We start from the raw sequence: 72,089 nt of genomic DNA, 5'->3' as shown, positions 1-72,089 counted from the left end.
AATAAACTACGTGCCAGTATCAGAGCTGATACCCTTCTCCTACAGGGGAAAGTGAATTATTAGATCTGTGTCATGAGTGTTTTTTTTTTAATATGCCATTGTTCCCACTTGAGCACATTAAATTTTCCATATCTACTTTTAAACCAATATAACCTTTTTTTCCTTGTTCATACTGTTCACGCTGTACATTAGCAGGGAGAAAATCCAATAGTGGGAGTCGTCATATAGCAGTTCTATGTAGAGCGCAGCGGACGGACACCTTTTGCGTGCTCTCCCTCTCTGAATGGACACTGTATGGAGGCGGCTCACTCTTAGGGATGGCATCCCTCTTGGGAAGTTGTACTAATATTTTTTTCTTCTATGATTGATCACAAATCCATTTTTAACATTGCACTTTTTTTTAAGTTTATTATAACTCAGGTTCAACCTCTTCTAGCACAACAAATTGAAGGTGCTGGAATCTTTTGGTCTGGAAGATGTGTTTGCCAATTATTTTTGCACTAGTGCACATAAACAGAGAAGACTGGATCTTAGGTATGAGTTATACATTCCTGTACAAAATAATTGTATATTCTATGAAGACTGATTCCTTTTCTGGAGAAATATACAACAACACAAGGGAAATCTTGTACCGGCAGCATAACTGAAGTGGAAGATACAATATTAGAAAAACAGGGCTACTTTCATTACCGTGATGCTGTGTGTCAGAATGTCTCTCCTTAATGAACCTGTTTGCAATAAGACTGCGGGTGCAAAGAGGCTATTTAGAGAGACTATTGTGTCTATAGCCAAGTCCTTCAAATATCTTCCCACCATTAGACATGCCGCATTGACCAATTCTGTCCTGATTGCTGTTCTTTTTACTATCAAGGGACATTCTTGCCCAGACAGACGGATGGATCAGACATTGCAGTTCATAAAATGTTTACACTGTAACACACACACACACACACACACACACACACACACACACACACAGCACTATAATACAAGCCATTGAGCTCTGGATCACACAGTGAATTGAATATGGCAGTGTCATATGAAATCTTATGACTTCCCACCATCAATAAAGGTTTAAGGTAACACTGCTCGCCTGTCCCTCTCATGAAAAAAGCCCTACCCAGCACCCTCATTTCTGGAAACTATCCAGGCCCACTGCTCACAAGGGAACATTTCACACAAATCAAATGTTTTCTATGTCATACATATTTCTTCTTCTCTTGAGATTTTATTCCTAATTGCTGACAGGAACACAGGGCTATATATTCCACGCTGTGAAAACAGAGAGAGGGGAAGTGCACTAATAATTAAAGACTACTAAAAAACCCTTCCTAAAAAGATCTTAAAATCCAGTTTACACCGACAGCTTCTGAGAACAAGGGGCTTCTCACTCCAGTCACTGAAGCACCTTCTGCTAAAGCAGCAGCCTTTTACCAAGTCTAACTAGGAAGGCCAGTTGTGCTCGGAGGACACTTCCTGCTCATCTCACTGTATGCGTTCTTATCAACCTTTTCTTGCTTCAGCCTCACCTTTCACATAATTACACGGAAACTGATTATCCACAAGGCCTTTTCCTCCTGTGCCTTCTCTAACAGTATATACTTTATATTCAAGCACAAACAATGTGTGTGGCAGCCAGCTGCAGTCTTTTCATTCCACCCTCCCAGCTGTCAAATGAAGTTGTTCAAACCCAAAGGTCCAAATTGTCGCTTCTCTAGTAAGTACAGTGACTAATCTGATAAGGAACCACACACTCAACTAAACCTGGATCCAATGAACCAAAATCACCTAATGACAGTTTTCAATTCCTTGTTTTTAAGTTTCTCTCTCACTTCCTTTTTCTTTTCTAGACTCAATCTAATACTCTTGACATATAGATAATTTGACATATAGATAATTACTTTGTTTGTGTTGTTGTTGTTGTTTTAGCTCTGTTTCTATTGCTATATGGACTAGCTTTGATTACACTATATATTTTCTTATTATTAACAATCTGAATTCCCATCATGATAAAAAACTTTTTTAAAAAATGTCATTAAAACTACTTTCTGGGTGTTAAATGCTATTAAAACTGGGGTGTCTGCTCAGCAGTTAAGAGTACTGGCTGCTCTTCCAGAGAACCTGGGATCAATTCCCAGCATGAACATGGAAGCCCACAACTATCTGTATCCCGGTTCCAAGGGATCCAACATCGCCTTCTGGGGTCTCTGGGTACCAGGCATGCACATGGAACACAGGCACACACGCAGGCAAAACACCCATATACATAAAAAATAAACAAATGACTAAAATTAAACAAATACACCAAAGTAAAACTACTTTGAAATGTAGAGGCATTTAAATGGAGACAGTTCTAATACTATAAATTGCTTAAAAATACTAAGTAGCTGCTTGCTCAACTAGAAACAAAGCCTAAGACCACTCAGCAGTCATTTTTTTTTGTTGTTGTTGTTGCAAAAACAAACAAATAAAACAAACCCTCAGAGTATAAGAAAAGTCACTTGTTGGTCAAACAACCCTGGATTTTTTTTTATTTAAGTTTTATATATTTCTTTCTTTCTTTCTTTCTCTTTCTTTCTTTTTTTTTTTTTTTTTTTTTTTACAATTTATTCACTTTATATTCTAATTGTAGCCCCCAGTCCACTGACAAGGAAATCCTCCTCCTCTACTTACTACCTGACACTAGCCTTTCAAGTCTCACCAGAACTGCCTGGATTCTCTTCTTCTATGGGCTGGCAAAGTTGCCCCACTATGGGGAAGTGAGCAAGGAGCAGACAACAGAGTTCATGTCAGAGACAGGCCCTGCTCCCCTTACTAGGAAACTCACATGGAGACTGAGCTGCCTATGTGCCACCTCTGAGCTGGGGGTCTAGGTCTTCTCCCTGCATGGTCCTTGGCTGATGCATCAATCTCTCCTGGACTCCTGTGCTCAGATTTTTGGCTTTGCTACAACCCTGAATATTAAAGTGAGACTTTGTTCCAGAGTTTCCGCCATACCACTGGCCCATCCTATATTGTATCAATGGTTTTAATTTAATTTTTATTTTATAATTTTATGGTTTGGGAACTTTGCCTGCATATATGTCTGTGTACTGTGTGTGTGCAGTGTTGCCAAAAGCCAAAAGAGGGCATCTGATCGCCTATAACTGGAGTTGCACATGGTTGTGAGCTGCCATGTAGGTAATGAGAATGGAGTGCAGGTCCTCTGAAAAATCAGCCCGTGCTGTTAACCACTGAGCCACCATCCCAGTCCTTGCTTTTTATTCTGTAAGTGCCAAATCTTCTAAAATATGACTAAGTATTTGTTTTATATACTTTTATAATGAGAAAAGAAATACAGATTAAAAAAGAAAGATTACAGATACTCTAAATATTATTTCTATGTTTCTTTATAGCAGTTATTCTCAAAGTATGGTCTCAAGGGGCTGGGTATGGTAAAGTGGTAGAGTACTTGCTTGGCATGCCACAGGCCTGGGTATGGTCTCAGAACCATCAGTCTCATCACACAGGGACATACATTCGTAGGCTGTGTCACAGATCCACAACCAGAAGATGTTAACAGGGCCCAGCAAGCTGGTACCGAGCATGATGCCCTAGAGCTGAGGACACAGTGAGTGCTGGGACACTACCTAGCATATGACAGCTCAGTGCTACAACGCTGCCTAGCATGGACACAGCTCAGTGCTGGGTCACAACTCAATGCTAGACTCCAAAGGCCCAGGACACAAATAAAACTCTGCGTGCAGGTGATTCTGAGGCTTGCTTAAACACCATGGCCTTAAGCTACACAATATGATTTTCTTAAGTGCACACTCTTTAAGATATTTAATATTCCTTAAAGATTTCATCAATTTGCCACAGGCAAAGAAAAACAAAGACAGAAAAAGAGAACAACACTGCTGGATTGCTGAAATCATCTTTAATAATATCCAAATTTAGAGCAACAGATGACTGACCTTAAAACTGTTTTTTAATTACACTACCCAATACAAACCACTCAATTAATTCTTTTATTTGAAAGAAAGAAAGCACTCTCCAAATAATTAATATAATTAAACACTCAATTCCAAATTTGAGATAACATGATGAAAAAATAATGGGAAGTCTGTAATGAAGTTAATCACAGGGGCCAGGGAGGAAGCTGTGGCCACTTTGAAGGAAGGCCTGCTTAAAGGCAACTGCTAGGCAGGAACAGCCACGTGTGGCACGTAAGGGAAACAAGGGCGTCTTTGCCAAGGTAAACGGAAGTGAGAGAGTGAGGAGATTGGAAACTGGAGCAGAGGAAGAGAGAAATGAAGTGAAAAAATGTGGGATGTTCTGCCCGTAAAGTGTACCATCATAAAGACTTAGAACAACAAATTATGGTCTCTGCAAGCAGTGACCCCAGGGTGTACTGAAGCCAGGCAAAGATATTACACAGAATTTCAAACTCATGGAAACAATATTCTCAGACAAAGATGCAGACATTGGGGTGAGAGCTAGGCCAGTGAGATAGATAGTTTGGCAGGTAAAGGTGCTTGCCACCCAGCCGGAAAAGTCAGAATCAGCATGGTTTAAAAAAACAAACAAACAAAAAAAAAAAAAACCCCCACAAATTGTCCTTTATGTACATATAGAGAGGGATTTTAATTCAGAACATGGCTGCTCTGGCAAGAGATCACATCCAAAGACATTCTAGGTCTGTGTGATCAGGTTGGAATACAAACAAGCCTTTAATCCAGGAGACAGAGGCAAGCACAGCTGAGTTCAAGGCCAGCCTGGTATACAGCAAGTTTCTGATAAAGAATAGGTCCAGGCATGGCATTACACACCTTTAAACACAGACAATGAAGGTAAAGATAGTTTCTAGGAGGAAACACTCATGTTTGAAAGAGATGCCTAATTAAGTGGCAGAGAATGTGTTGAATCTAAGAAAGATTTTACAGACTAGGATATGCCCAACTCTCGGGAGAAGAGAGAGGAAAGGGAAGCTACTTAAGGGACAATGCAGAGAGAGGAGAGGCAGTTTTACTAGGACAATAATAGAGAGACAGGTTGCAGAGAGCTAACTTAGGTAAAAAGCAAATGAACCACAGTATGAGAAGGAGCCAGGATATTAGAGCAGATTGCTTGAGTTAGTTTGAGGCAAAGCAAAGTAATTCAGGGGCGGAGAGAAAAGCCAGATTGTGTAAATTAGCTGGGAGAGGAATTTGATCCAGAACAGCTGAGTTGAACCAGCCAGCCTAGCTCAGTAAAAACAAGAAAGTGTGAGCTTACTAAGCAGTGAGTGTCAGAGGCTGAAACACATTCTAGGCCTAGGTTAGATGGTACAAAGGCTAGAAGCTTCCAGGGCTAGGCCTAGGTTAGCAGACAGAGGCAGTGAGCCTCTGAGATGACAAATGAAACAGGTGAATAAAAGTTATTTTTATATGTATGTTTGTGTGTGTATGCGTGCATTTCCTTTGCCTGCTTTTAGGGACAGTATTATAGTAATAACAACCCAATGATATATATATATATATATATATATATATATATAAAACCCAGTCTGCTGATACAGTAATCACAGAAATCACACATTTAAGGCAAGAGGCTGGCTACAGAACAGACACTGTCTTTAAAAATACAAACAAATGCGTGAAGAAGGGGGAGGGAAGGTAGGACCGGGAGGGGAGGAGGGAGGGGCTTAAGGGGGGATACAAAGTGAATAAAATGTAATTAATAAAATAAAATTTAAAAAAAGAAAGTTGAGATTAACATGAGAAAACGAAAAAAAATGCAAACAAATTAAGAACAACAAGTAATGTTGATTCAGTAGGTTCCAAGTATATGGAGAAAGGAAGTAGATTAAGTTCTCAGGAGGTAAGACGGACAAAACTACTGATTATTGCAATCCTCCTATAGATCTGACCAACTCTCACACTCAATACAAACTCACATGAAGTGAGTTTGTTAGTGTATTCAGCACTAACAAGCGCTAAAGCTTTTATGGCTCTCAATTTGGGTACTTAAAATTCAAATTCTTCCTCATTTGTTTGTTTCTATACTGCACACTCACCCTCATTAGTTTAAAAGTGAAAACTGTATTTAAGTTTAACTGATGAACAGATAAGAAAAATATGATATGCTCATGGATTATTATCTGGCACTAGAGTAAAGGATTGGTGTAAGTCGAGGCTTCTAATTTGTTTTCTACTCACAATTCCTTTTCAGTTAAAACTTTTTTTATGTAATTCCAAGTATACAGAATTCTTAAAAGAGAAAAACTGAAACTAGTTAAGAAAATTATTTAAAAATAATTCTTTGATGTGTATATGTATACATGTATGTATTTGTATTTATATTTATTAATGGAAATTTGAATACAAAGATGGACATGTTTTCTTTGCTTGTGCTCATTCTACATTGGGAATTAAATCCTGGACACTTCAATATACAGACAACGCTCAACTTTTCAGATATAAGTGATATCTAATCCCATGCCATAGCAATTTTTCTTGAAATTCAGATCAGCTACTCATGATGACTATTTTCTGTTGAGGAAGGGTGGGTAAGACAAGGTCTTATACCGCAGGCTAGCCTCAAACCCACTACACAGCCGTAGGCTGGTTCTGCCTGCACCTCCCGAGGCTTAGAATTACAGGTGTGCACGAAGACACTTAACAACAAACAGTAATTTTGAAATCAATATTTTAAAATCCCAAATACTCATTTGTACTTACATGCTAAGATGGTAGGAAAATGCTGAAAGTATTTGCTCCCATAATTAAATCATTATGTTTCTGTAAGAGCAGAAACTTTTCAAGGTTTAGCAAAAGCACTGAATTTAGCAACATACAATAGTCTCAAGTCTTGCGCTGAGGAATCCCAGTAGTTATTTGCTGAGGCTGCAGGGTATGACAGACGGCAAAATACATACGGTACAAGTCTTATACCTTCAGGACAAAGTATGTACAACAAGGATAAGCAAGACCACAAACTGTGTGTTTGTTCTGAATCATCAGGGATTTTTTTTTTTTTTGTCACTGCAGATTCAGAAGCCTCTTTCACTGTTGCCAAAATTTTTAGAGCCCCATATCTAAGTTACATAATTATCCATGGTGATGCACAGATAAACTGTGAATGATGCTTAAAAAATAGCATGTAAATGGAAGAAGATAAATACGAAGTAACATACATAATTTCATTTGCATGAAATTCCCAGAATAGACAAAAACATAAAGATTGATGACCACCTACATTTAGGAATAACTAATATTGGAGGGTGACAGCTAAAGGTATGAGTTTCTCTTTGAGGGTCAAACTGTGGCTTATTTGTCCAGATATAATAGAAATTCATTTTCAAACTTGGCTCTATCAACAAGGCATCTTAAGCCTTTGTTTCCTGCACTTGGAAGGCAGAAGCAGGCAGATCTCTGTGAGTTCAAAGCCAGACTGGTCTACAAAGCCCGACGTCAGGACTGTTACACTGTCTCAAAATGAAAGAAAGACAGAAAGACAGAAAGACAGAAAGACAGAAAGAAAGAAAGAAAGAAAGAAGGGAGGGAGGGAGGGAGGGAGGGAGGGAGGAAGGAAGGAAGGAAGGAAGGAAGGAAGGAAGGAAGGAAGGAAGGAAGGAAGGAGAATCAAAAACACAAACAAACAAAAACAAAGCATCTTAGAGACTAATGGTTCAAAATACCAAATTCAAATTTTTTAAAACAAACAGTTATTTTTGATATGGAGAAAAAAATGACAAAGGCCATATTTTCATCTTCTCATTAGGCAAGCTACAGAGTCAAGTATTTCCTGCTAAAATAAGAGTTCTGCTTAAGTATGTGGAATTCTAGATGCCTCTAACACAGTGGCCTCACAGGGTGGCAATTCCCACTTTTCTAGAATCTCCATCTGGCTAACTAAAGAACTTGGAGGCAGAGATGACCTTTCCTTTAGGGAGTGAGTCCTCGTGTTGAAAGGGCCCTGGCACTACTGGTGGCCATCTACTTTATGCTTCTCCTCTGCTACATGCAGAGTTGCTCAGGGCACAGGAAACCATTCTGTTTCAGTCACAGCTGTAGCTGTTAATGAGCTGTATTAATTCTGCTGTGGTTTTAGTTTTATTTTACAGATTTCTGACCCAAGGGCTCCCTTTACCATAGTGCTGCACCAGCCTGTGACCAGTATTTTAGAGAGAAAGATTCAAGACTTATATATGAAGAGATGGATAGGTAAACGGTGCAGAAACAAAAACTGGCTGATTCTTAGAAACATTTCTTCAGAAGCAAGCATGCAAGTGGGTTTCACGTGATGAACAAAATCAGACTATAACCATTCGGAGTACTCCTCGGAAACACAGGTCTGTCTTTAGAGATCATAACTTCGGAGTTAAAAGGCAAAACAAAAACAAAAAATCCCCGAAAGTATGACCATACAAAGTTAAACGAAATGACAGGGTGCTAAATGTGTTAATACCTTAAGCATACAACTTGCAAATGAACAGAAGTTAAGAACAATTAAGAAGACAATTAAAATAAAATTGTACCATATTTTTTGAATTTGCTTAGTTCTCAAACATTAGATTCAGATGTTGCTTTTATTCATAAGCTCTGAAAAAGCAAATAAAACATTCTACATACTGTTCACCATAAATCTTAACTTACCATTCAAATTTAATCTAAACACAAACATAACCCTAAAACCTTCTCCAGGCCCACAGATACTCAGACAACCAAAATCTGATTTCCAGGACAGCAGTTTTAACTTTATAAGTACAATATTTATGCTGAGGAGTTAAATTATGTAAATCATAATGGTTTATGCTTGTATCATATGTAAGCCTGCACTTGTGCATTCTACAAAATTCAGGCGTTTACAAATTTACCCAAAGCTCAGGTGGTCTAGTGAAACAATTTTCCATTTAGGATAGTTTAATATTGATTAAGATTCAAGATCTATTTAAGAAAAGCTTCAAACAATATGATTCACATCACTTACTTAGCACCTGATCACGGTGTCTGTATGACAAACTCATATTTAAAAAAATAATTCATAAATTAAGCCTCTATTTAAATCACTATATCATTTAGCTTTTTCCATGCTGCCTTGAAATATTAAATTCAAATATCAAATTCATATTTAAATTAGATTAAGCTTAACTAATCTTAGTTGACAACTCAATTTGCCAAAAGAATACTAGCAAGCTTTCAAAACATAAATTTTAAAATCCTTTTAAATTTATGAAAGCTTTGTGGCTGTCGCTTGTGTTTTGAGGCAGGGCTTCAAATTGCCAGGGCAGCCTTGAACTCACTGTGTGGCTGAGGATAACTTAAACTTTGGCTCCTCCTGTCTCTACTTCTCCCCATGGGAACTGCAAGTATGCAATACCACAGGAGGCTTCGGCAGGATTGGAGAGCAAACCCCAGGATATCAAGCATGCTAGGCGGACAACACCGGCCATTCTAACTACTGAGCTAAATTCCCAGCCCAGTGAATGCTTTTTAAGTAAGTATATAAAATGTTTTACTATTTCAAAAATAATTTAAATTAATTAAAATAATTAATAATTGAATAATTAATTAATTAAAATTCTCAAAAGTGATTATTGGCATCCCCAATTAATAGAATAGCAAATTAATGATTTTGAGGTAAATTAATTCTGAAAAGCCTACTTAAGTAGAGGGGAGGCACCACATGAATAAGCAACAATTTATCTTCTCAGTCCACAAGGCTGTAGCTGTGCTAGTCTCGTCCTGGCGATTAAGAGAGAGCAGTTCTAGGCCTGGGGGTTTTGAGAAACAATTAGGGTTCAGTGTATTAGATTGGACCCTAAAGTCTGTATTAATTTTGTGCTTCCCACCCGCCATGGACACCTATCCACTGCTAAAAGTAAAATAAAGGACCTCCAGAATTTTGTTTTGTTTTGAAGCCAAGGTCTCCCTATGTAGCTTTAGCTGTCCTGAGTTTAAAGCCAGCCTTAAACTCAAGAGATCCACCTTCCCCTGACTCTCAGTCCTGAGATTTAAGAGATATACAGCTACATCAAGACTTTAAAATCTAGATTATAGCACTACATTAGTATACAAATAACTATACTAAAAGGAACAAAATGATGACTGCCTTAAGGGAAAGACTAAATTAAGAGACATATCTAGGAAACAACATGGCTGGGACACAATACATAAAGAATATCAAAGAAAAATTAATATAGACAGGTAAGCTGGGCTATTCTCAAAGGAGGTGTTGGCTACATAGCTAAGGAATTTGGGAAATGAACAATGACAATGTCAGGGATTTTTCTTTAAACTCTCCAATCTCAACAAGTAGAAAGTCCTAAAGAGAAACTGAAGGCGAACTGACTAGCTCTGTAACAAGCCAAGAGAAGGGAATGAGTGGTGATATAAATCCAAGCCATACCAACTCCAGCCCTCAAGCCACAGCAATCACAGTGAAAGTTTCAAAGAGCATTTCAAAGGGGAAGTAGCTGCAAAGGACAGTTGAACTAAAACAATGTATTTACAAGTTTTGCTGAATGGGAGGGTGGGAGAAGTGTTTAAACATGTGACAACTGTTCAGAGATGGCCACTGCCACAGTCCGAGTGCTTTTGTTTTGTTTTTGGAAAGAGCATGTTTTCACTTCACAGAAAGGCCTAGAACCTTAAATGTACCGCGCTGAACCCAACTACCTAACACATAAGGTTAAACTTGTTTTCATGATTAAGTTTTCACTATAGTGCAAGACTGCCTTTATGTATCCCTTTAGCAAAGAATTCTGCCAAGGCCTTTGCATGCTATGTGACAGTATAAATTCCGTATTTCACAAAGGCCTAAGTCATTCTAAGAAGCTAATACTACAAATAAAAGGATTTGGACCATAGACAGAGAAGTAGGTCATGTAACTAAGATGGTACAAGTTTGTACTGTGCATTTTTTCTTTTTCTTTTTTCTTTATTATTGATGTTGTTCTTGTTGTTTTTTGGTGTTTTTCAAGACAGGGTTTCTCTGTGTAGCCTTGGCTGTCCTGGACTTGCTTTGTAGACTAGGCTGGCCTCAAACTCTCAGAGATCCAACTGCCTCTGCTTCCCTGAGTACTGGGATTACGGGTGAGCACCACTGAGCCAGGATTTTTTCTGGAGGGAGCTATTCAAGAATGTATTGAAGAACCATAGATGTAATTAAGAGGTAGAGTGTTTGCTTAGCATCTGCAAGGCCTTGGGTTAAAACTCAGCACTGTAGGACAGATAGAATTTTAAAAGGGAAGGAGAGAGAGATCCAGGATGGCAGCATCATTTGCATACGGTGTCTGATCATCAGGGCAGCAGTGACTATATAGTGACCAAGGGACCAAACTGTGGGCCCCAAAACACCAGCAACTGTGTTTCCCAGGTGAGAGGAAATCCCACTGTGATGGAACAATTCATTCCAGCCTCAGGGCATCCAGCTAATCCTCTGAAAAGTTCCATGGTTCCCACAGGCTTGGGACATCCAGCATCTAGCCACATGCCTACATGCTGTGCTCATGAGCAAGTACTGGGGCACAGAGCTCCAACCTCAGACCTACCAATGCAGGGACCACGGGAACGGCCCTGACGCTGCTCCAAAGCTCAACCTGTCTCACTAGGAAGACCAACCAAACCTCTGGGCTCGTTGGTTCTTCAGGCTGCGCCCAGCAAACACAGTCTCTGAACACAGTGTCTAGGCAGCTACAGCCCATTAACTTTAGAGCAACAAAGCTAATGGTGGGGCTGTCTCCAGGACTTCCCCTGGTGAGAGGAGAGCCGGAGGCTTCTGAGGAGTCCAGTTAGTCCACAGGATCGTACACCTGAGGAAAGCCATGGACATTCCCTGAGAACTACATGCCAGTCAGAAACCATACCCCCCAATCTGAGGAGGGCTCATTTGGGAACATCCGGCTTCCTGCCCAGGGATTTTCCTGACACCCCCACCTCCACACCCCCATACACACAAAGGTCTCCATTGGACACCAGAAATTATAAGCCAACGCCAGAGGCAAACAGACTGGTAAAGGCCAGCCTAAAAACAAAATCAACAAAAGCCAAAGCAATACGGCATCTCCAGAACCCAGTTACCCAAAGGCAAGCATCCCTGGATACCCTAAAATAAGTGAAACTCAAGAAAATGATCTTAAATCTATGCTTACAAAGATGATAACAGAGGAAATCTAAAAAGAAATACAGGAAGATATAAGAAGATACAGTCAAACAGATTGTGACCTTCAGAGAGGAAATAATTAAATCATTGAAAGAGTGGAAAGTTCAAACAAACAGGTGAAGTAATTGAATGTAAGGCAGGAAAATACAAACAAACAGGTGAAGAAAATCAACAAAACTGTTCAAGATCTTAAGATGGAAATGGAAACATTAGAAAAAATGCAAACAGACGAAATCCTGGAGGGGGAGAGCTTAGGGAAGAAAACAGGAACTACATAGATAAGCATCTCCAACAGAATACAAGAGATGGAGGAAAGAGTCTCAGGTGTAGAAGAGACAATGAAAGAAATTGAGGCATGCGTCAAAGAAAATGTTAAATATAAATATTCCTGACACAAAACAGCCAAGAAATCAAGGACACCATAAAAAAAAAAAAAATGAAACCTAATAATAGGTAATAGGGAGAAAAAAAAAGATTCCTGTCTCCAAGGCCAAGAAAATATTTTCAACAAAATTATAGAAGAAAATGTCCCCAATTTAAATAAAGAGATGGCTATAAGCATACAAGAGGCCTACAGAACACCTAATAGATTCGACCAGAAAAGAAAATCGTCCCACCACAGAACAGTCAAAGTTCTATTGTACAAAACAAAACAAGAAAATATTAAAAGCTACAAGAGAAAAAAGCCAATTAACTTATAATGTCAAACCCATCAGAATCACACCTGACTTCTCAACAGATACTAAGAAAGGCAGAAAGGCCTGGACAAATATCATGCAGATCGTAAGAAAACACAGATGTCAGCCTAGACTGTTATACCCAGGAAAACTCTCACAGCTGGGGAAAACAAGATATTCCATGACAAAAAGAAATTTAAACAGCACCTACCCACAAATCCAGGACTCTCGAAGATAAAAGAAGAAAAATCCAACCCAGGAAGGCTAACTATACCCAGAAAAACACAGTAAATAAATAACTTCATTACAGCAAAACTAAAAGTAGACAAGCACACAAACATACTGCCACAACCAACAACAGTCACTGGTCATTAATCTCTCTCAACATCAATGGGCTCAACTTTCCAATAAAAAGACACAGATTAACAGAACTGATGTGGAAACAGGACCCAACATTCTGCTGCATACAAGAAACACACACCTCAACTACAAAGATAGACATTACCTAAGAGTAAAGGGTTGGAAGAATGTTTTTCAAGCAAACAGACCCAAGAGGGAAGCAGTAGTAGTCATTCTACTATCTAATAAAAATAGATTTCAATCAAAATTAATCGAAAGAGATGAGGAAGGACACTTCATACTCATCAAAGGGAAATTACACCAAGATGATATCTCAATACTGAACATCTATGTTCCAAATACAAGGGCACCCACATTTGTAAAAGAAACATTAATAAAGCTTAAACGTGTGCAAACATTGCGGCCCACACATTAATCGTAGGAGACTCTCAATACCCTACTCTCATCAAGGGACAGATAAACGAAACAGAAGCTAAACTGAGAGATAATGACATTTACAGACTACAGATTGGGAAAAGATCTTCACCAACCCTACATCTATGAGGGCTAATATCCACAATAAAGAACTCAAAAAATTAAACTCCAACAAACCAAATAATTCAATTAAAGATGGGGCATAGAACTAAACAGAGAATTCACAACAGAGGAATACTGAACTGTGGAGAAACATTTTAAAAAATGTTCAACATCCTTAGTCATCAGAGAAATGCAAATAAAAATGAACCTGAGATTTCACCTTACACCCATCAGAATGGCTAAGATCAAAAACTCAAGTGACAGCACATGCTAGTGAGGAAGTGGAGAATGGAGAACCCTCCTCCATTGCTAGTGGGAGTGCAAACTTGTACAATCACTTTAGAAATCAATCTGGCGCTTTCTCAGACAACTGAGAATAGTGCTACCTCAAGATCCGCTATACTACTCTTGGGCAAATATCTGAAAGATGCTCTACCATACAGCAAGGACATCTGCTCAACAATGCTCATAGCATATTTATTCATAATAGCCAGAAACTAGAAATAACCTAGATGTCCTCAACCAAAGAATGGATACAGAAATTGTGATACATTTACACAATGGAATACTACTCAGCTATTAAGAACAAGGAAATCATGAATTTTTCAGGCAATTAGATGAAACTAGAAAAGATCACCCTGAGTGAGGTAACACAGAACCAGAAAGACATGCATGAATTGGCCATATAATGCAGGATAACCATACAACAATCTACGGACCTAAAGGGGGACCCTAAAAAGGCTGCTTAATCCTTATTCAGAAGGTTAAATAGAATAGACACCAAAGCAGTTGAAGAGAGGAACAGGATGGGAGCCTACCATAAATGTCCTCTGAAAAACTCCACTCATAGCCAAACTTTGGGCAGAATACAGGAAGCTGTAGGAAATAGTGAGGTAACAGAAAGATCTAAAAGGGACAGGAGCTCCATAAAAAGACCAACAGGGCCAACAAATCTGGGCCCATAGGGGCCTGCAAAGACTGATGCACCAACCAAGGATCACAAATACTGAGGACCTAGACAGCCCCCCTCACCTCAGGTATAGCCAATAGGCAGCTCAGTCTCAATGTCTCTATGTGGGTTCCCTAGTAAGGGCAGCAGGGGATGTCTCTGACACGGACTCTGTTGTTCACTCTTTGATTACTTCCCTCTGGTGAAGGGAGTGCATTTCCAGGACACAGAAGAAAAAGTTGCAGGCAGTCCTAATGAGACTTGATAGGCTGGGGTCAGATGGTAGGGGAGGAGGTCTCCCCCTTTCTGAGGACTAGAGGAACGATGGGGGAAGGGAAGGAGGGTGAGACTGGTAAGAGACAAGGGAGGGGGCTAAAACTGAATAAATTATAACAAATAAATTTAAATTAAAAAAAGAAAAAGGGAAGGAGAAGGAAGGGAGAGAAAAAAAGGGAACAGGAGGAAGAGGCAAAGGAAAGAGGATGATACATGTTTATTAAGTCCTTATTCCTGGGATAAGCCATAAAGAAAGAAAAAAGAAAAACCATGTGGGGACTGCTGCTATAGAGAAGCAGTTGTGTGCATACTCAGGATGCATGAAACTCCAGACATGGAGGAAAGGGACAACAAAAGGACAGGAACTCTCCAGAAGAAAGGGGGAAGAAAGGAGGAAGAAAGAAGGACAGGGTGGCTATAAACAGGCACAGGCCAACTTTAAAAAAGCAGTGACCATGTGTACACACGGCCAGGCCCTTCCCAGAACTTTCAAGGGAAACACCCCGGAGCATATGTACCTACTTAGGTGAGCAGAAAGCCTCAACAGCCTGAGGAGCCGGAAAAAGGCATCACAGAACCTAAGATGCCACTGTTGTGACAAGAAGCAGACTTTACTGAATAGCACCAAGAAAATAAATTAAAATTTTGACCAACAAAATGCAAGGCAATGAGAGCTAAATGGCTTAAGACTGGCTGATTATTCTTCTAAGAATCTTATTCGACCAGGGTAAAATACAAAGAAAGTGTGTGCTAGTTTTTACAGAAAACATATGGGAACTTACCTGGGGAAACATTCTCTCTTAACTAAACAAGGGCTCTTTTCAGGTATTTTGAGTTGAAATTGAGAAGGACATTCTTAATTATAGAAAATATGGAGAAAAATTAAGCCACTGGTGAATGCCAACTACGATGCACTGATAATCTAGTTCATTCCTGAAGTGCTGGTTAGTTTTTGTCAACTTGATGCACACTAGTCACCGGGGAAGAAAGAACTTCAATTGAAAAATTGCTTCTATCAGTTTGTGGGCACGTCTATGTGACATTTACTTGGTGGATGAGTTATGTGAGAGGGCCCAGCCTACTGTGAGCAGTGCCATCCATAGACAGGTGGTCCTGGGAGATATGAGAAAGGTTGAACAGGAGTCTGGAGGCAAACCAGGAAGCATCTTTCAGCCATAGTTCCCATCTCTCCTCCTGCTTGACCTCCTGCCCTGACTTCCCTCAATGATGAACTGTGATCTGCAATGTGTACGCCAAGTAAGCCCCCCCCCCCCCCACCCCACCCAAGTTCATGATGTTAACACAACAGAAAGCAAGCTAGGACTCATGGGCAGATGGCAGCAAACCACAATAGTAATTAACATTTTATATACAGAGACCTAGTATGGAGTAGAGGGACAAACGGATGGGAAGCAGACTATCAATATGAATAGGCTTATACCCAAACAGAAGGCAAATATTTCAATAGTTTAATTCCCTCACTCGTGGCTTCTCAAAATAAGTTACATCAGGAAATGAAATATAAACTGGTCAAGACAGAGCTTCCCTCCCATCATGATGCTCTTGTAATCAGCATCCCTGAGAATAGTTAGGGTGAGCAAAGTCTATTAGTAAGTGGGCACCCTACTTTAAACGGGAGAGGATGGTCGGACACAGCTGACGCCAAAAGGATGATGACTGTGTCACAGGCTAAGGAGAAGGATGATTGGCACAGGTTCAGGAAAGGTCCATGATCTGCAGTACAGTACCTCCTGATCCTCTACAAATCCCCATCTCAAAACACAACATCCACTCAGCATCTCCCTTCTCTTACATGCTGGTGAGGAAAGACTAGAAAGAGAAATGAAGGGCCAAATGAATTTAGAGGGCAGCCTAGAAAAGAGTAATGGTGATGCCAGGCTCCTTGGAAAGAATAAATGGCAGATGAGACAGAAAGAGGTCAAATTAACATCTTCCCAGGCAACAGAAGGCTGAGACCACGAAAAAGGATGGAATTAAACACCAATTTTATCAGTCTTCCTAGATGAGCCACAGCCCTCTGCTGACACAAAACTGACAACCAAGATTTAAAAACACCCGAGAGCAGCGGGAGCCTTGGGCAGGACTATCTGGTTTATTCCACCACCACAGGATCTTGAGCTGGTCCTCTCTACAGTCTTCTGAAGACTTCATCTCCAAGTCAAGGACATGGATCAAGTCTCCTGGGCCCTTCTGGTACTAGTATGCTAGAACCCCAAAGGTGATACAGTATGTGCAGAAGAACACAGACTCAAGGCAGACTGCCCGAGTCTGGTTCTGCTCTGCTAATAGACTTTAGGCTTAATTCCCTTTGTCTCAGTTTCCTTCCCATAAGAGAAGAGAATATGTCTTTTCATCTGACAGAGTTCTCCCAAGGATAAAATGCAAACTCAGCTGCAATTAGGTTTATTACCAGCATCCCCCACAGAAGAGGAGTTGACCACAACCCAAGAATTAACAATGCTGTATTCCTTCACCACGGTGTCTTTGCCATACAGTTCAATCTAGTCCATATACTGTACCTTTACAAAAATATAATCTCAGGAATTGGGAATCTATATCACATGAACACATACAAATGCATGGGAAGCCCTGGGTATAATGCCCAGTACTGAAAATAAAGGTTAAAAAAAAATCCACAGAATCCCTTTTGGTAAAAGATTTACCAAGATCATTACAGAAGTGAAACCCTAAGCCTGTAGCTAGCTTGAGGTTACTGAACTCTTGACTTGCAGCTCTCAGGGCCCCCCCAAACCACTAAAGTCTCAGTGACATTTATGTTGGTGTTCCTCATGGAAAGCAATGGGCAAGTGCAGTAAACTTCGGTAGCTGATAGTCTAGGAAGAGAACTGCCTTTTTTTAAAAAAATTCTCTGACAGTTTTAAATGTGAATATATTGTATAACAGTCATTTTAAACCCCCCCCCTTTACCATCTCTCGTCCCCTCCCATTAAACCCCCTTCCCCTCTCACTCCTCCTATTTTCACGTCTTTCTTGTTTTATTGTGACAAAGCCCGTTTAATTAAGGTCACACGCATGAGCATGAGTTAGTGGTTATTTACTGGAGCAGGGGCAACCTGACAATGGCTGTAGGATGAAGAGAGTGGCTCTTCTGAGGACAGGGGCCTCATGAATCCCTTCCCCATGATGCAACAGTGTGAATTCATGAGTGCCCTGCCATGGCTAGAAGGCAGCAAATATTAGTCCCATTAAAAGTGACACCTCAAGAGACAACACATGCTGGAGAGGTTGTGAAGAAAGGGGAACCCTCCTCCACTGCTGGTGGGAATGTAAAATTGTACAACCACTCTGTAAATCAATCTGGCACTTTCTCAGACAATTACAAATAGTGCTTCCTCAAGATCCAGCTATACAACTCCTAGGCATATACCCAAAAGACACTCAAGTACACAATAAGGACATTTGCTCAACCATGTTTGTAGCAGCCTTATTTGTAATAGCCAGAAGCTGGAAACAGCCCAAATGCCCCTCAGTGGAGGAATGGATGCACAAATTGTGGTATACCTACACAATGGAATATTACTCAGCAATAAAAAAACAAGGAAATCATGAAATTTGCAGGTAAATGGTGGGATCTGGAAAAGATCATCCTGATTGAGCTATCCCAGAAGCAGAAAGATGCACATGGTATATACTCACTCAGATAGACATATAATATAGGATAAACCTACTAAAATCTGTACACCTAAAGAAACTAATCAAGAGGGAGGACTCTTGCTAAAATGCTCAATTCCTATCCAGAAAGGCAAAGAGGATGGACATCAGAAGAAGGAGAAAAGAGGGAACAAGTCAGAAGCCTGACACAGAAGACCTCTGAAAGGCCCTGCAGACTATCAATGAAGATCTGAGACTTATGGGCAACCTTTGGGCAGAGTGCAGGGAATCTTATAAAAGAAGTGGGAAACAGTAAGATCTGGAGAGGACAGGAACTCCACAAGAAGAGCAACAGAACCAAAAAATCTGAGCACAGGGGTCTTTCCTGAGACTGATACTCCAACCAAGGGGAAGGGGAAGCAGCCTTACCAGGCCACAGAAGAAGACAATGCAGCCACTCCTGATGAGACCTAATTAACTAGCATCAGAAGGAAGGAAAAGAAGACCTCCCCTATCAGTGGACTTGGGGAGGAGCATGTGTGGAGAGGGTGGAGGAAGGAAGGGATTGGGACGGGAGGAGGGAGGGAACCACAGGGGGGGATACAAAGTAAATGAAGTGTAATTAATAAAGAATTTAAAAAAAAAAACATTATTCAGTAAAACAACAGCAACAACAAAAAGTGACACCTGAGTTGGTAAAGGTAGTGAGCCAAAGCATGGCGTTGGGAGCACATTATCGTGATGACATGGTGCCACAGACAGAAAGGGACCCTTTAGCTGACCATAATCAGTGCCCAAAAGAGTACTTCCGGCAAACAGAGGAGAACAATGGGAGAAATAAAGTAACTTCTTTACATTCTCTATAGCCTGCTGCGCTTCACCTCAGGACAATCCTTATTTCTTAGCATCAACATTTCCAATAGGCCCAGCTTCCTCTTTCTCACCTGTCGCTGCTCTTATAGCCTCAGCTGAGACCAGTGTCACCTCCTGCACAATTCTTGAACCGAGAACACACTTTGCATTTCCACTCCATATCTCTTCCACTATGGCCTGGCAAGGTTACAATAAAAGTCCTCTCAACTATTTTGAGTCTTACAGTTCTGCTTAAACACCAAAGGTTCTTCCATTCAACTACCTAGAGGAACCTCAAAAGCATCAGGTCAAATGACTGTACCACGCTTACAAATTAAATGCTGTATCATCTACGTAGGTATCGCATTCTGGAAAAGGCTAAACTACAGGAGTGAGAAAAGTATCAGTGGTACCAATAATGGGGGGATATGTTCTCAATCTCATATGGGTATTTCTCAAGGATAGTGTAAATGTTCTTCATCTCAGCTATGGTAGTACTTTACAGGACATATATATATACCAAACTACATCATTAAGGTATGTCAGTATAACTGCATGTAAATTATTCATCAATCTCAAAGCGATTAGGAGAAAATCCTGACTCCTCACTGCCTATAAGCATAAGCTCCCTGATACTGTATGATGTGGCCACGTTGCTCTACACACTCCAACACACTGATATTTTAAATGTCCTATGCTTCATGTACAACATTTTCACCCTTGTACATTTTTTCAACCTTGTACACATTTTCAACATGGCTTTTCTGAATTCACTCCTCTAGGCACCCCTCTTCCACACTTTATATTCTGAGGTTGAAATCCTTCCTAGACTCTTCTAATGCCTGCTATTTTTCCTCATCTTTATGTTCACATTCATAGAAATCAATTTGCATATATTCTAGGCAAAAGGTGTAATGTAATTAGATATCTTTTCTCTAATCAGTCAATAGGAATGCAAATTATTTGAAAAGAACTAACTTATATAAAATATAATTATATTATAATATCATATATTATAATGTGATATAACGTTATATATTGTATATAATATATGGAAAAGGCTTCACATTAAGGAAACTCTCAGTGATAGTACATGACCATGAAAATGCAAAGATGAAATAATGAAATTTGGTCCAATACAAATTTAGAGTGAGCACTATTTAATATAGTTTTTAAAATAAACAACACACCCGAATTCTCAGAATATGTGTGTGTGTGTGTGTGTGTGTGTGTGTGTGTGTGTGTCTGATTGTATGTATGTGTGTACGTGCACACGTATATGGCAAACACTCTGTAAATTCATGCCAGGAAAAACATTTCATACAAGCAGGATTTGTCTGTCTTCTTCATCAGTATTTCCTAGCATTTACAAGAGTAACTCCTTGGCTTAATTTATATAGGTAGTCCTCATTCAACCTCACAATACAAGACCATAGAAAAGTCACTGCACACTGAAACCATGCTAAAATATCTGAATAACAAACAGGGAATTTTTCATTATTTTATGAACTTTAAAAGATTTTTTGTTGTTACCAGGAATAGGAGGGTCTGAGCATAACCTAGTACCCTAGAGAAGTCTGAGATCAAGAAAAGCCTGGATTCAATAGTGACACCCTTTCTTCAATGAAAAATAAAGTAATTTTCAAAACATTAAAAGTTTTCTTACAGTAAGTTTTAAATGTGTGGAAAAAATTTTTTTAAAGTCATTTTCTTTTTTTTAGTTAAAAACATTTATTTATTTATAGCTTTTCTAATTTTTAAAATTTTTTTAATATTAGTTACAGTTTATTAACTTTGTATCCCAGCTGTAGCCTACTCCTTAATTCCCTCCCAATCCCACCCTCCCTCCCTCATCTCCTCCCTGCCCTTTCTAAGTCCACTGATAGGGGAGGTCCTCCTCCCCTTCCATCTGACCCTAGCTTATCAGGTATCTTCAGGACTGGATAAAATGTCCACCTCTGTGTCCTAGCAAGTCTGCTCCTCCCTGGGGGGGTAAGGAGGGAGATCAATGAACCAGCCACTGAGTTCATGTCAGAAACAGTCCCTGTTCCCTTTACTAGGGTACCCACTTGGATACTGAGCTACCATGAGCTACATCTGAGCAGAGGTTCTAGGTTATATCCATACATGGTCCTTGGTTGGAGAAACAGTCTCATAAAAGACCCCTGTGCCCAGATATATTTGGTCCTTGTGGAGCTCCTGTCCTCTCCAGGTCATATTAACTCCCCCTTCTTTCTTATGATTCCCTGCACTCTGCTGAAGGTTTGGTTATGAGTCTTAGTATCTGCTTTGATACACTGCGAGGTAGAGTCTTTCAGAGGCCCTCTATGGTAGGTTCCTGTCCTGTTTCCTGTTTTCTCCTATCCAATGTCCATCCCATTTGTCTTTCTAAGTGAGGATTGATCCTCTTACCCCAGGTCCTCTTTCTTGTTTATCTTCTTTAGGTGTATAGATTTCAGTATGTTTATCCTATCTTATTGGTCTATATAACTGAGTATATACCATGTGTATCTTTCTGCTTTTGGATACCTCACTCAGGGTGGTCGTTTCTAGCTCCCACCATTTGCCTGCAAATTTCATGATTTCCTTGTTTTTAATAGCTGAGTAGTATTCCATTGTGTAAATGTAACACAATTTCTGTATCCATCCCTCAATTGAGGAGCATCTGGGCTGTTTCCAGGTTCTGGCTAGTACGAATAAAGCTGCTACAAACATGGTTAAGCAAATGTCCTTGTTGTGTACTTGAGCATCTTTTGGATATATGCCTAAAAGTGGTATAGCTGGATCTTGAGGAATCACTATTCCTAATTGTCTGAGAAAGCACCAGACTGCTTTCCAAAGTGGTTGTACAAGTTTACATTTCCACCAGCAATGGAGGAGGGTTCCCCTTTCTCCACATCCTCTCCAGCATGTGTTGCCACTTGAGTTTTTGATCTTAGCCATTCTAATGGGTTTGAGGTGAAATCTCAGGGTCATTTTGATTTACATCTCCCTGATGGCTAATGAGGTTGAGCATTTCTTTAAGTGTTTCTCTGCCATTCTATAGTCCTCTACTGAGAATTTTCTGTTTAGTTCTGTACCCCATCTTTTAATTGGGTTGCTTGATTTGTTGCTGTTTAACTTCTTGAGTTCTTTATATATTCTGGATATTAGCCCTCTGTCAGATATAGGGTTGGTGAAAATCTTTTCTCGATCTGTAGGCTGTCATTTTGTTCTGACCAGTGTCCTTTGCTTTACAGAAGATTTTCAGTTTCATGAGGTCCTATTTATTGATTGTTGACCTTGGAGCCTGTGCTGTTGGTGTTCTGTTCAGGAAGTTGTCTCCTGTGCCAATGAGTTCTAGGCTCTTCCCCACTTTTTCTTCTAACCGATTTAGTGTGTCTGGTTTTATGTTGAGGTCTTTGATTCACTTGGACTTTAGTTTTGTGCAGGGGGATAAATATGGATCTATTTTCATTTTTCTGCATGTAGACATCCAGTTGGACCAGCACCATTTGTTGAAAATGCCGTCTTTTTTCCATTGTATGGTTTTGGCATCTTTGTCAAAAATCAAGTGTCCATAGGTGTGTGGGTTTATGTCTTGGTCTTCTATTCAGTCTTCTATTCAGTTCCATTGATCCACTATTCTGTTTCCATGCAGTTTTTATTACTATTGCTCTGTAGTATAGCTTGAGATCAGTGATGGAGACACCTCCAGATGATCTGTTGTTGTACAGGATTGTTTTGGAAATTCTGGTTTTTTTTTTTTTTTTTTTTTTTTTTTTTTTTTTTTTTTTTTTTTTTTGTTTTGTTTCTCCATATGAAGTTGAGAATTTTTCTTTCAAGGTCTGTAAAGAATTGTGTTGGTATTATGATGGGAATTGCATTGAATCTCTAGATTGCTTTTGGCAGAGTAGCCATTTTCACTATGTTAATCCTACTGATCCATGAGCCCGGGAGATCTTTCCATCTTCTGAGATCTTCTTCAATTTCTTTTTTCAGAGACTTGAAATTTTTCTCAAACAGGTTTTTCACTTACTTGGTTAGAGTCACCCCAAGGTACTTATGTTATTAGTGGCTATTGTGAAGGGTGTTGTTTCCCTTATTTCTTTTTCGGCCTTTTGTCTTGGGTATACAGGAGGACTTCTGATTTTTTTTAAGTTAATTTTGTATCCAGCCACTTTGCTGAAGGTGTTTATCAGCTGGAGGAGGTCTCTGGTTGAATTTTGGGGGTTGTTCATGTACACTATCATATCATCTGCAAATAGTGAAACTTTGACCTCTTCCTTTCCAATTTGTATTCCCTTGATCTCCTTTCGTTGTCTTATTGCTCTAGCTAGGACTTCAAGTACTAAATTTTTTTTTTTGCTTTTTTTTTTAATTTTATTTTTCTTTTTAGTTACATTTTGTTAACTCTGTGTCCCAGCTGTATCCCGCTCCCTCATTCCCTCCCCAACCCCACACTCCCTCCCTGGTCTCCTCCCTGCCCCTTTCCAAGTCCACTGATAGGGGAGGACCTCCTCCCCTTTCATCTGACCCTGTTTTATCAGGTATCTTCAGGGCTGGCTGCAAAGTCCTCCTCTGTGGCCTAACAGACTGCTCCTCCCCAGGGGGGGGGGGTCAAACAGCCTGCCCTTGAGATCCTGTTAGAAATAGTCCGTGTTCCCCTTACTTTGGAAAACTACTTGGTTACTGAGCTACCACGGGCCACATCCGAGCAGAAGTTCTAGGTTATATCCATAGAAGGTCCTTGGTTGAGATTTAGACAGAGTGGGCAGCCTTGCCTTGTCCCTGATTTCAGTGGGATTGGTTTCAGTTTCTCTCCATTGAGTTTGATGCTGACTATAAGTTTGCTGTATATTGCCTTTACTATGTTTAGGTACGTGCCTTGTATCTCTGATCTCTCCAAGGCTTTAAAGATGAATGGGTGTTGGATTTTGTCAAATGCTTCTTCGGCATCTAAGGAGATAATCAGGTGCTTTTTCTCCTTCAGTTTGTTTATATGGTGGATTACATTGATGGATTTCTGTATATTGAACCACCCTTGCATGCTTGGGATGAAACCAACTTGGTCACGGTATATAATATCTTTTATGTGTTCTTGGATTCAGTTTGCCATATTTTATTGAGTATTTTTGCATCAATGTAAAAAGTCATTTTCTTAGTATACTGTCAAATATCAGACCCTCAGGATTAAGGTGTGTTGTTTATTTTAAAAACAAGAATACTAGACTGAATAGTGCTCACTAGGTCTTTTTTTCTATGCCTTGATGCAGTCTCTGCTCTAACTTTGGATTGGATCAACTTTTCATGATTTCATCCTTTGTGTTTCCACAGTCACATAATATCACTGAGAGCTTCCTTAGCACAAAGCCTTTTCCACCATCCCTTCCTCTTTTGTAACTCCACACCTTTTGACATAACCATCTCCCAATGTACAATGCTTTAGATACCCATCCCTCAGATCTCCCAGCTGCATGTCGTCTCTAGAGAGGCTTGATGTTCCCCTGGTCAGCTATGCTGTTCCAGAGTCCTGTTTATAACTAGTCCAAATCTTTCCACTTCTTTGCTTCACTTTGATTTTTGTCGAATGGTTTTCTTTTTGTTATTACTTTTTTTGAACTGCCACATGAGTTTATTGGAGACAACACAATTATATTCCTGTCTGTTCATAAACTAAATAACAGAAAGCACTAAGGGTACTAACCCAGTGACTCATAACTCATTAGCATGACAACTGAACTCTGAACTATACTGATGGAGAATTGGTGTTAAGTCAATTAACCAAGGCCAGTAAAAGACAGAATCATGTAAAGAAGAAGAAGAAAAAAAAAAAACCAAGTATTTAGTAAGTATTTTTTTAAATGAAAGAACTGAACCACCACAGATTTACAAAACTGAACTTGATTATCTTCCTACATCTTATAATATCAAAGAAGCAGCAAGGTTCCTGAAGACCCTCCATCGAGAATAATAGATGAGAAGAAATCTTTCCTATAATTCCAACTCTGATACCAACAAAAAGTTATGTGGTAGTATCATGTTTCTATGACATTCCTTATGCAAGGTCAATAATATCTTTTAATTGGTTGAATGGACCAAAAGAGAATAATAAATATTAAACAGTAATTTTAGAAATTCAAGTAGATACTATCATACAAATATGTATGTAGAATGCAACTGACACTACTCTTTACTGTGCTCAAGGAATCTTTATAGCCGCCTTCGAGGCAAATGGCATTATAATCACCATTGTGTGTATAGCAGAATACCAGAGCAAAGAAGTCAAAGAACTCATCTACAAATATGCAAGCAGCAACAAATAAAGCCAGGATTTGAACTCAAAAGGCAACTTCACAGATCAAGTTCTTCAAAATGTTATTTCTCCCTGTTTTCTGTACAAGGTAAACATGGATACCTGAATGCTGAGAAGATCTCATTCAGTATAACTCAGTACCATAATCAGTTTGTTCTGCTGGGACAGCATGTACAATACACAGTGATCTACGGAATTAGAAAAAAACATTCCCAGATGATAGGAGGGGCAGGAGAATGGAGTGGAAAATTCAAAGAAAGTCTATTATTTTATTCCTGTGAATACTGACATAAATGTAAGAAGAGAACGAACTAATAATTGTGAGAATAGAGAGAGTCTTGTGTTTATCATAACTGTAAGAAGGGTGCTGTATCAATGTATGGAACGTCAACAAACTCCATTGACATTTTCAATACCCCCAACCCTGAAAGTTAATCACACTGCTTGCAAAGGTCTGGCTTCACTAGAATTCCATAAGGAGCAGGAAAGTGAGGGCCTAATAAGGATGTATGATACAGGAGCAAAGGGATTAGTTAACTAAAATAAGTGGATTCTTCTCTAAATATAATCCGCTCCTAAGGACTTTTAGAACATTTGTATCTCATTAGGGGTATTAAGTGAGAAAAGAGTCTCAGTACCAAACAATCCTAATTATAATTCATCTTAGGAAATAAAGTGAGTTTTCTTAACTAAAATGGAAAATATATGGCAAGAAACATCTTTAATATAATAACAGAACTGTCAGCAAACTCAGACACCAAAACAAACCTAATAGGCTAAAGGAACATTAGCAATGAAAACTAACTGCTTAAAGAATGACAGTGTTTTTTTCATGTTTCTTAAAACTTTACCTTCTACTTTGAGTCTGTAGGCTGTAACAATCCAAAACAGAAGAAGCTTTACTAAACAAAGAAACTCAGTCTGTAAGCAGCAGAAACAACAGTTTGCTCCATCACATCTTTCATGAAGGTGACAGAAAAGTAAAAACAAAATGGTTAATGAGGTGACTTGCCTGGTCAGTGGGTTCCCATTTGGGGAAAACTCTGTCTACGTCTCTATCTCACCAAAAAGAGACCTTGCCAACCACTTCTCGCAACAGAATAATCTTCTATCAAAATGGAGTACACTTGTTGTTGTTAGAGGCTCAAGGACAATTTTACTAAAGTTGAAAAGAAAAACTCCCAATCAGGTAAGCTATAAATCTCAGACACTGCTGGAGAACCAGAGAATGAGAAAGGCCATGCTGTTTGAGTGAAGCCAACATGGAGGTCAACCACATGGCAGAAAACAGTTACAAGGCAGGTAGGAAAGCTTCAAAGATAGTGAGGAGGCCCAAAGTACTAGAGAAAGCATATTTAGTTCTGGCCAGATCATACTTAGCCTTACAGACAGAAGAGAAGAAAAAGGAATATACATGCTTTTGTTGAGTCAGAACTCAAAATGGCAGGCAGACCCAGCAGGAGCTATTGGCAACTTTGTACTTTTGCACTTGAAGCAGGAATTCTGGGAAGGGAACTTTCATATAAAAGAATAGTAAGTCAGAGGTGGTGCCCAAGGCTGGGCATCAATCACAGGTTCTGCCTCTCTTACTGTTAAGTGTCACCCTCAGAAGGTAGGGCTGTCTCATTGCCTTTATGAGCTGTACAGCCATACTGCAAGCAGTTATCTTTTTTTTTTTTTTTTAAATTTAAGCTAGACTTAATCATTACCATCTTGAAGCAGAGCTCCTCTCAAAAAGCACTGGAGAGAACTTAGTCCCATGCCTACTTACAAGACTGGCCATCTCTAGACGATGTAGTTACCATAACTGAAATCATAAAGTAAGTGTCTTTCCTATTTGTTGAGATCAAGGACTTCCATGTTCCTATTTTACACCATGCAACCCAGAGAAAGGGAACATGAACAGGCATCAAGGTTTTAATTTTAGACACAAGTATTTGCCTCAATTATTTTTAAAGATCTATATGGAAACTATGAAGGGGTTGCTCTAGGGAAGAAGACAAAATAGGCAGTACCATCAGTACCCAGCGGTGGCCAAGCAAACAGGCACCAGAGGACAGTGGACTATTTGTCCTATTTTAAGACTCAAAGCAGCTTTTGAAAAACAATTTTCTCAGCCAACAAAATGAATCAGAACAATATTCTATGCTATCACTAAATTTACACTTTTCAGTATGGACCCCTGCTATCAATACCAAGTATTTGCTATGGGGAGTTAGAGTTGAGGGAGGAGCACAGGGATTTGCATGAGCCAATGAATCCTGTATTTATTTTTCTTTTGGTAAACTATCTGTCATTTCTCATTTAGGCATTCTTCCCTTTCCCTGAAAAGTAGTGTCAGTCCCATCCCCATCCCACCTCAGCTCCCATCCTCATCCCTACTTGTCCTCACCCTACCTGTCCTAGTCTACCTGCAAAATCCCCTCTATTTTTCCTTCCTAAGGAGAGCCATGTTCACCCACACATTCCAGCCCTCCTTGTTACTTATCTTCTCTGGTCTGTGAATTGTAGTGTGATTATATTCAACCTTATCCTTAAATGCACCCATTTATAAGTGAGTACATTTCACATTTGTCTTTCTGAGTTGGCTCACTCAGGATTTCTTTTTTCTAGTTCCATCCATTTGCCTGAAAATTTCATATTGTCTTTTATTTTTTTAAACAGGTGAGTAATGCCACATTGTATAAATGTATATTTCCTTTATCCCTTATTCAACTGAGGGACATATATGTCATTTCCAGTTTCTGGCTATTATCAATAAAGCAGCTATGAACATATTGAGCAAGTACCGTTGTGGCAGGATGTACTGTCTTTTGGGTGTATGCCCAAGTGTGGTAAAGATGGGTCTTGAGGTAGATCAATTCCCAAACTTCTGAGAAGCCACCATATTGACATCCAGAGTGGCTGTACACGTTTTTACTCCTACCAGCAACGGAGGAGCGTTCCCCTTGCTCCATATCCTCGCCAGCCTGATCTGCCACGTGTGTTACTGATCTTAGCCACTCTGACAGGTATAAGACAGAATCTCAAAGTACCTTTGATTTGCATTTCCCTGGTGGCTAAGGATGCTGAACATGTCTTTATGTGTTTCTCTAGAATTCTCTTTTTAGATCTGTACACATTTTTAAAATGGGATTATTTAGTTTGTTGATGCATAGTTTCTTGAGTTCTTTATATATTTTGGATATTAGCCCTCTGTCAGGTGTGGACTGGGTGGCAGATGAGGGTGAGGGTACAGGGAGAGACAACTGGAATTGGGGTGGGGGGCATTTGAAGCCTGATGTGGAAACCTAGAACAGTAGAAACTTCCTGGAACATGAGGGTGACCCTAGCAAGAACGTCTACTAATGAAGGACACAGAGCCTGAACTGACCACCTTCTGTAACCAGGCAGGGCTTCCAGTAGTAGAACTGGGACACCAAGCCAGCCATATAACCTTCAATGTACAACCTGTCCTGCCTGCAAGACATGCTGGGGCATTGGTGGCTCAGAACTTGTAAAAATGCCCAACCAATGATTGGTCTAACCTGAGGTCTACACCAGGAGAGGGAGGCCATGCCCAGCACTGCCCGGATGGCCAGAAACTGGAAGCTGGATAGCCCAGAGACCTAGGGTAGAACCAAACACGACTGGACAGAAAAAAAAAATAATAAGTCAATGAAATGATTTCTAATGATATTCCGCTATACTCATAGAATGGTGCCTAGCTTCTTCACCATCAGAGAGGCTTCCTCAGGCAACCGATGGGAACAAATGCAGAGACCCGCAGCCAAACATTAGGTGGCATTCAGGGAACTACTCAGAATGGAAGGAAGGACTGTAGGAGCCAGAGGGGACACCTGGACACCACAACCCACAGAATCAACTAAGCAAGGCTCACAGGGGCTCACTAAGACTGAAGGGGCGATTATGGAGCCTGTGTGGGTCTAATGCGAGCTCCTCTCCATACATGCAATGAATGTTTAGCTTCGGGGGTTTGTGAGACTCCTAACAGTAAGAGTGAGGGTGTCTCTGACTCTTTCACCCGCTCCTGGGATCCTTCTCCTCTTACTGGGTTGCCTTGCCCAGCCCTGATATAAGGATTTGTACCTACTCTTACAGAATCTTCTTATCCCATGTTTGGTTGATAGCCCTAGGAGTCCTACTTTTTTTTTCTAAACAAAAATGGAGGAGCAGAACTGGGAAAAAGGGGAAGTGAGGGAGGGGGAGTAGGAGTTGTGGAGAGAGGAGAGGCTGTAGTCAGAATGTATTGTACCAGAGAAGAATACGTGAAAGGGGAAAACAACAACAACAACAAATAAATAAAAACAAATAAAAGTAGCATCAGGATAACGTTACCTGACAGAGGACACACAGGCAAAAATCACTTGCATGCACACGCACCAACATATGGCAGGTATGATTTCTGTGTTTTATCTACAAGTTTATGATGACGGTGGTAGGTTGAATGAGAGTGGGTCCCCTAAGCTTATATATTTGAATGGTTGGTCCCCAGCTGGTGGAACTGTTCTGGACAGGAGGTGTGGCCTTGCGGTGGAAGCTGTCTCACCAGAGGCAGGTTTTCAGGTTTCAAATGTCCACACCATTACAAAATAGTCCTTACTCTGCCTCACACTCACATTCTCAGCTATTGCTCTGGCACCATGCATGTCTGCCCAATGCCATGCTCCCTGCTATGTGGGTCATGGCCTCTAACCCTGTGGAAGCATGAGCCTCAAATTAAATGCTTTATTTTATAAGTTACCTTGGTCATGGTATTTTAGCACACCAGCAGAAAAGTACTCAAGATAACAACAAAAACCTACCAAACCCTGAAAACCACAGAATACTTATCCAAAAACTTCTGGGCACACCAGCCACCCTCTGGTGTTTGTGCCATATAGACAGCACTCACCCTAAGCATGGAAACAATCATGAATGCAGATTAATGAAGCCTTTCTTACGTTGACGCTAAACCATAGCACATACCTCTTCAGAGCACAATCATCTTTTCTTCCTCTGCCCTTTAGCTGGTCCTCTCCATGGAGCATCTGATCTGCCAGTTAACATCATCACCTTGGGCATTCAGATATCATCAGGTAGAAGTCAGGATCCAGCTCAGGAAAACCCCATGATCTGAATCACTTGTCATGGGTTTCATTTTCAACCTCCCTTTAACTGACCCAAGGAAGACGCAGTGCTCTATAAAGATCCCGAGAAAAAGTGGTACTGAAATGGAGCCTGACTGTAACTGACATTATCAATGTTGACAGAATATTTTCTCACTTTTGTAAAGTGGGGACTCAAAGGCAATATAGGTGGGAAAAGTTAGCAAAAGAAGTGGGGAAGCTCTAGAGAACACAGAAAAGAGGATTCCACATTTGACAGAATTTTCTCTTCTCCAGAGATGCTTCATCTGCTCATGCTTACAGGGCAAAAAAAAAAAAAAAAAAAAAAAACAAAGACCTGTTAATCCTGGCCTTTTAAAAAACACACTCCTCACATCACTTCGTATCAAAAACATTTGGGAGTATGTACCATCTGTTGACAATTACAAGAATCCTGGAAGGGGAGAGAATGGTCAGAGAAGGCAAGGTGACTATACAACTATAAGCCTCTGCTCAGGCCCAGAGCCTTCTCCACGCCACCCATGCCACTGCCAGTAAGGAGTAGATGGGAGTGCTGTTCTCCATATCCCCAGGTGATGCTAAGAAGAGGCATATAAACACAACTCTCCTGCCGAGAACATCATGATTTGGGTTCCTAGGTTTTCTCACCCTTTGAAGTAAGATACTTCATGATTGCCAGAACTTTGGAAAGGCCTGAGATTTATAGGAGCCAAGAGTTCCACAGTAAAGACATGATTTACAATGCTAACTACAGAAAATGCTAGTGTACTATCAAAACAAAAACTTTCCAAGTTCTTTTATGCCTTGTCTTGATCCTTCTAAAATATAGGGAAAGGAGTTGAGGTAAAAGTTGGGGTCAGAAGGAAAAGAAATAGAGCATGCCATTTCAAGATTGGGAATCTTGCAAAGGAGACAGCAACCCCACACACAGTTAAAATTTTTCTATTTATTTTATTTGTGTATGGATTTTTGCCTGCACACATGTACATATACCCCATGAGTGCCTGTTTGATTCCCTAGAACCAGTATTACAGATGGCTATGAGCCACCATAGGTGCTGGAAATCAAACTCCAGATTGATTCTCTTCAAAAGCAACAAGTTTCCTTAACCGCTGAACCATCTCTACTCGCCCCATGCCCCAACTTTTGGACAACTAAGGTTTAGAAAAACAATACACCGGATCCCAAAACTGTTATGTTAAAAAAAAAAGTGGGTAAAATACCAAAGAGTATTACTCCACAACCCGTGTTCCTTCTACTAAGCCATGCTGGCAATGAGACAACAATTATATCCAACATAAATGAGACCAAGCTAACAATGCCACAGCTGATTGAACTAATTCTTAACAAAGGCTCACTTTTTTATCAATACTATTCTCTTGTCATGTAAAATTCCACAAAATTCAGATCTTTTAAAGAACCTCATCCTAAGAAATTTTATAACAGAAGCCTTCCAACTTAAAGTCTTACACTAGCCACACTGGGTACTTAGATTCCTGAAATAGTATGTCTTCAATTTAGATGTCTAAGAAAACAACAGAGTATGGTAGATGTCTCTACAATGAAATCATGATTCCACAGAATGTCTACTGTTACAAGAAAACATATTTGTAGAATCACACGTGGCAAATGTTTATGCATCAGAAATACCCCCTAAATAAGCAAAATAAAAAAAAAATCTCACCTAAGAATTTACACTATCTCTAAATCCAATATCCATTATCTGCCTTTCTGGCACTACATGGAAGTTAAGCATTGTTAAATATTCTTCTCATACACTCTGAGGTACGTGCCCATCCTGGCAGGCAAAAGTAGTAAGTACCACTTTTTGGCTAGCACAGGGGTAGATGTTCAGGTCAGCCCATCTGGGAGATGAGAAGAAACCACAGATTCTTCGTTATCAAGGATTTAGAATTCAACCATATGGCAAAGAAGTGCCTAATTAGCACAAAACATGGCGGTTACAGAAATGAAGCATGACAGAAACAATACAAGTAAACAATGTGGGAGTACTCATCGCCTAGCACCATTTCTAACTTTAATATAGATTGCAAGATTTAGTCCACTCTAAGGCTCTTGAGATAATAACTAATATTCCCATGAGGGAACTATTATTCCCAGGAGCCCAGAAAAACTTGAGTTCAAATCCATTCGCTTCTATTGTATGATGGGACAGTAGGCACTAAAAAGCACAGTGCACTGAATGAGTTCTCATGGCCTTTAAATTCTATGTGCCCCTCCAACCTACAGAGAAACCTACATCATTTCATAATCCCATCACTGAGCTTCATTATGGACTCAATCTTTCTGAGACAGCCAGGTAGTAAAGTATTAATAACTATCATATGCCATTTAAAAACATAAAATAAAATCCCCTGACTCTTCGAAAAGGACAATATCCTCTAGTTCATAATTAAGTATCTGTTTAGTAACTATGTCACAAAAGTCCAAAACCTAAATCTTTCAAGTCCAGAATGGAGCTCAATGTCTCACCAACCATGTGCAAGGCTGTGGGTTCAACACCGAACCCCCACCCCGGAAGAGCCAAATTTGAGCCTGAATTTGAGAAAGGTCTGTTAACACCTATTATCCTGTTGAAAAGTCTTGAGAAACTGTGATTTCTTGCCATCCCAGAAAGCAGACCGACCTAAACACACATCTCTACAATCGCCAAAACAAAGGCACCACTCCTAGTCTAGCAGGGTTGGGGATGAAAACCATGCCAAGCCTCAAAAAAGGAAGCTATCCCACCAAAGAGACAACTACCTCCACAAGGAAAATATGGGCAGTCCACAGGGAGGAAGAGGTCCAACTCCTGATTTTCATCTGGCCTTGTTCCCATGTATCAAGTTAATGTTTTAGCTCAGTGAAAGTAATTACCAGCCAGGCTCTGCAATCCATCAATTCACCCTGGGCATTCCTGCTGACTCTTTCTTTGGTCTCTAGGACCCAAGAATCTCTTTTGTTGATCTGCAAGTGCAAAGGAAAGGTTGGTTGTTACTAGTTTCTTTCTATTCTAAAATTCTGCCAAGTAATTAGAACAGAAAATGAACTATTTTCAAGTTTTTTAATGGATGCTATGGGGGTTAGAGTAGCCATAGCCTCTAACAAAAATAAGATTAAAACCATACATCTTTGAGGGCCCCCCTCTACAAGCAGAACGGACAAATGTAATTTGACTCTAGACTGTGAACTCAGGGACTTGATCCAAATCACCTTCATTCTAATTTAGGCCATTTGGCAAGAATATCCTAGTAAGTAAGTCAAGTGTATATAAATTTACAGAAGGTGTTCTTATATCCTCACATCATCCCAAAGGAAAGCATTCTTGCCACCCTCGTCTTACAGACAATGATTGCGAAGTTCAGAGGTTAAATGCCCTAAACCCCAGATCACTTCAGTGGTTAAAACACAAATCTCCTGACTCAAACACCTTTTTAACTTTTAAGTATTTTTTTAAGTAACTGTAATATGGAAGAGTTTAAATAAGTTCTAACTGAGAGCAATATTCAAAACCGATTACAGACTTTATGAGTCAGAAAGTCATCTGTAACTGTTGATGACAGAGTAGGCACTGTTCATTTTGCATATCCCACTAAGCTACAGAGATGACAAAAACGTTGTACAATTCCCCCTCAATGCTCCCTACCATCTAAGTCCATTCATTCCCTTTGCACAAGTACACTGATGAGCAATATAAATAAAGCACATATAATAAATTTTATATATACATCTATTAGAGGACCAGATCATAATGACAAAAATGGTGAGCTATGTAATAGTTCAGTTTGAAATAACTGCTGCTTCTGGTGATGAGAAACCCTGTGGAGACAGGATCTGTGGCTATACGCACTGCTAATCCAAACATCAAGTGACTCTGATAGCTAGCTATTCAGACGTTTCAGTTAACAATGGACCAATGTATGCTTTGGTCCTATAGACTGCCATGAAGCTGAATATTTTTAAAATTACTTAATGATCACATAGTTGAAAAAGAAAAATAAAAGAGAAATGGAAGAACAAGAAAATGAAGGTCTTCATTGGTGAGGCAAAATATTCATGGTAAATTACAAACAAATCATCTTAGAAATAAATGTGTGATATAAACATGTAAGAAAGAACGAGAGAACATACTAGAGACATATTACTGAGAAGAGTCCTCAGACGGGCCCAAGAGAAGGCGCTACAGCCAATGGTAGCTCGATCTTGTTACTGTCACAAAAGACTTCCCAGAATGACAACCCGTGGCCCTGACACCGTTTAGACGTAGGCTTATGTTTGTTTGCATATAAGTTTTTAACAGGAACGGTTTTTGAATAGACGTTTTCTGGAAAACAGTCAAATACCCTTGCCCTTTTTTACACCTGTATATATAATGTGTTTATACATTAAGCTACGTATAAGATTCAAAAATTTAAACATAAGTTATAAAACCCCCCAAACAGTAACTTGATTAATTACTAAAGAAATAACTTTTAGTGTAGACTAAGTGAACAGTGTTTACAAAGTCTACCGTGGTTTGTTATAATGACTCAGGCCCTCAGAGTCTCACCAACTCATCCAAAACTTCAGGTCTGTAAGCCCCATCATAAGAAGTGTCCTTTATACATGCATTGTTTTTCAGCATTTCCACTGCATTCTTATTGTATCTTTCTATGTTCAGTTATGTTTGGATATAAAAAAAATCTATTATCGTTACCTACAATACTCAGGAAAGTAATATGCCATGTAGTCTTGTGACTTAGGAGGCAGATGGCATACCACACTATCTTAAAGAACAGGCCATACCATCTAGGACTGTGAAGGATAGTCAATGATGTTCCCATGACAACTTAGTCTAAATCTCCTGGCACGTTCCCATTCTTCAGCGGCTCATGTGAGCACAGATAACAACACACCTCTGTTTGTCACTGAATAAAACCAAGGCTCCAGGATCTACTTCCAGAACAAGCAGCATAAGGACTCTGCTGTATAAAAATTAGCACATATTTTTCTGATTTCAACCTTCAATATATAATTATAGGCAATCTGAAAGGTGTGGTAAAATATAGATCAAAAGTTAGTCATAATCTCAGAGATGAGAGCTGATAAGATTAACCTTTCCTCCTAGTCATTTTCCCTCTGATTGAGAGATGATTTGAAGTATTTCCCTTCCCACAGAAAAAGGGAATGGTACCTTTGATGGGCACTAATAAGAGTAACATCAACTAAAAGCAATTCATTCCATTGTACTTTTTGCATCAGTTCAAATTTCCTAACTAAAGAAATGAGGTAAACTGGAGCACAGATGTATTAAACTCCTATAGAAAGTCAAGAAAGGACACAATCTAACTCATGCAAGTGTGACACCCACAAAACAAGAATAAATAGTAATCTATAGTGAGTACAAAGAGGTACCTCCTATTGGAATTTGGGTTGTTTTTTTCAAAAACTTTGTTTACTCTCTCTTTTGGCACTGAGAGTTTATCAATAAGAAAGAACCTCAGCCATCAAAAGAAGGAGAAAACAGGGAACAAGTTAGGAGCCTGCCACAGAGGGCCTCTGAAAGGCTCTGCCCTGCAGACTATCAAAGCAAATGCTGAGACTTATGGCCAACCTTTGGGCAGAGTGCAGGAAATCTTATGAAAGAAGTGGGAGTTAGTAAGACCCGGAGGGGACAGGAGCTCCACAAGGAAAGCAACAGATCCAAAAAATCTGGGCACATGGGTCTTCCCTGAGACTGATAATCCAACCAAGTAGCATGCATGGAGATAACCCAGAACCCCTGCACAGATGTAGCCCATGGCACTTCAGTCTCCTAGTGGGTTCCATAGTAATGGGAACAGGGACTGTCTCTGATATGAACTGATTGGCCTGCTCTTGGATCACCTCCCCCTGAGGGGTAGAGCAGCCTTACTAGGCCACAGAGAAAGACAATACAGCCACTCCTGATGAGACCTAACAGACTAGGATCAGAAGGAAGGAAAAGACCTCCTTACTAGTAGACTTCGGGAAGGGCATGTGTGGAGAAGGAGGAGGAAAGGAGGGATTGGGAGGGGAGGAGGGAGGGAACTAAGGGGGAACACAAAGTAAATAAAGTGTAATTAATAAAAAAAATTAAAATAAAAAATTTCCCCTAAAAAAAAAAGAACCTTAGTTCACTCCACAAAGATAACTGTGGGGTATAAAAGGTCCTGTCCCCTTCTCATAATTACTACCAAAGAGCACAAAGGAAGTACTAATAGTAGATACATCTTTTTTCCCCACAGCTATCCATGTAAGGAACACAGCCTCAGTACTCTGTAACATGAAATGCATAGCTCAAAGGTAAGGTCAAGTGTAGACTAATCTGCTTTTCACATCTAAAAGCAGAATTAAATGGAACCGGTGACCTGCAATGCTAAGAGCCACTGGAACAGAAATGTGTATTGTAGCAGTTTCATTGATCAGCATGTCTAAGGTACCTGCTTAAAACACACTCGTGCAGAAGTAACTGTACTACTTACTTCTGAGTAAATGCAAGTTTTAAATAATTTTCAGTGCAACAGACCTGGAATTTTATTCCCCACAGCCTAGTGGTTTCAAATGCCCTGTGACCCTCTCAACTGCTGCCAACATTAACATCTGGTACCTTCACAAAGAAAATAGATTCTAGAAGATTCTTTTGAGCCCTTTCGTTTTCATCATATGCTTAAGATATGTTTCCAAGATGTTTTTTCCTCTTCTTTCTGATATAACAAAAAGTAATATTATTAGTAGAATTAGAAACTATTCTCTCAGACAGCATACAAGTAAAAAAAAAAAAAAAAAAAAACTACCTGAAATTGAGTTTTTGCTCATTTCTTCATCTCTCCAAAGAGTTTATAAACAGGGATCTTCAATTTGATTAAACTTTTGAGTAGAATCACCACCATGCAATCATGAACAACAAGAAGAAATACCAAACCCAAGGCATAGCCAGCTGACACTGTGGATATTTTTCTCCCTCTTGTATTTTGTAATGTGAGGATTTTTGGTGACCACACTCCTCAAAGACTGTGACAAAAATGATCATGCTACTGCAGATGACTATGACATATGCTGTTTTCCAAAGCTTTGCCTTAACACACTGGGCTAGAAACCTCACGAGAGTCCAAAAAGTATTAACAAACTCAAATGCTTTATATATAAAGTTCAAAGTGACTTTTCAAAAGTAAATTTAGTTATAAGTGAAATCGACCATATATCCAAAGAAAGTGATTCAAAGAACAATTTTTAATCTAAAGTATTTTATTATAACACACCTTCTTTGGTTTAAAAACCTGCATGTAGGAAACCTACTTCCCGATTATAGATCATCTGAAACAAAAGAATCATCCCATATCGATGCCTTCAAGACAGTTGCCTGCAATCCATGTCCATGTAAACTCCTCCCTGTCTGTGGTACTGGCTCAAGTCTGAAGTTATCACTGCATAAGTAAAAGAGCCCATAAAAGTTCTACTCTATTTCAGTATCATCAGCTACTAATACATGAGACATACAATGGGGAGTTCACAGCTAATGCATCAGGTTTTTTTCCCAAGCACTCATGCTGCACCACATACCTGCTTAATATCCAAAAGAAAACGATTGTCTTCTACATTAGAGAATTTTTCTCAAGGAAAAAAAAAAAGCATAGCCATCACTCATTTCTTAGCCAAACAGACTCAAGGAGACTCAGCATTGGGGCCTGTTAGAGTGCAAATATATTAGCTGTGACTTCAGCAAGTGCCTGTCATGTTGAATAGCATGAGGAAGAGAGAGAGTAATTATTGCCGAGAAACCATTAGAGAGCTCCTTAGTAAAACAAGATGCCTGAGCAAACTAATGGACCAACAGTCCACTGCAGTGTCTTTTCCTATTCCATTTAGCTGCACGTCAGTCCTATCAAACCATCTGACACTTGCAATGCAGGCAGGCTCACTACAATTAGCAAGATCTTGGCTCCCATGTCCTTTCACTGGGGCTATGATACGCAGCTGCATCTGGATAGCTGGAGATGATTCCTTGATTGTTTGTGACATAAGATCCTGGTGCAAGGCAAACGCCCACTGTCTTGACTAGCAACAGAGCCTTCAGGTTCTATCATATTTGGACAACAGAGGCCACTCCTGGAGCAGAAGCAACTTGCTTCACATTATCCTTCACTCATGGGAACTTCTCATGCCCATGAACAGGGAATCAAGAAGGGTTTTACAAAAACATACTACTTGGAAATTCCCAGATTCTGGTGGGTTCTGATCAGCCAAATTTATACATTCTGCTGTGGCCAGGGTATGTTATCCAAATTTACAAGCAGAAAAGACCTAAGCCTAGCAAGAAAAGTATTTCCTTCGTTTTCTTGATTATTGACTTGGAGAATACGAACAGGTAAGTCTGTACTACTGGGTGAGCTTATTAACCAGGTACCTAATATCTCACTGTGGGTGAGCTTATTAACCAGGTACCTAATATCTCACTGTCTCTTAAAGAACAAACTAGACCAACTTGTCAACACTGCCTTAATAATGTCTCAAGCATCTCTTGCTTTATACGCTGTTTCTTCAACTGGACATCTACAGGATAGGTATTTTTGTCACTGCATTGCATTTCCCCGTGTTTCTAAGTATCTGGGATTGAACAATGCAGGCTCCAAGAACTAACACCAGCCCTAGACTTGTACCTGCTATGTTTCTAAGTGGGAAGGTACCAAGTGCTCATTCAATTTTGAAATACTGACATTTCAAAAATGACCAGTGACAAAGGTCGATTTAAAAATGAAAGAGGTCAGTTTTAGGGACTATAATGAAATCATGCTAAAAATGTTTTTAGCCCATAACTTTCATCATAACATATTTCACCTAACAATTAATTTATAATATGCACCTCTACACATACAAAGGAAAGCAAAGTTAATGAGTTTTATTACAATGAAGGGAGGCAAGAGCTGGCTTACCAGAAAATAGCAAGCCTTCAAGGAGGGAGGTGACGAGTTAACATGAGACACTGTGAATATTTGGAAGACAACCTTCCTTTAAATGAGACACTGCTGGTAACGGTAATAGGGAATTTGCAATGAAGGGAAGGACATGCAATTATAATCTGGCTCGGCCCCACTGGACAAAAAGTGATTTACTTGAAAGCTGCCTTTGCACTCAGTAAATGTTCCTGTTATGGGCTGCTCAGCCGGTGACAGCTTTCCAGATGTCAATCAAATTATCATCTATTTACAGTTGATTTGGTAGTGTCATTTGCAATATTCCCTACGTTTCTGATGAAATTGGAAGCACAGAATTTTCTCCAGTTTGCCCTGGCACTCGAGTGGGCAAACTGCTCTTTGCAAATGTCATGTGTCCGCTTATCAGCACTCTAAGGAGCGCGATCTTCCATTCGGCTGAGTGAATCGCTACCAGATGCAAATCTCTCAATCGTCAAGGGAAGACTATGGCAAATTTTAATGTACTTTGAAAAACTCAGTTTACATCAGTGCTCAAGGTGCAGCTCTACCCAGGCTAACAGTTTTTGTATAACAATGAGCCTAAATTAAAGCCTGAAAAACAAGGGAAAAATTTTAACTCTTTCAGGATTTTACATGCTACACACTGAAGCAAACAATTTTATACAAGGACAGAACGAAGTATCACTAGAGTTGCTGTTAGCTATTTATTTAATTCATTGAAACAAGGTATATATAGTAGTGGCCATTTATCATTAAAAATCAAGAAATAATTTTACATTAAAAATCAAGAAATAATTTTACACTAAAAATACTGCATACTGACTGAACACTATATAACTATAAAAATACTTAATTTTCACAATTTGAAGTGGGTATAATTTTTGTGCCCAAGTTACAGTGAAGATATTGAAAGACAAAAAGGTTAACTAAATTGTCCATTACAACTAAGCCACATCATCAAGCCCAAATCTTGGCCCAAACTCTTAACTAGGATAGCATATATATACTATACGCACACATATATATATATACACAAATATATACATATATATGTATTCAGGTGCTCACATACATGTATGTTCACACATGCTGAATGTGAGATAAGCGGTAGAGCATGTAATTACTCATTAAAACAGAGATTATCTTCCTTCTGGTATCTTGAAATTAATTTGCATATGCTGGAGACAGACCGTTTTCACAGGATCTCTTCAATTGTTTAGTAAGAAGTACTAAGTACTTCTAAGAAGTACTTACTAAGAAGTAAGAAATTCATGAAACATCAAATACAGAGAATGAACAGCCTCTCAAATATTAGTATTTTCAAGCAAAGGAGGCATTTGTTTCTCACGTGAGAAAACAGCTTTTTGTTGTGTAGGGGATATCCTGGTGTGGTTTAAAGTATTGTGAGGATCTCCTTGGTATGTGACCACTGCTGGATTAATATAAAAGTCGCTAAATCATCAAAGGAGCATCACTAATAATCCATGGGCACAGTAGGGTTTATCAGAGAATACACGGCATCTCCAGAGTTAGAAAGACTCTGTGAAATGGTCCACAAGGGCTACAGGAGGGCAATTAAATTTCTAGTGAAAATAGTTCAAAATGTGGCTATTTTTGTAATCAAATAGATTTCATAAGTAAACTAGATGAAGCTTCACAGAGACAAATTCAAGTATTTGCATGTGTCACTTCAGCTGTATATACTTACATAATCACAATAACATTTCTGAATTCTGCTTGGGGTATAGTCAGCAATTAAAAACAAAAACATCCCAGTGGCTTAAAATTAAAACAGTTAACTTGTTGAAAAATAATTTGGGTGGAAATAATCTGATGTCCAGGCACTTTACTATATCAAAATGTTTTACCTGTAGTTACTTCCCAATTACAAACTTTAAATTACAAAACTTTATGTTTTTTTATTCTGACCTGAAATAGCTCATAATAGTCACTGTAAAAAAATGATGTTTCTTAATTCAAGTAAAAAGTAATATCTAATAAATAAGAGAGTAATCTCACTGACATAAGTCTCAGAACAGACCCCATATTATTTAAATGTGGGAATGCTGAGTAATGTAAGAAACACTGAGCCATCTTTTAAAAACTGCCTTAGCTAAAGCTTTAACAGGGATGATAACCAGATACTTTATTACAAAGAAAAACTTCTTTAAAGGTGCGCCTGGAATACAATGCCAAAAACAAATTTAAACAGAGCAAATGTTAGTTTCATCAACATCCTCAGCATCACATAGTAATTCCTGGACATTACTCCAGCAGTAAACTGCCATGTTTTACTAGTTACACTGAGCGGTGTCAGTTGTGTCTGGAGGGGAGAGAGGAAGAACTGCTGAAGAACAGCAAAGAGGGCTGGCCACCCCAAAAGTTACAATGATCCATAGCATTTCTGTGTGTGTAGTGCCCTTCCTGTAATATCTTTGTCTCTGCTCTTTCTATCTTGTAGTTCTATACAGTTTTGACATCTCATTAATGCTCCAGAGCATGTTATAAATTCTAAAATTATCTCTACATACAGATTGATAGCTGGTTTGGCATATATGAAGAAATTAATAAGTACAAGAACTATCCATGAATTAAACAGAGAGTAGAAACTCTCCCTCAATTCTTGGCTCTATGTGCTTACCAGCCAAAGCCCTCTCTCTCCAGCTTTATACAATTGGTAGTCTATGAAATTGACTCTGGTAAGGGAGAGTCTTCTCTCTTAAGTTAGTACTGTCACAACAGCTTTACACTGCCTTCAATTACTAATATTGTGATTATTATCTATGACTAGCAATCTCCATTAGCCAAATTATATGTTTCCGTCTTATGGGCATGTTCTTAAGTTTTAGCATCCTCTTTATATGAAACCACCTGACAAATTACCATTTCTGAGACAATAAAAAGATATTATCAGGACTACAGATCTCTTTCTGACAAGAATGGATTAGAAGAAGGATGGTAAAAGCATTAAATCTTATCTACACAGTTATTTTAAGTAACAGAGCACAAGATAGACTCCTCTTCCATGAAAACAGGGTTTATAAGACAAAAGCTATCAAGTTTTTAGCCAAATCTTTCTAAATCTCTCCATGGTCATCAAAAAGAGATGCAGAGCTATTTGTTCCATACATGAAGCCTGCCAGTGTATCATCTGTATGCAAAATACATTCTGCTCCACAACATGCATCAATTCTGTTTGCATGTAATTAACAAGGATGTAAATTTTATTGAGGAAGAAGTTATGGTGGAATGAAGAAAGGAAATGAGGAGGAGGGAGAAGGGAGGAGGCCAAGCAGGGAATGTTCTCTGGGATGGGAGACTTACAAAATCCAAGACATTACTTGTAAGAGGAGAATAAAGAGGAAGAGAAGAATGAATTCCTCCTCACATCTGCTTCTAAGCTGTTTACCTGAACCCATGGATTATAAAGACTAGTGAAATTCACCAAGCAATGTGAAGTTACTGTTACATAAATATAACAAACACTAGTTATCGGTTGGCGTGAAACGCGATGGAAGGTGTGCCTACCACATGCTGAGGTCCTGGCTCCAGCCACCAGCACCAGAGACAAATCCCACTTAAGATGACTGCTGAGGCCTAAAAGCTTTGCTTCTGTCTAGAATGACTTCTCTGCTGTTCTTGTCTAGAATTAGAATAGATTCACAATAGCCAACAAACTCTGAAACCCAGGAGAGAACACAGACAAACACTACAATAGTCACACATGGGACACTCAGGCAAGAGCCTTCCTGAGATCCACTTCCACTTTCCTTATTGCTGGTTTGTAAAATAATACAAACCAGCCATAATACAAACCAATAATAAGGTTCTGTGCTATCAATTAGTTTTCAAACCTTGGCTAAAGGAGATAGGCCATGCATGTTATATAAGAATATATGTTTTATATATATTTTATATTATATTTATATATATATATATACATATATATATTCTACTTCACTTCTGAAAGTCTTAACATCCATTTTATAGTTACAGTTATTAATGCATTCAATCTTAAAAACTGTACATAAAAGAGTAACAAACAGACTATTAATGAATGATAAAGGAAATTTTCTTTTGTAAGACTTATTACCATTTTTTTTTTACTGAAACTCTTTGATTTCATAACAATTTATTTGACAAATAGTAGAGCCCAGAATTATATGGTTTTATCATTAGAAAGGGATGTCAGAGGCTGGAGCTATACCCTTGAGGATCCTAACCTACAGACTACCAATGTGTGTGTGCGTGTATATGTGTGCATGTGTGTGTATATACACGTTTGTGTAAGAGAGTGATGGGGAAGAGAGAGAAATAAGAGTAGCTACAATGAAGTCCTAAACCCTAGGTAGCACAGTAAACTCTGTAAGGTCTGATAATTGCCAAGAGGCTCAGAGACATTTGAAGCAACCTGCCCAGGCAGGGCCAGCAAGTTGGTGACTGGGACAAGAAAGCATATCTGCTTTTCATAATGCATACGAATGTTCCCCAAACAAGCGTGTCCAGCCTTCTTGATCCCTCCAGACATACAGTGGAAAGGGGCTTAGCTTTGCACATGCCACACGTCTATTCAGATTTGATATCAGACACAGCACTGAGTCCCACATGACTACACAGAAACCAGACTTTGTTCTTGTTAAATTCTAAGTGTATCAATTATTTTGATGGAGGTTTAAATGGCCTATGTCTCAGTGCTCTTCATTAGAACAAGTGGATTGCTTCTATCCAAGCTGCTTGTGATGGGTCTTACCTGAGAGAGGAAGGCTGGCTGCAGACAGAGACCAGAGACAGAAGCAAGCCCCTGCTGAACCCTTCTTTACTGACTTTTAGAGGGGTCTCCTGTGAGTAATCCTCAACACATTAGACCTACAGCACATCTGAAAACATTGAGAACAAATTTCTTTTTATTTAAAAATAAGTTTGCAACTATAAAACTTGAAAGGCCTTAGTGTTGATAAGGAACCCTGAGTGAGGAGCAGGGACAATTGCTCTTTCACTTCTACCGTGAACCTAAGTGGTTAAATGCACAATACTATACCAGTAGCACCAGATTTTACTAGATTAACCGAATGTGCATACTGAATCCTATCCTAAACCTCCAAAGTTTGAAGGACCCAAACCGAAAGTGTTGAGATGGCTTCAATTATTATCTATACCTACAAGAAAACGGTCATCAACACACCCCCGTAATCCTCACACTGGTACCAAAAGGCAAACCGCAGTGTAGTAATTGCAAAGGACCACACAGCTGTGATACAATTCTGATTTTTAACAATACAGCAGTTCACAGCAGAGAACGACATGGTATTTCACACTGCTGTATGTATATATGCTGTGCCTGCAGTATCACAGAACCTTCAAAAATCAGTGAGACAGACAGAGAGGGGAATATTTTCATTATACTCTTTTGCTGATGAAAAAAAAAAAAAACAAAACCAAAAAACCAAGGCCTGTTATATGAAACCTTGGACAAACTCACGCAGTAGAAAGGCAATATGGAAAGATCAAGAAGTTATATCTTCTAAATCAAAACTCAGTTCTCTCTACTCTTTTCAGCACCATTAAGGACTGGCCAAACAAGAGTGTATAATTTAAATCCTATGAAATATACTTTATCTTTCCTAATCAATACTTACATGCTCATTGCCCTTAATAGTCCTAGTGAGGAAGAAGTTTCTCCACCCCTCCTTTGGAACAGTAAAAGCCAAAGGCATAGAAGCTGATTGAAAAATCTCTCTAGTCTTTTTCGTCTCTGCTTACTGACTCATCTCAGTTAATGGCACTACTTACAAATGCAACATGAAGCCTATATAATGAATCAAGGTCAAAACTTAATTTGCTTTCTTTATAAAAAGACCAGTGTAATATGAAGTGTTCATTATGCCTGCCTACTAGTACCTACTGTTATGCCAACCACGGGACAGTTCTGAAACAGTGTTCCACATATTTTTTCCTCCTATTCATTTACTTCAGCCCTTGGCAGCATGGAGTGGAAAACCGGTGGGAGAGAAGAGTAGTATTTATTCTGCCTTTGTCTTCAGCCTTAGAAAAGCAAAGGATTCTAATAATGGAGGCCTGTGCTTAGTAACCTTGCCTACTAAAAGGCTTCTGAATGAGTACCCCATAGGTACTGCTTAGTTCCTTTGGAGGACAGCGCCTGAGAACTGGCAGCCAAAAATGCTGCTGAAGACATGGTGTTAAAAAGCAATGCATGTTTAGAAGAAGGGCTCTTTGGGGCCACGCTAGTGTCTTTCAACCGTTAGTGTTTTAATCAAATAGACTAAAATTAACCAAATTTTGCTTAGAAAAATACTGTGGCAAAAACTACATACACGTGTGTGTGTGTGTGTGTGTGTGTGTGTGTGTGTGTGTGTGTGTGTGTGTGTTTTAAAAGGTTAAAAAAAAAAAACAAACAGTAATTCAAAGGAAAAGCTATCACAGAGTTTTCCTACCAAAAAGCTGCATGGGTGTTCAGATGATAGAAAGTGAAGCCAGAACTCTGAGCTATCACTACAAAGTCTCTCCAAAGTTTAAAGGCTCAAGGTTTTATCCCCTCAGTGTTGAAAGAACTCAGCCTAGTACATGCTAGTCAAGCACTCTGGTAAGCTACACCCTAACCCCCCCCAAACAGCTTTAAAAGATTGTCAGGGAAAACTAAACCTACCGAAGTTTGGTGAAGGACAGACTGTTCTGGGTTCCTGGCTTCAAAGGAAAACATCAGTGTGTAATAGCACAGAGGCAGCAGACAGCCCTTACAAAAGCAAGAAGACAAGTTGGGCAGTGGTAGCAAATACCTTTAATCTCAATACTTGGGGGGCAGAGAAAGGCCTCGGTGAGTTCAAGGCCGGCCTGGTCTACAAAGTGAGTTCCAGGTCAGCCCGGGCTGCACAGAGAAAAGGGTTTCTCGAAAAACCGAACCAAGCAAACAAACAAAAGGCAAGAAAACAACATATTTCTTCTCGGAGTACCTGAGGAACTATGTATGGAGGCCCACCAGATTTAAATACACCAGCACAGGAGGGTGGGGGGAGCTCTCCCCAGAAAGCAGGGAGGGAAGCAAATGGGCCAAGAGGAACAAGAAATAAAGCATCTGTGGGTGTGATGGTTTCTGGAATCTTGAGATGCCTTAACTGATGGGTGCAGCTTTCAAACAGAAATCTACTTTACTGTACCCTTAACAAGTACACATGCCTCTTCTCTTTGGGGAGGCATGTAAAAGAATTATACATAAGAATTCCATCAGAAGTTGCTGGAGAGTTAGAGCATGAAGGGCTGAGACCATCACCTCTGCTGCCTGGAGTTCTGTTGGGCAGCTAAAAAGAAAGGCAGAGCCCAGCAGGGAAGTGCCCTTAACTAGGTTTACAATCTGCTATCCAATGGACCACAGATACCAGACTGTAGTAGACAGATATTCTTGTCTGTGGTTTCCCAAGTCACCCCTGCCTGTCAGAGCAAACTCTAGGAAGTTGTGAAAGACATGGGCTTGGAGCTTGGTAGAGACAGTCCTACAGTTTCTGCATCTCTCCATCTGAATGAGAAGCTTTATAAAGCCAGGCAATACTACCCGGCACAGTCCCATTTGTCTATTTTCAAAGGCTTGGAATCTTCTGTGCAAACGCAAGGGCCTCAGCCTGAGAGCTGGTCTTGCATCAAACAGAAAGCATGGCCAGCAGGCAGTTCCAAGCCCAGCTGTTTCCCAAGCTCATGGTGCAGGTGTGAGATCACCCCCAGGAACCTCACCTGCCTGCAGTTTGTCACCTCAATGTCATTACCACAGACAGAGATGTGCTAGGGTTTTTGTTTTACTTCACACCAGGGGGAAGTCATTTTTGGAATTTTTCATCTTAAATAGTTTTTTCTTAAATGTATGTGACACATATTTCTCATAGGACTTAATAAAATAGATATTTCTCATGCCTGCAAAGTAAACTACAGCTGCATAGATAGAAACAAAATTTTTTTTTAAAAAAAATTCTGGTTGGAATCATTCAAAGTACAGGTTTAACTGAAATTTCTGAAAACACTAAGAACAAATAAAGATAGAATATGCTCAGGAAACAGCTTTAATACAATATCAACTTGTAAAACAAAAAGAACCAAAGCTACCAAATATTGAGCAATACGGTGTTTCTTTTCATAGATAATAAAAATAATATAATTTCAAAACAAGAATTTTTAAAAGGCTTTTTCTTCTCAAATGCTTACTACCAGATAAACGAACTGGAGTCAATTATCTACAGATTTCTGAAACACTTAGCTCACTAGGCATGTGTAGGAAAAGACCCGCAGTTCCAGCACTCAGGAGGTGATGCAGGAATAGCCCCAGTTCCAAGATAGCTTGTGAGTCTCCGTCTCCAAACATCCAGGACAAACTAACAAAAATCTTCCCTCATCTGATGTGTCTCTAAAATGGGACACAGGCTACAAAGCTTCTGCTCGCTGTTACAATGATTCCTTGTAAACACAAATAAAGCAAGCCCACTTTCTTGCAAGAGATTTAGCTGACTAGTCAGGAAATACTGTTCTTGTTATGTGACCTCAAGCACATGAAAATAGATACAGGTTCTTTCATTTGGTTATGCTGTCCCTATAACTTGGTTGTTTGTTGTTTTTTTTTTTTTTGTTCTATATGTGAGTATTTATATATAATACATTTAATTAAATATATGTATAAAATCAAGCTTATTCCCTATCCATTAACTGTTCAGAGGAAGAGACAACAGTGATGGGAATATGGCTTTCATGACATCCTCAGGTGACTTCCAAGATCTCCTTGTCACAAGCGAGACTGTTACAATGACAAGAAGAAGCAAACCTCAGGGACGCTGCAGCCTCCCCAGACATGGTGTTCTAAAAGGATTTGGCTTGTCTTGCCTCTCCTGATTATGCAATATATCCTAGAAGCAGAAGAATGGTGACACGGACCACTGGGCTGTGGACAATGTTTTCTAGTCCCAATCGTTTCAACTCCTCATTTACTATTTTGTGTGTTGTTCTGACACAGTAAGATGAAGGTGGCCATAACTCTAGGCCAAGAGCAATGAAAAATTGTTTTGCCTTTTTTTAAATTAAGTACAGAATGCAGAAAAGTACATATTTACAGCATACTTAATGGACCAGCACAGAAGTGCCCACACACACACACTTGTTACTGTCTGCATCTCTTTCAATTCCAGGCACTTGCTACCTCTTTATTGGCATAGGTACATGCACATGTTAAGCTTTACATAAAAACATTTTCCTTCATGTTGTAATTAATACTTCACAACTTAAATATATGAATACCTACCTAGACAAGCCTCACTACTAAAAACTACTGTGATGTCCATAATAAATTGGTATTAGCTAATATAAACATTTATTTCTAAACCGTGTAAGTTTTTAAATTATCTAACCAGAAACACAATGCAAATAAAAAAATAGAGCGTTCATATTTAAACTGACTCTGATGTTCCTTTTGTAGATTTCACCTCACGGGTAAATAGGTAACACCACAAAGCAGCATTACATGAGATAACAGATAATGACCACATGTTGTTCAAATAAAAACAAAAAAACAGGTCATGAATTTTTATTTGGAACATAATCAAGAAAAGTTATATTGTGCCAAATGCCCATCAAAATATATTGGTGGTAGTGGGGGTGGTCCCTCCTCATTGTAATGATACTTATGTTCTAAAACTTAATGAGCTAAATAAGCCACACGTAGCCACCAAGACTGGGGGCTTTTTGGCTACTAGTCCTAAGGTACCCAGATAGATGAGGCTGTACCTCATGACCTCAAAGGAAACCAACACTACAGGCTATGATCTCTACTGAGCTTGCACATGCCTACCCATCAAGTCCCTCAGCCTAAGGAACAAGCTGCTGGAGAGGCCATTGTGGAAAAGACCCCCCCCCAAAAAAAAATCAATCAACACGTAAACATCAACACACTCCGTTGTCTACCCAGCTCCCAAGTCATGGGCTGCTTAAACCAATTTCTTAAGTTAACCCAGGAATGACAGGCCAGTTATTGAGCCGGTGGAGGCAAAGATACCCATACAGAGGGTACACAAATCAGCATCACCCAAGAAGCACGCAAATCAGTGCCTAATGCCCAGATTGTACAACTGCCCTTTACAGATCCATGTCAGATAACTGATGCCTAAGACACACTCAGACTATGTCAGCCATGTTCAGCATAGCCCTGGTGTCTGGCCATAGAAGCTGTCACAGCTAAAGACAATTTAGCATTAGCTTAAGTAAAATGTTTAGGTTTTTCCCATGCTCTGTTTTTAATTCACTCCCTAAACAGAAAACTTAGGATCTTCCAAACTAAAGAGATCCTTTGCAATATACATTTTAAACAAACTTTCATATTCACTCTTATAAATGGATTTACAGTTTTGATAGCCAAATTCAGCTCACTCTGAATACTAAGGGAAATGTACGAGCAGAGAAAGAGGAAGTCTCAGCCTCCAAAGTCAGGAAGATAAAGCCATCAATCTGGAACTTGTGGCTCTGAACTGCGACTAGACTAGTCTTGCCTCACTTGAAGGCAGACTACGTACCCTTTCGCCCTTCACTTGAATCATCTCTCCACTTCTACCACTCTTTCCTATGACTCCAACCAGAATACCCAAAGCCAAGCAGCTATAAGAGAAATAGATAAAGCAGAGAAGACAATGCTTCTTAGCACCAGTACTAATGTAAACACAGCGATAACAGTATGCCAATAAAACCCAACAACGAACATGCTATCCTGCTTTACAGCAGGCATGTAACGTGTGCCACAATGCAGGTTAAGATTTTCTAGTAATATCTGATGGGCGGTGCTGGCACATGCCTTCAATCCCAGCACTCAGGAGGTAGAGAAAGATACATCTCTCAGCTCTAGACTAGTCTGGTGTCTGGTCTAGCCCGATCTATAGAGCATGTTCCAGGATAGCCAGAGCTATAAGGAGAAACCCTGTCTCGAAAACTAACAAAAACCTTCCTAGTAGCCTTTCTGAAAGTTGTTGGGGCTGAAGAGATGGCCGAGTGGGTAAAAGCACTTGCCACACAACACGAACCTCTGAGTCTGAAGCCTGGGAAACACAGCCTCAATGCCTGTAATTCCTTAATGCCTATGGGAAGGTAGGAAGCAAAGAAAGGAACGTTCTAAAAACCTCAAGTTCTAGAAGGTCAGTAACTCTGGCTTTCATAGTAGAAACAACAGAGACCAAGCACAACAAAAGATCAAGACTGACAATAAAGTTGCCCTCTGATCTGCATATGTGTGCTCTAGCATCTGGTCACCTATATTTACACAGAAGAATTTCATGCACACACATTTCACGTGCACATAAAATTTTAAAAGGGCAGTATTTTAAACTTACTATATCTAAAATTTTATTCCCATGTGAAATCAATGTAAAATGAGATGATTATTTTTTATATGACATCTCTATGCTCTAATACCTCAGAAGCATGATAACTTGGCCCACACAAATTTCACTGCTGAAAAGCCACATGTGACCAGCAGCTCCTGAATTACACAGTACAGCCTTAGTGTGCCGGGTGTTAGGCTAAATACACTAATTTATTTCCTCTTCACAATAATCCTATAAGGTAAATACTACTATTTGTGGTTATTTTACAGATGAAACACCAAAAGAGAGATACTTGATTACAAGATGGTAGACATTAGCGCCAAAATTCAAAGGTTGGCTATCTGGATACAACTACTGTGTTTTGGTTTATTAATGATCTACACTGCGTAAAACTAGACATCTATGTTCCTTGAAACAATCAGAAATACACACACACACACACACACACACACACATATTCAACTTAATAATCACATAGGCCCTATGCTAAAGGAATAGGCAGGTCAGTAATAAAACACACCACCATTACAAACTGACTGGACTACCAAACACAGTGAGTCAAACAAAATACAAAAATGGTATGGTGATTTATAGAAAACTCTGACTCCATTAGAACTAAAGGTTCTCCAAGCGCAGAGGTGAGCATGCAGAGGAGAGGAGCACTGCACTGTGCTGCATGAATGGCTAAAGCAGAAGTAATATGGCTAGTGTCACAGGCAGGCAGGCAAACAGATGTGGTAGAGAAGTTATCCAAGGACCACAACATGCAAAACTCATATCCTACACAATGCTCGAGGAAAATGGCAGCATTAACAAAACTGAATTCTATATCAAAACTGTCTAGCAGCAATGGGCAGGATGAACAACAGTAAATAGTTTATACAGTGAAGGCTAATAAAAGTACCACCACAAGAGTCCAGGACAGTTAGGTGCAGAAATCACTGTACTCTTGAGTTCTGCAGTCATGTCAAGGATAAGCAGTTTAACTCTTCATTATGAGCAGAATCCTTAGCAGAAACTGTACTAACATCATGCTCTGGTTAGCTGTAGTAAGTAGGTAGAGTTTGTGCCCTCTCTTTACACTCTGACTTCCCATTATCTCTGTGCTTCCAACATCAAGATTTAAACTATCAGTTTTATATATGGCTCTGACTTTGAAATTTTCTATCAACTGAATAGTTACTGGTTTGCAGAGAATGATAGAAGGACAGTATCTTTGAAGTAAGACATAATTATGCTGTGTCTCACATATCAACATACAGGCAGATGTAGAGTCTTGGGTTCTTTTTTCTAATATAATTGAATAACACTCTGCAAGAATTAATGGGCTGTTTCCCACTTCTTTCCTAAGATTCCCTTCAGTCTGCCCAAAGGTTGCCCATAAGTCTCAGATCTTCATTGATAGTCTGCAGGGCAGAGCCTTTCAGAGGTCCTCTGTGTCAGGCTCCTGACTTGTTCCCTCTTTTCTCCTTCTTCTGATGTCCATCCTCTTTGCCTTTCTGGATAGGAATTGAGCATTTTAGCAAGAGTCCTCCCTCTTGATTAGTTTCTTTAGGTGTACAGATTTTAGTAGGTTTATCTTATATTATATGTCTATATGAGTGAGGATATACTGTATGCATCTTTCTGCTTCTGGGACAGCTCAATCAGGATGATCTTTTCCAGATCCCACCATTTACCTGCAAATTTCATGATTTCCTTGTTTTTTTATTGCTGAGTAATATTCCATTGTGTAGATATACCACAATTTGTGCATCCATTCCTCCACTGAGGGGCATCTGGGCTGTTTCCAGCTTCTGGCTATTACAAATAAGGCTGCTGCAAACATGGTTGAGCAAATGTCCTTATTGTGTACTTGAGACTCTTTTGGGTATATGCCTAGTAGTTGTATAGCTGGATCTTGAGGAAGCGCTATTCCTAGTTGTCTGAGAAAGCCCCAGATTGCTTTCCAGAGTGGTTGTACAATTTTACATTCCCACCAGCAGTGGAGGAGGGTTCCCCTTTCTTCACAACTCTCCAGCATGTGTTGTCTCTTGAGTTTTGGATGTTAGCCATTCTGATTACAGGAACTCCACATGGAGAGCAAGAGAACCAAAAAATCTGAGCACAGGGGTCTTTCCTGAGACTGATACTCCAACCAAGGACTATGCATGGAGATAACCTAAGACCCCTGCACAGATGTAGCTCATGGCAGTTCAGTATCCAAGTGGGTTCCATTGTAATAGGAACAGGGACTGTCTCTGACATGAACTGATTGGCCTGCTCTTTAATTACCTCCCCCTGATGGGGAAGCAGCATTACCAGGCCACAGAAGAAGACAATGCAGCCACTCCTGATGAGACCTAATTGACTAGGATCAGAAAGAGGGAAAATAAGACCTTCCCTATCAGTGGATTTGGGGAGGGGCATGCATGCAGAGGAAGGAGGAAGGGAGGGATTGGGATGGGAGGAGGGAGGGAAACACAGGGGTGATAAAAAGTGAATAAAGTATAATTAATAAAGAATTAAAAAATGCAAAAATGTTGGACTTATCTAAAATGTATTAAAGGAGAAGGTAGAAATTTCCCTATTGCCTCCCTACTTCTTACCTTTGTTATTTTTCATGATTAATTAAAATACACTTCAACTTTAAGCAAATATGTTCCCTTTCCCCTCTTTTAATTACCCTAATGGTAGCAGAGCTCAGGGTTAAAGCTGGAATAGAGCCTAATCACTAGCTTGAGACAACGTTCTGGCCAAGTAAAGCAGAACACAGTTATCCCTTGTGTTTGAACAATATTTAAGGCACTTCCAGTAAGACGACCTTGTACTCAGTCTTGATTCTGATTAACACTCCAGTTCTGATTTATGTTAGAAAGCTGTATCACCACGATGAGAGTAAGGACAGGAGCCTGAGTCAGGGGAACTCAGGTGTCCAGTCTTGGGGGAAGAATGGGAACACTGGTGGTGCCCTGTGCATTAAATGGTGACTTGAACAAACTTCCTTTGAATCATCTGTTCCAACGCAACTGCTGCTGTTCTGATGTTTTCCACACAGAAAGTATACAGCTACAATAAGCGTGTAGATGAGACAAGGGAAAATAAACATGCAAAAATGTAGCCAAATACAACTACTGATTAGAAGAATAAAATAAAAAAAAATCTCAGAAATTAATAGAACCTGACACATAAAACAATTGAATCTCAAGGCCAAATACAGAACAAGCTACACGACATTCAGTCACAGGTAACATGAGTGTGTAGCCTGTTTTTCCTTAAGAGGCTCAACTCTAAACTCTTATACTCCAGTATGTACCTTCACATGTGTGGTCTAAAGATGCTCACAGCACTTTCCTTATCCTATAATTAAATCTCGTAATAAAAGCATAGCGCTCTGAAGAACGAATTCGGGGCAGCTGGTAAGTTTCACTGGAAATGATCTCATCTGCTAACCATCCAGGACTCCCAAAGTTTGGAAGCATTCTTGTGTCATTTGCCACTAACAAGGAAATGAGAGGGTAGGGAGGCACCTTCCCCTTAAGAGAAATTTTACTGCATTCTAAGTCAGTATTTCACCTTATATACAAAATACACAGAGGCAGACCACTCTGATCCCAACCTGAAAATGGTAAGCACTGCCACCTACTTAGGTAACCATTTGTATAAACACTTAGTTAACGGGTGTGTATTGGTATAGCAAGGATTACAAGAACAAAGACTTGACTACCTGGGGCATTCATGCTTTCCTCCCTACACAAAATGGTGTCTAGACATCTCTTAAGGCAATTGGCTATCATTTGAATTGAACTTCCAAAAATCTGCAACAGTGGCTGAGAACTAGTACTTCAACCCTTCAATACAATTTCTCATGTTGCAGTGACCCCCCCAACACAAAATTATTTTTGTTGATACTTCGTAGCTGTAGTTTTGCTACTGTTATGAATTATAATATAAATATCTATGTTTTCCCAATAGTCTTAGTTGGCGCTAGCGAAAGGGTCAGTGACCACCAACCACCGATCTAGAGGCAATAATATACACGATAATGATGACAGTTTTAAATATGGCAGAGAAAACATACTTCAATAATATTACAAACTGTTTCTTAAGGTGTTAAAAATATTTGGGAAAAACGGGTTGCCTGAATGAGAATGCTCTCAAATTCATATACCTAGCACAGCCTATTTAAACCCAAAAGCTCAGAGGAGTGAAACAGGCTCCCAAAGCTGATGTAGAGATAAACTGAGTCATGCTGACAGATATACCTGGCGCTCTAAGTGTTTCACAGACATTCATGGCATGCCCTTCCCAGAGAGCAGATCTCTTGTGATTCAGACAAGCCATAAAGAACTGGTCGAAGAAAGAGACGAGGCCCTGAATTTATAACTTTGGGGTTTTTTTTTTTTTCGTTTGTTTGTTTGTTTGGTTGGTTGGTTGGTTGTTTTTAAATGGCAGGGTCTTGGCTGTCCTGGGCTCTCTTTGTAGACCAGGACAGCCTCCATCTCACAAAGATCCACCTGCCTCTGCCTCCTGGATTTATAACTTTTGTTCCACATGGACAGGGTAAGTTACTCATCAGGTATCTGACTTTCTACTGGATGCCAACATTGTCTTCAATTTCTATCATCACAAAATTGGATTTTTTTTTATACTCAAGAAACAAAAGCAAATCACCCTCAAAAACAGAGAAAGCAATAGTGAATTCCAGTCATTTTTAGGATCCCAATGACTGTTTATTTGCCTCACTGTTTTGATATAAGCATGATTCACATTCACTGTTTGTGCTGTCTGATGCCAACCTAAAATAAATGTCACAGAAAATGGAAGATTGGGTAGGAGGCTGGAGAAAGTCCAACATTAATACAATGTGCAATCACCAGCAGAAATGGCACATTTGCAACTCTTTTAAAAAAAGGGGGGGGGAGCAAAACCAAGGAAGGAGGGGAGGAGACACAGTGTGGGATTCCAGAGAGAATACCCCGGTGGAGCAGTAGAGTGCAGTGTGAGTTTGAGTGGTACTCACTCACAGGCAGAGAGTGTCTGCTTCCCCAACAGTAACAGACACCACCACTGTCAGCGCCCTTCACTGAGTCTGCTTTCTAAAGCACCAAAGATGTCAAGACTAGATGCACCAGCTTTTAAAAATCCTTTCTTCCTTCTTTCCTTCCTCCCTCCCTTCCTTTCCCGAGTGTACATGTGTGCGTGCATGTATGATTATGCACATGTAGAGGTCAGAGAACAACTTGCTGAGGTCAGTTCTTGCTTCCCACCAAGTGGGTCCAAGAAATCAAACTAAGGTCATCAAGTTCGGCAGCAGGAGTCTTTCTTTATTCACCGAACCATTTTGATGGTCCCAGATACTGTTTCTTGTGTTTCGGGTGACTGTGGTTTGTGCGCTATAGCAGTCAAAGTCTACGCCACTTTCCGAGAGCAGAGTGTAAACAGCACGGAATGAGGTGGAGAAAGATAAAAGTTAAAGGTGTGTGACTTTGGAAAACTTTGAGACCAAAAAGAATCTAGGAATCCCAAGGCAAAGTGTGTACAGTACTATCATCCCTGCAACTGGTTGTGGAATAAACAGCCTGTCTTTTAACCTACATCTTTAATTCTACAACTGAAATTATAATTTAAAAATAAAAGCCATGATACAATGTTATGTATTACCACTACATTACATAAAATCTGCTTTGGCAGTCTAAATGCAAACATATATAAAACTCAACATATGAAATGGCCTAGATACTGCTTTTATGCTTATAAAAATGATTTTTTACAATCTTATATTTGAAATTATTAAATATATATTTTTTAATTTATTGATGCAGAAGTTCATTCTTTTATATTCTCAATGGTATCTAAAGTAGGGCCAGCACAGAAATTCTGAGACAAGTAGGTAGATTTCTACTACAAAACCTTTAAGAAAAGCCTTCCAGAAAAGAGACAGGCAGAAGGATCGCAACCTTGAAACTGCCTGAAGCTTATTTGAAGCCTGATTCTCAAATCAAGAAGTATTTTAAAACACCAAAGCTGTCATTTACCCATATATGGCAGATGCAAAAAAGAAAATCTACAATCAAAAATTAAGGAAAAAAATTGCTAGGTGGCAGATAGCATAAGTTCATGTCAGTATATGATATTATAAACTAAGCAGTCTAATATCATTGCTCTTGAGCAAATGTAAACATACATAGTTTTTCTGTTTATTTCTGATGCCCAGAATCCAAGCCAGGACCTTCTAAACGCTAAAAGCACACCACACTTGGCATATATTTCTTTCAAACCATGAAAAATTATGGAAACTCCAAACTATACTTTGAATTTAAACTTTTTACATGTCCCTTTCAAATTACTTCAACTAGAGACACAGTTTAAAGAATTTTAAAAATGGTTGCTTTATAAATCTGTTGCCTTCCTCCAGCACAATCACTGAAACGACATCATCCCTGCACTCAGTTACCAGATGGATTTTCCCCATAGTGGGAACTTGAGCTAAGTTCCCTTCAAATCAACTAAGTATTTTCTTTTGTTTGCAAGAAGCACACTAGTTTACAAAGAAGCAAGCTCTCAGTACTCATTCAACTGTGCTAAGTGATTTCCCTAAGAAACCTCTTCTATAACAGCAAGACGTTTGTGTGTCAAACAATGTATACAAAACAGTTCTCTGGCGGCATATAACAATCACGTATCACACAGTGCACAGGGACTGGAGGCTAAAGCAAGACAACCTCTTGAGTTTGGGTGTTCAGGACTGGCCTGGGAAGTAATCAAGACCCTGACTCAAAAATAAACAAAAGCAAACAAAAATTATACATGGAAAATTTTCACTTGTGGCAAACAAACAACTTAAACTTAAATCTGACTGCTTTTGGTTTCAATAGCCAATGTCACAACTGATGTGCGGAAATTTCATCCATGAAAGGAGAGAACATTCAGAAAGCAATCAAGCTCTGCCTAGTAAGAATATGCATTGCCTTTTTCTGTAGGTATTTTTCCTTCTCCTGGGAAGTGATTTTAAAATCTCATTCAAATTTCTAACAATTCCTACCAAATTAAATCGGAACCATGACCTTATAAGATAGCCACAAATGACTCAAATTAATCTTAGTTTGTAAAATAGATTAATGAATGCATTTTATAGCTGTTTGTATAGATTATACATATGTCCATTATTCAGTAGTAAAAAGCCTAAGAATTCCTGGAACTTATAATAAAACCCAATGATTAGGAGTAATAAAAAACTACTGAGAATTCTTGTCAATCAATAGTAAACATAGGCTCTGACTACTACTACTGAAGAGCAACAGATCGAGTGACAGCGAGGTAAACTATACTAGGTACTACACCTCAGAAGTGTCATGTAAAGGTTTTTCACGTTTTTGTTTTGTTTTGTTGGGTTTTTAAACAAAATATTTATAAACATTTTTTCAGTTTGACACATATGCCAAGTATTAAATCAAATACAAAAACATAAAAAACTTGAGCCACGATTTTCAAAGAGCTCTCCTTCTGTGGCTGCTGGCATCACTTGCTGTGCCTGCATTCTATCATTCCAAAGGCCACATATATGATCGTTTCCAGTAAGATCTACCACAAGAAAACAGAGAGGTGCAAATACACTTGCCTGTCCTCAGCCCCCTCAGAGCCACATTCTTCCTAACTGTTATCTCTAGATAAGCAACAGTGCTCAGAGACACTTTCATATTCTCAGTGCTCAGGCAGGAGCTCTGACTGAGAGGCCCTGAGGCACCTCAAACCCACACTGTCACTTCTAGTCACCACTCAGCCCCGCTAATGCCATGCCTGTCACGACAAGCATCAGCCACCTTAAGGCACCACACCTTTGCCTTGACAAAACATAGTTTTGAAAAGGTATGAGCAGAGGGAACTTGTTTCAGGGGTTGCCAAGGAAAGCCAGCCTTGTCTATAAACAGCAGAGAGGCATGACGGAGCACCCAAAGCCAAAAATGCAAGATGACGGCTAGCCCAGGGTGCTAATAACTGTCTACTTCCGGTACATGGGTAGGATGGGGAAGGGGGCCGCCACATATTAAGATACAGTCTGGCCACGCTAACATGGGTTCAGTTGTCAGCCTAAACTTGCCATCTGGTATTACGATACAGCAGATCACACCCCAGATGTGTTTCTTCAAACAAATCACATTTTTTTTCTTATCCCTCCTCCCCCCCCCCCTTAAAGAAAGAAATGCCTGCCAAAGATACAAATCGGCTGAAGTTTACTTCAAACTAAAAACTCTTGTTAACTTAGTCAGATAAGTAGGTGTATCATTTCACACACTGGCACCCTCAAACAACCACTTTCCCAAAGTGGCACCTAGAGATGCTGAGCAGAAAATCATTTGTTTACTCCTCGTCGACCCTGAGAGCCGAGGTTATCCTTGGTCATCTGAAAGCCTTTTCATCTGAAAAATGAAATGTGCTGCCGTGAAGGAGAGCTCTGAAATCCCTGTCCTCTGCATTTCTGGTCTCTGCATCCCATTCCACAATTGGGGTGGGGAAGGTTGCACAGTGCTGTCATTTGCACCTCATTACACTGGGCTGGAGCTTTGAGAAAGCTGATATTCCCTCTAAATTTTTACAGATGCTTCTAGTTTACCAGTTCATGACTGCACTGCTAGGAAAGACTTCCTGCCTCTAAACTGCTGGCTGGCATGAATGCTGAATTTCAAAATCCCTGAAAAAAGCAAACCTTTGTGGTGTTCTCTTAACTTTCTTCTAGGGGGAGGGGAGGGTCACCGAAACCAAACCAGGCAGGGACTTTTTCTCCTACGGAGTGAGACTGCATCTCTAGGGAACATTCCTCTCCTAACGACTGACTGTTCACCTTGCTTTGGAACCCATCTCACAAAAAAAAAAAAAAAAAAAAAAAAAAAAAAAAAAAAATGTTCATTAGCAAAAAGTTATTTGTGAAGCTGTTTTTTCATCGTAAATCATGGCTGTGGCACTTTTAGAAAGTTGTGGAAATCATTCAACCACAATACAGCCTTTTACCTGAGCATACAGATGTGTTTCCTTTTATTTCATTTATGTTATTTGAAAACCACTTTGGGACACAGAAAAGGGACACTTTCTAAACCACCACCCCTCTTTATTTAGTCGCTCCGGGGTTTTACAAAGTTCAGGGCAGGTGACACTGGTCTGTTCTTAATCTTCACCGCTTTAGCAATGCTAAGGCAGATGACGAGGGACACAAATCCCCGATGGAACTGAATGCATTCCAACCTCCCCGACCCACTCAAAGCAGTAATCCCCTGCAGCTGGATCTTACTTACCACCATACACAGCTAATACATTTTTTAAAAGCTAGTCACTGGTGACAAATGTAAACTGGACAGAGCAGTTCCCCTTTCTCTCTGTCTCACTCCCTCACCCCTCCATCTACCCCCACAGCCCAGAGACTCACTGCTCCTATGATGGATAGGCCCTGCCTTTTAGAACCACCAAGCCTGAGCAGCACAGCTCTGCTTTAAGTGACTAGAAGGTTTTAAAAGCATCTTCAGCTGTCAGACTGTAACAGAAACAACAAAAATGTCATCCTTAACACAAACATTTCACAACTGAGAAAATCCTGTAAGTTGAGATTATCACTGCCATACTGAATCCACTATTTATTTAGCTATCACACGTAGGCAAACCATTCTGGCACACTGGCTGACTGACTGAATTAAGCTGGTTGCCATGTTCTAGGCCACAGAGAGTAAACGCGAAATAAAATGTAAAACCTGAGGAGTTTTATAAAATATACGGGTTGTTTGGGGACTCTTCCACCTTTAAATTTTGGCAAAAATGATAGGAATAAGAGTGACAAGTACCATTTTTGGTAGGCATGGATATTTCACCATGGGAAACTGAGTAAACCTTAGGAACGATAGCTCCATACTGGATTGAGTCTTTAAAAAAACAGGACAACAAGCTACTGAAAGCACAGCATAGAGACGGATGAAAGGACACTTGGATATGTAAGCTGTGCTACCTAAAGTTTGAAATCTCAACTGGAATCATTATGTATACAACACAGATGTCACTGCGATGCAGAGAAACTAAGGGTTAACCTGAGTGAGCTCTTCTGGCTTACGCTAGTTCCTGGATAGCTGGCACTGAGTGCTGAGATCACCAATTAGACTTAGAGATGGCTCCCACAGCACTGATGGAAGCGCTTAAGCTGCATCAGGTTTACTTACTACAAAGTTACACCGGAAGAGGCTAGCATAGGATTCTTAGTTGAGCCCAGTCCTTCAGGATACATACTCACCCGAATAACTGAGGCCCTGAAAGGCACCACAGTTAATAATGTGTAACTAGCAGAAACACAAGAAGTGACAAGTAGGTCTCTGTGAACTAAATTCATATAGAATTATGTGACCTTTAGTGTCCTTCTACCCTTCGGAGAAGAGCCTAGCCTTCGGAGAAGTGACCAGCCTCAGCAGGTCCCATGCCACAGGAATCTGCTGGGGGTGGGAGAGGGGAGCATTAAACAGATGAATTAAGAGTGAAGAATTAAGCCAATGTGCCTGAGAGAGTACAACTCTAGTTTTCTTACTTGCTTCCTATTGTCATATTTTCGGAATCTAGAGAGCTCAATCAATATACAAGTACTTCAACCGTAAGGGAAATGTGCATACTGTTGCTCACGTGACTCCAATGCCTGGGGACTAAATCTAGAAATGGGGTGTGTGCAAGAAGGTCAGGAATGTTGGTGAAAGAACAAGGAAAGCAAGAGGTGACTGTGGGCGCAAGCAGATAGAGGAGTGCTCTGTGATAAATCAAAGTACAGAATACATGAATAACTTGCTTTGTGTCCAAAGATTCAGTGAAGAGTATAGGAATACAGGCAAAAGCTAAGAAAATGATGTGATAAATAGGAAAGTCATTAGAAACAGCAATCTGAGCTTAGTCTGACTGTATAATCTTACCTAGTTTGGGTGTGTTGTTTGTGCTGGGTAGCATACAGGTACTTGTGTGCAGGCCTGTGTGTGCATATGGAGAAGCCTGGAGGCAATGTGAGGTGTTTTCCTCCGTCACTTTCCACCCTTCTCTTCTCCTTCTGAAATGAGGTCTCTTCAGCTGGAGCTGGCTGTTTCAACTAGACTTGTTGATCAGCAAGCCTCATGATCCATCTGTTGTCTGTCTCCTCCCAGTGCAGAATTCAAACCCAGACTCATGCATGTGCACCAAGCCCCACACTCACTGAGCCACCCACCCCAAGTCCCTGAGTCCATATTCTAAAGCTATTTAACCAAAAAAATGACGGCAAGTTTATACTCTTCATATGACAATCAAAGATATCAGTGCTTTGCAGCATTCTATACACATAATAAACTACAAGGAGTTTCTACTTCATAATACAAATGATCTCAAGTCTAGATTCCAATGTCTACAATGATGTGTTTATGCTATAAAGTTGTCAAGAATCTAGAAAAAAAATGTAAAAAGTTACGCCTCAGAGGGAAAAAAAATTGAATTATAACCAGAGGTCTGGATGTTACTTAAAATGTGATAAGAACTGGGGTTGCTTAACCAAACCTTTTAATAATACATTCCATAACTGTACTCAACAAAAATCGCTGAAACAAATAAATCTGTGGCTAATCCAGTGAGAAATATTGATCACATTTTATAGGAAACCCACAATAAACAACAAATCCTATTTATCTAAACCTCCAGGAACCAATTCATATTGGTCAGAAAGACTTCACTGAAAAGACTTAAGTCTTGAGCAAGGCAAACCCTTTCAGTGGTGTTCACAGAAAAAGAACACTGTCCCTTTAAGTGGAAAGACCTGCTGCAGTTAGGTAGTATTAAGCCAAGAAAAAGTTCTGAAGTTTAACTCTCAAGAGCAAACGTTTTCTACTTGTGAAGAAAACTCTGTTGAAAGACAGAAGACTACATCTCACCAGTAAAAACAGAACAGTTTTCAGTCAGTGACAGCTCTGCCTACAGAGAGAGGGGAAAAAAAACGTGTCATAGACTCACTTTATTAAACCATATGCTCACTGCCCTGTGAACAAAGCAAGGTCACTAATTAGTTCATTCTGTGAAAGAAGCCCTTCCCGATCCCGTTGACTTCTGTCCCCCTGGTTAGCTCCAGCTATTTCTGTCATGCAACTTGAAAATCACTGGAGGGAGGAAGATCGCCATAACAACCGCTGAAATGATCTTGTGGAATGTGTCTAGTGGCACTGGAGTAACCTGAATATGTGCTCCAGATGTGTCGGCTGTCAGGGAAAAAGTAAACACATCTGATGGACAGCGTATGACTAGATGGCCTCGAAGCGACTCCAGAGCCTGGGGGAGGGGCGACAGTTCCTGGAGAAGCAGTAGAGGCAGAGGGTCCCCAGCTGCCCGGGACTCAGGACCCACCAGGCCTGCAGGACTGAGGGCAGCCCTGGCTGTGAGCACCTCCTGAGTGGCCTCTGCGAATTTCCGTCTGGCATGGACTTGTGAGCATTTGGGAGCAAACTAAAACATGAATGCTGAGAGGAAGGGGGAGAGCAGAGGGGCCGGCTTAGAGTGCTTTCTGTCTTAAATATTAATGGCAACATGTTTCTGAAGCATTCTGTCCTGGGGTAAGGAGCTGTGTCCTCCTGGCCACCGCTCTCCCTCTGCCCAGGGAAGAGCTTTGTTTCTTTGCTCTGCATGTACAGCTAAGCACCCTTTTATTAGGTGACTGAGTGGTCACATTCCTGATCTCAAAAAAAAAAGAAAAAAAAAATTTTTTTTTTGATGGTAGTGTGTGGTTCCATAGCCTTTCATAAGTCGGACAGGCGGGCTCATTCCTTAATTCAGAACACTTTCAAAACATGGTTTCTAACAAAATACAAAAAAAATGGCTAGAAAAATACATGGGCCAAAAATCCATTTTCACCTTACTTCCTATTCCCTGGTGCATCTGAAAAAAAAAAAAGAACAGTTTATATCTGTGCCCAGTGTTAAAAGTTCACCAGCAAAACAGAAATTTGGTAAACATCTGAAAACACAGTAGGTCCTTGCTGAACACTGACTGAGTCAAATTAATTTTTAATGTACAAAATTCAATGAAATAGCACTTATGTTCTGCACATAAACAATAGCAGGTATTTTTTATTTAAAAAAATATGGAACCAAGTTTAAAGCTAAAGCAGAATAAGTAGGTAGCTTATTTGCCCAGAGGAACAAAACAAGTCTCACTAAAGAAAACAGGAAACAACCATATCCTTACTATAGCACACAAGCCACCTACTGATGTCTAAATATATATACATATAAATATCCACTACAGTCTCCCCACAATTTCAAAAGCTTTTCAATCACTATAGTTTAGATTTTTATTCAGACCATGCATTATTTTATTTCAATAAAAACTAATGGTTTTCTAACATGGTTTACACAAAGAACATAGCTGCTCTGAAACATAATTATCTCTTTAGGATATACAGTTATGATATACAACTGTTTATTTAATGTTTCAAGTTCTTTAAATTGCTTAAGCTTAGCATTCATGAGAGCCAATAAATTCTACCACCTCTGCCAGAGGCAGGCAGCCTTCACCTGATCCTCTCACATAAGGTGACTACCAGCTTGCGAACCTCTCTTCAATTTCTAAACATCTAATCACATTGATAGAACCCAATTAGCGATTCAAATTCTGAAAGTACATCACCAAAAAGGGGTGATGGGGGTGAAACCAAGAGTGATAAGTGGGACAAATCTTCAACTGACTCTTCACTATCCAATTCATAACCATAACCTTGCAGACGAAGACATGGAGGATGTTCGGAGGCAGAAAAACTTAACACGAAGACCTGGGTAAAAGAACAGCAAACATGCATGGCATTACTTCAGCCTTCTAGAAACTGGATGCCCTGGCAGCTGGCAGAATAAAGCCAGTAAGAGATTCACGGTTGTGGAAAATGTTTCCTACTCTCAAGGAGAGCATTGTTACTTCCTTGTAAGAGAAACTGAAGCTCTTGACGAGTTAGACAACCTAAAATAATCATTGCCAAAGTCCAATTCATAAACACTTGTTGGCAACCTCTAAAAGCCAGAAATCATCTGGATATTTGCAATTTGCAGAGCATACTTTATTGTTATTACAGTCTGATCTAGCCACCTCTCTGTACCAAATTTAAAAACTTCATAAAGGGCCGTCAAGATTTTCAAATAAAGCCAAATATTTAAAAAGCTTTTATAAGCCAAAATTATAAATGTGCACATTTGTAAAGTGAAGTGCCAAATGTCTAGAGGATAGATGAGCTTCCAGAACCCTTTTCATTTTCCTTGATCTTAGTATTTGACCAATAAGAAATACCATTGTGTCAAAGAACTGAAAAATGTTCATACTCATTTTTGTAGCATTTCTTATCCTTTTCAGGTTTCTTGAATTGAACTTGTAACTCCTTTTCTTTTTAAAAGAATGGCATTATGATTTGAAGTTGAAATATCTCCCATGGGCTTATGTGTTTCACACTTGATTCCTAGCTGGTCCTGCTGTTTGCAGGGGTGGGATCTAACGGGTAGACGAGGGACACGGGAGACGGGGTGCGGAGAGGCAACTGATTGTGGACAATAACACAAACCAGTTTCCAATCATGCTGTTTTCTGGTCTCTTCATATGTGAGCAAGGCCCATCATGAGCTACTGTGGTCACGGATGCAGCTACACTATCACCATGCCTTTCCAACCAAGATGGAGTAGTAAACCATGAGCCAAAATATGCCTTCCTTTTATGTGTTTCTGTCATATTCGATGCCACAACAATGAGGAACGGGGTAACAAACAGATGGTTAGGACAGCACTGCTCTTTTCGTTTACTTACTTATTATTTTACTTCTATGTAGGCGTGTGTCTACAGGTGTGTATGTGCACAATAGTGCCGGCACTGGAGGATGGCAGGGGCACGGGATTCCCTGGAGCTGGTGTTACAGATGAAGTGGTAGGCCACTGATGTGTGTGTGTGTGGGTGGGGTCAGGTGCCTCACAACTGCCTGTAACTAAAGCTGCAGGGACCCCTCTTCAGATACGTGTTCTCTCTCCCTCTCCAACACACACAAAAGTAAAAATAAAATTAAATAAATAAATCTTTTTTTTTTTTTTTTTAAGATCTAAGAAATTACGACTGGGTGGCTGCAATTCCTTTACTATTCTCCATGGCATTACAGACCAGCAAATAATTATTAGTAAGTTAAGGAAGGCCAAGAAAGTTGAATAATGTGGGCATTAAAAACCTAACCTTCCCTTCCTTTTCCCCTCCTCCCCCCCTCTCCTTCCCTCTCCTCCCTTCCGTCCTTATTCCTCCCCGAGATCCTACTATGTAGTCCTGCCTTAAACCCCACTACATAACCCTGATGGCCTGCTTTTTGAGGTCACCACCATGTCTCACGCTACCAAGGGAGAAGAAACCATGAAGACAGTAAAGAAGTCCAGAGAAGAGCAGCAACTTAGAAAACTGAACACAGAGAACACAGCAGCTTCTGCCTGATTTCAAAAAGCAAAAGAATCTCTCATCAAGAACATAGCTTTGGGCTGTGAAGTGACATAGTTCAGTAGTGACAAGTGCCATTGCTTAACATAGACAAAACCTTCCCTTTAATCTCAGCACCATAATAAGTAGATAAATTGCTATAACTGGATCTGTTAACTGTGAATATGTCACCAAATTACAAAAAATACATGAAGCCCTCCATCCTATTCATGGCCTTGACTATAACACAAGTGAGTCGGTGAAGCCTATCCCAAACTTTTCACCAAACAAAAGCCTCTCAAGTGACCTTTGAAAGCCTTAAGACAGAGCATAACAATACTAATTTCTAAGAAAAAATATTTTCAGTAACTCCTCAATTTTAAGCACTTTCTATATAGCATTTAAATGGAATAAATAAGCAGTAAAAGCTGAACAAACCTTGAGACCTGAGCTCAAATTACTTCTCCACACAAACAAGAGATCAGGCTTGTGAAATGGTCATCCACTTGCCCAACACAACCCCACTATGGATCTGGAGAGGAGGAGGCAAATCCACAACTCCATCATTCCTTTGCTACTGACAACTTCTCTCTCTGTCTTCAAGTAACAAGAGGCCGGCTTCTCATGTGGTAAATTCTCTCAGAGCCCCTCTGCCTAAAAGTCAATGTTAAGATTGACAACAAAGTCCAAACGCCTTCTTCTGGACAGTTTGAACCTTCTGCTCCTATAAGGCACTTCACCAGGACTATCATAACCTGCTTTGAGTTTGAACTAAACTCTCAGTCTCCCCCCACCCCCATCTCCTAGAACATGTGCTCACAGGCACTGAGATGCCAAGAGGAATCCTGACTGAGAAGTTAGGAGCGCTGCGTTCAGCGGCCTCAGAGCATCGCTTCCCTGGTTATCTATATTCCATCATCTTTCCCTTTGATCTTAATTCATGTACAAGGAACATTGTCTCCACTGGGTTTGCAATGTCACTGTCATTGCAAACTGGTCCCTGCCATGCTAGAAACTGATGGATGCTTGGCTTCTTCCCAAAGGGAATCTTTATTCCTGCACATGGGACAAGGGATATCCCTGCACCCAGGAGGACTACTTCAGATGGACTCATGTATGACATGTTCTTTAAAACAGAGAAAGAAATGGTCTGACTCAAAATTCTGCTGAAAAGCTCCAGGAGTCCCCCCCACACACACACACACATAACTTGAACTGATGACCTGACTGTGGTTCCCTAACAAGGCCTCCCCATCCAAGGGCAGACCCCAGCTCACTCACCAGTCACACCTGGCTACCCTCTCTCTGCACGACCTGTAACAGCTGCACGCACACCACAAGTGCACCACACTGTCCACCGGAGACAACTTCACTTCTCTTTATCCTTCCGACCTCAGCCAAACGGCCCTTCAAAACTGTCTTCCCTAACCACAAAAACTGTATTTGGTGGTCCCTGATTAGCACCTGGGGGTTTTGAGACATTCCAAAGCAGAAACAACAGCAACAGTAGTAATAATTCTCATGTTATTAGTATTTAATTTTCACTCTTAAACTACATGGATAAAGAATTAAATGTTACAAATTTGGAGATACTACTTCCACTTGTCAAAGCCAGCTTGTTTCAAACATTCCAAAAGCAGATCTATACTTCTGAGAACTACGGTCTCTTTAGTCCTTTCCCTAAGTTGGTTTACAATGTGTGACTGCTGCAGAAAACAAAGAGAAAAATATGCAAGTCTTCCCCAGTCAAAGTAAGCCAGACCTGTAATGTACCAGCTGCCTGACCTCAGGCAATCCCACTACCTTCTCAGGTCCACTCACTCTCCTTAGAAAAACAATAATGTCTTCCTCAGAGAATTCAGAAGACTTCTACCTGAAAGCCAATATGTGCATTCCTAAGTACCCCAACTGCCATTTTGCAATTTTGTCTCATCATCTAATGATACAGATCTCTGCATCCCTATGTAAACTCCATAAGCATAAAGAAGTTTCCCCTCTCTCATTAACATATTAGCACTGAATCTACTATATAAAACAATACATAGTCTTAAGACAAGCGAGTTAAAATGAAGATGGGGAGGTGGCTCGTCTGATAAAGCGTCTTTTTCACAAGCATAAAGTGTGAATTCAGATCCCCAACACCATGTAAAATGTTGGCTGTGATGAAGTGCAAACTGTAGTGCTAGCCCTTGAGGATGGAGATAGGCTAAGGCCCAGAGCTTTCCCACCAGTTTAGACAGTCAGTGAGCTCTGGGTTCAGTGAGACTCTGTCAAAAAAGGTCAACAGAAACACAGCAAAAGAAAACACTGGACACTGACCGTCGGCTTCCATGGACACATGTATATGATTTGCAATGGCATACACTCACACATACACTACATATACCCACAGACACATGTGAACACTTCTTAAAAGATGGAGTGCAATATGGAATGGATTCTCTACATATCCATTGTCAGTTGCATTCTCAGCACATTTTTGGCAATGAGTAGGACATTTCTGGCTATCACACTGGTGTTTGTTTAGTGTTCTTATGTGAAATTAAATAGTCATAAGACTCGTAGGTACTTGATTTTAGTCATTATGTCTTATTGATACTGCTTCATACCACTACGATCAGATTATTTCACGATCGTGGAAGAACTGCATACGTGCAATGAATAAAACCCTGTCCTTCTACACAAATAAAGAAGCTGTATAGGTGAAGTGTCAGTAAGAGCAATGTCACATACAGCAAACATCGCTTGCTTTTTCTGTTATTAATCAAAACCGTTTGATACTTCACCCCAATTTAGATTCTACTTCCATTTGATTTTTCTTCTAAACATGTTTATAAATGCTTTACATGCAGCAAATCAATAAACCCACAAATTAGGTGGGTTATTATTATCTATAACTTACAGAGGAAGAAACAAGCTGAACTCTATCTGTGCGCATATATATATATTTTTTAATTTATTTATTTATTTATTTATTTATTTATTTATTTATTTATTTATTTATTTATTTATTTTTGCTTAGCATCTACTTAGCAGAAACGAGCATGTGCAAGGCATAGCTACAGTATCACGTTTTAACCTGAAGACTTACAACCCTTGCCAAGAAATACAGATTTGGGGTAGTAGACTTTTTCGAAGAATTGGTGTCTGAAGTTATATTATTTTTTTGTCCAGTTCTCCAGTTTTGAGACTTACTCTAATAGGATAAAGCTTTCAACCCGGGAAGTCTTCAGTAAAATGCAGCACCCACCCCACCTAGTTAAGAATCCTGGCACTAGAAATCTATCTCCCCCACTCAGCAGGCGGCAGGACATAATCACTTTCATCTGGTTATAACACAAGGTGGAGAGTTTAATCTCTGAACTCTACAGGGATTGGTCTTAGCAGCTTTAGAAATTGCCTCTCACACTGTGAACACACCTCATAGAAAGATGACCCTGCTAATGGTTCCCAGATTAGGATTTGGGGGACCAAAGGCACAGATCCCTCCTCTCCCTAATTTCTTTTCCTTTGTAGGCCAAGTGTGTGGTCACTCAAGGTATCCTCATGACCCTGCTTTCAAAAACAATTTGTTCTGATTTGAACAAAGAAACCCAAGTCATATGTTAAAGCTGGAGACGAATGTGTATAGGATGTGTGGATCACTGGTAACATGAAGGTGTACACGCAGATTCAACAGGAACCCAAGCAATCATACGTTCATGAATGCAAAATAATCTGAAATTTAACCTTGAGTCTTCAGAAACTCTGGCTAAGCTATTTCTTCCAGGAAAAAAATCTAGAAAAACCAATTTGAGAATGTAATTTAATGTTTCATTTCTTATGAAGTTCAATTCTGTTCAGTCAATTTCTCCCAGGTTCTAAATGAACTCTCACCAAAGTCATCAGGAGCGAAAATTAAATACTTACAGCCATGTCTGATGGCTCATATTTATAATCCAGTACTGGGGAGGCTGCGGAAGAAGGAGGCTGAGAGGTTGAGGCCATCTGGATTATACACAGCAAGATTGTCTCAGAGAGGGGTGGGGCAAGGCATAGAGAGAAACTGAGATCTCGTTCATCAACTCCTAACAACCACTACAATGGAGATTAGCCAATCACATAAAGTATAACTGATTGGGTTTTATTTTTCACTTTTAAATAAAAGAGCCAACCACAAAGGCAAAATTAATAATAATAATAATAATAATAATAATAATAATAGACAAAAAATATATGTAAACGCATTTTCTCTGCTTCTTCAAAAAATCCCCTGGGATGTCCGCAGAATTCTGAGTGACAACAAGCTACATACATTAACAACTACAACTGTTCTGCTTACATCACCTGGTTCAACAGAGGTTTAGCGTATTTTGGACCTACCAAAACAATTTCATCACACCATAATTTTCCTCCCACTATCCATATTCATAGAGTATAAAATACTGCGGATAAAATCTAAAATGTCCCGAAACTTAAAACATTTGCAAAACTTTGCACTTTTTCATATTACTAAAGCTAAAAATTAAACCACATGAATATTTCTCAGTAATATAAAACCAAACCAAAACAAAATAAAGTCTTAGAAAACCCTAATTCGCCAAGACTGAAAGGTATGGGAGGCACTCCCGAGTTTTTCCTATTAATGGACCAAGGCAAGACCTGGTAACGGAGACCCTAAAATGACAGCTGCAGATGAGATTGTAAGACTTCAGAACGGCAGTATTTAATGCACTTTGTAAACACGTTAACAAGGTGTCGCAGTACATGTCCCTGTGCTACAGTGCTCGGGGCGGTTTTTTTTTCACACCACTGCAAAAGTAAACAAGCAGGACATCAGAGCCCCGGCTAAGCTGACTCTAGGACTCCTATGCTCCTTGCCTCCCATGATCATCATTTCTGCAGCCACACTATAAGTGCAAGTCACAATTTATTCACCTTTGTGGCTTTCTGTACGTTGTGACCTACAGGGTAAAAGTCCCAATAGCAGAAGGCACTGGCTCATGCCGATGCTAAGCCCTACAGAATTCCACCCTCTCTTCTGTGGCTATCAAGCCTACTGGTCCAGGCTACAAGATATCCGTGCACTTAAACAAGGCCCATAGAATATTAAGTTTATATTGTACACAAGTTTCAGCCTATCACATACTTTTTAACCATAACTGTTTCTTTGAAATTTCTTCATGCCCAGATCTCTACCAATAGTTTTACTCTAGATGTCCATCACTACAGAAACAATATGAGTAATTGCAACTTACTAGCAAGGCATGATGGTGCATACCCACAATCTCAGCACTCTAAGGCAGAGGCAGGATAGCTCCATGGTCCAAGGTCAGGCTGTCTTACACACCGAGTTCCCAGCCAGCTGGGGCTACATGGTAAGTAAGACTCTGCCTTCAAAACATAAATGCAAAAGGATTTATACATAAAAACCAATCACCACAGAATATACTATAGGAAAGGGCCGGTGAGTTTACAGATTCTACAATGTATGCTTCAGAACAGATATTATCTTCACTAGCAGATAGCTCATGCTGCTCTTAGGCAAAATGGTATTTTGGTTATTAAATAAACACTTATGGAATACTTGTC

This window comes from Psammomys obesus, unplaced genomic scaffold (assembly GCF_907164565.1).
Source record: "Psammomys obesus unplaced genomic scaffold, mPsaObe1.curated_primary_1811, whole genome shotgun sequence".
NCBI lineage: Eukaryota > Metazoa > Chordata > Mammalia > Rodentia > Muridae > Psammomys > Psammomys obesus.
The sequence above is the reverse complement of the archived record's forward strand: the minus strand, read 5'-3'. Positions refer to the sequence as shown.